This window comes from Meriones unguiculatus, chromosome 3 (assembly GCF_030254825.1).
Source record: "Meriones unguiculatus strain TT.TT164.6M chromosome 3, Bangor_MerUng_6.1, whole genome shotgun sequence".
NCBI lineage: Eukaryota > Metazoa > Chordata > Mammalia > Rodentia > Muridae > Meriones > Meriones unguiculatus.
In genome coordinates, this window is record NC_083351.1 from 187475820 (window position 1) to 187547908 (window position 72089).

Genomic DNA, 72089 nt, shown 5'->3' on the forward strand with positions numbered 1-72089 from the left:
TGCTTTCTTGAAAATTAAGAATAGTGCTACCTCAAGATCCAGATGTACCACTCCTAAGCATATACCCAAAGGATGCCCCACCTTTCAGTAAGTACATTTGCTCAACTATTTTCGTTTTAGCTTTATTTGTAATAGCCAGAATCTGGAAAAACCTAGATATTCCTCAATGGAAAAATGGATACAGAAAGTATGGCACATTTACACAATGGAATACTATTCAGCAATTAAAAACAAGGAAAACATGAAATTTGCAGGGAAATGGTGGCAACTAGAAAAGATCATCCCCAGTGAGGAGAAAAACACACATGGTATGTACTCGCTTACAAGTATTAGTAATATAATATAGGATAAACATACTAAAATCCATAGTCCTAAAGAAGCTAAACAACAAGGAGGACTCTAGGGGAGGAGGCTGAAACCTTACTCTTTTTTTTTGTTTGTTTGTTTGTTGTTTTTTTTTGTTTGTTTGTTTATTCATAATCATGTGCTTTTATATGCTTACGCTTCCTTGGACAAATGCAATACTGTCAGCAATAATAACCACTTACAAAACCTCAGCAATCACTGAACATGAAATGATTGTCCATTCTGATGAGCTTTTGTTTCATGGTAACTTCTGACATCATAGTCTCTGCATAGTAAATGTCTCTTATACCTGCTTAATAGATGATGAAATCAAATTTCGGCCCCTGTCTATAGTAAGACAGCTAGTCCACAGAAGAGCGAGAGAACACAGAAAGGATAATCTAATCCCAAAGATGGACAACTCTGCATTCCACCCATAAACTCCTGTTCTTCCAATTTTTTCCTTCTGAGGGATTTTCCAAGAGATGATTCTAAGGATGAAGTAAAGTGTTTAGGTCGTGGTGGCTTTATGCACAAATGATACTCAGGTGCAGGTGACTTCCTTGATGTATTTTAATCATTCCTTAGGGGATGAAAGTTATTATGTATTCAATGGCTTCATCTCTTTTTGTATTATATCGATAAAGAATGACTTCATGATTGTATAAAATCTTAATACAAAGTAATATGTCTCCACATTCTTTGTTGCAGGATAGTGCAAATAAGTCTTTTTTTATATATTTTATTTTTTTTATCAATTACATTTTATTAACTCTGTATCCCAGCCGTGTCCCGATCCCTCATTCCCTCCCAGTCCCTCCCTCCATCCCTCATCTCCACCCCACCCCCGAAGGGAGGAGCAGTCCTGTTAGGCTACAGAGGAGGGCTTTGCAGCCAGTCCTGAAGATACCTGATAAAACAGGATCAGATGAATGGGGAGGAGGTCCCCCCATCAGTGGACTTGGAAAGGGGCAAGGTGGAAACCTTACTCTTAAGGGCAAACTGGTTAGACATGGGAAGTAGGAGAAGACAAAGAACAGGACAGGAGCCTTCTGCAGGGGACCACTGAAAGATTCTACCAACCAGGGTATCAACGGAGATACTGAAACTCATAACAAAACTTTGGGCAGAATGCTGGAAACCTTATGGAAAGAGGAAGATAGAAAGACCTAGAGGGACATGAACTCCACAAGAATACCAATAGAGCAAAATACAAACAAGCAAACAAATGAAATAAAAGGAAACAAAACAAACATGGGCCCAGTGGGTTCTGCAGAAACTGATACTCCAATCAAGGACCATGCACGGAGAGGACCTAGACTCCCTGCTCAGTGGAAGCCCATAGGAGGTTCAGATTCCAAGTAGATTCCCTAGTAAGGTAAGAATGGGCTGTCTCTGACATGAATTCAGTGGCTGTTTCTTTGACCACCTCTCCCTGCGAGGTGCAGCCTTGCCAGGCCACAGAGGAAGATGATGCAGCTAACCTTGAGGAGACCTGATAAGCTAAGGTCAGATAGAAGTGGAGATGGTCCTCCCCTTTCAGTGGACTAGGGAAAGGGGATAGGGGGAGAGGAAGGAAGGAGCATGTGACTAGGAGAAGACAAGGGAGGGGGTTACTGCAGTGATACAAAGGGAATAAATTGTAACAAACAAATAAATACCTTTTAATAAAAAAAAAAAAAAAAAACATTCATGCATAAGGCACCACTGGTCTGGAACTCACAGAGATCTCAACGCATCTGCCTGTCAAGTGCTGGGATTAAAAGCAAGTGCTACCGCTGCCTGGTTGGAAACAAATTTCTTGGTATGGTTTTAAAATATTTAGGTGAGGTCTACTGAAATACTGAGAGTTAATTTGATGTGATAGCATTTTGTGCCCTGAGTTCTTAGACTATACAAAACAGAGAAAATAAACTAAGCACAAACACTAGAGCACTAATTGGTCTCTATTCCTGACTTTGACTACAATGCGAGTGCCTACTCTCAGCTCCAGTGAGTGGACATTGCCTGCTATGATTGTCTGCATTATTCAGAACTATAAATCAAACCATTCCTTCATTTAGTTGCTTTTTGCTAGGTATCTTGTTGAACCAATGAGTTGTCACTAATAAAACATGGATTGGGTTGTTGTTCTCATATTAAACAGGAATGGAAATTATGTTAGATTTCTTTTTTGTCTATATTCTATTGCTCAATGAAAATATGTGAAACTCCTGTTGGTTTTATATCACATATTTCCTTCTGGAGATTATTTCGCATAACATGTGAATAAGTTAGGAATTCCATTGCTGTGATTAAACACCATGACCAAAGCAACACTTTTAAAGGCTAAGAATTATTTGGGTCTGTCTTACAGTTTCAGAGGTTTAGTTCATTATCATCATGGTAGGAAGCAAGGCAGCTTGCGGGTAGACATGGTGTTGAAAATGCTGAGAGTTCTACATCGTGTTCCAAAGGCAGTCCTCAGTAGACTCGATGTGTTTCAAGATACACTGAATGTATCTGGAGTAGTCAAGACCTCAAAGTCCCACATGTACATTGACACACTTCCTTTAACAAGGCCGTGCCTCCTCCAATAAAGCCATATATCCTAATAGTTCTGCTCTTTATGGACCAAGCATTCAAACAAATAAATAAAGGGGGACCAAACCTATTCAAACCACCACAGTAGGCTTTACAAATTCAAAGATCAAATTCAAAACTTTGACTGTATGCAAAGTTTTATTAGAAGGAAGTCTATGAATAAGAATCCCAATACCTGACAATTAGAAAGACAGAATTACAGTGATAGGCCTAAACATGCATCAGCTATCTCAAAAAGTAAAAAAGCCAAACTAGACCTGCTAAGCCTAATATCTCATTCACCCATCCTATATTAAATTTCTAATGTATAAAGAGCACTTGATGTGAATTTTACATTCTTAAAAAAAATCCTGTGTCATGTATTTTGTGGATCATCCCTTGCATCTATCATTTTTGAGACATGAGAGATGGCTATGCCATTGAGAGCAGTCTCTTGCTCTTACAAAGGACCCAAGTACTGATCCATAACTCCAGTTCCAGGAGGTCCAACCTGTGCTTTTGGTCTCAGCAAGCAGTGTACACATATATTATACACATATACATGCAGGCAAACATTCATTACCTCACATAAAATAAGTAAAATTAAAAAAAAACCTACCTCATGTTCAACCTGAAACATATATAAAATCCAGAAAATTAAAAAAGCCTTTAGGAAGTGTCATATAAGACATGGTTATTAATCAAATGTGGATAATATGAAAGTATAGAGAATGAGGATGAAAAGGTTTAATTAGGGAGAAGTAGGAAGATAGGGTAAATTAGGGATATGAAATTATCAAATAAAATTACTCAACAAAAGACCAACGAATATTGTAGCAATAATACTTAATGCAAGATGTATATTCATAAAAATTAAACTGTGCAATATGTTGTTGATAATGATATCAACATTGTTCAATGATATCAATGTTCAATGTCGTAAAGAGCTAATTTATTCTGTTTGACTGACACTAGGTATGACATGGCTATTTCCACCTTGAATTAAAAATGGCTACTATTATCCATATGAATCTTTGAAGATCAGATTTCTTAACAGTCCTTCCTGTAAGTGGGCACATTATAGTGTCTAGATGTACATTAATCCACCTCAACTTCACACGGTCTCTGAAGGTATCAGGGGAGGCAAAAAAAAAAAAAAAAGATGAAAACTTCAGCCATGTACAGCACTAAATTAATAAATACAGCTATGCAGCTTCTTGGAGTTCAACATATATGTTTTGCTAGGAATTTTGATGATGTGGCAGTTTTGCTACATTAGATAAAATAGTTTGTAGATGAAATGTTGCTTTACTTTACTATGACCAGGAAACAATGGAGTCAAATGACCACAGAGTTGAAACTGTTAGACCAAATATTTCTTCCCATTGTTGGTTTTGTAACTGTTTGTCACAATGGAGAATGACTGCCTATGTTGGGAAGGTATAAGAGTAAAGAACTGCAAAAATAAGAAGGAAAAAGAAAAAAGAAAAAATTCTAGATACCTAACATAGAGGTAGGCCAAGCTATAGAAGACATGAGCACAGTTAATAGAGAAGCTGAATCAATTGCAGAGACTTTAAAGAGAAAGATAGCCTCGAGCTGAGCAGTATGGCTTCTGGACTGAGAAACCATAATAGGAACAGAAATAAAGGCACACATAAATCAACTCAGTTCTGATGGGCTACAGCTTCCAGACTTCAATTCTTTCTTTATCTTGCTCTTAAAATGTTTAGTAGATCCAGCCTCATATATGGAAGGTTGCTGAGAGATTATCAATTTCCTAAGCATTACCCACACTTCTTTGTAGTATGAGATAACATATTTGATCCTATTCTCCACGTTTCATTAGGATATGACTCACTAGATAAACTTATCTATGAGAAGATTATCTAGGTACCCAGAAAAGTATTTTTCTTTGGTCTTTACTTTAAATGAGCTCTGGACAATACAACTACCTGCATGTAAAGGTTGGGTTTTGTTTCAGGAGGAATACTGTGGGCTTGTTTTATGTCTTGTAAAATTATGCATAGGGGCATTAGCAAAAGTACATAAAGAGGTGCCACTGACATTTCAAACACATAAAACTTTGCTTCCTAAATTATTAATATCTTTAAATATGAAGTGCCATGATCATTAGTAAATAAAACTACATATTTATTGATTTGTAGTTTGAGTTGTCCATGTTCTCTAAATTAGCTTTCTAATTTTACTGCTTTATGGTTATAAATAAGGAATGCCTTTATTTCAGATGTTGAAGAGTGTTTGCCAAAAAGGACTCCCTTTCCTCTGTGTTATCAAGAGAGAGAATCTTGTGACAGTAACTAGATTAGATCCAGCCTCTTTAAAGGCTGTTATTTATGAGAGATAATAAATTGATCTATTTCCTGAATATTTACCATATTGATGCTTACTAGAGAGAGGAGCATACACCATGGTTATCAAAGAGCTTCAAAATATAGGTCAGTTTGGATACAGAAATGTAGATGTTATTTCCTGGTATTTTTAGAGTAATGCATACAGGTGGGAAGAATTTGTTAAAGGAAATCTACTTACCTAAACGTAGTTAGGAAGAAGAGACAAGAAGAATGATGAAGAGGGGGAGGAGCAGAAGGAGGAGGATGTGCCAGGGAGAAGTCATGCTCTGTACAAACACCTTGCTTCAGCTCAATTCTGAATTTTCAACACTTCACGAAAATTTCATCCAACTAATATTTTACATAATGTAGTAATCTGATCATTAAGTCATTGCCCTCATGAATCAGTAACCTCTAAATTATTGGATGCTGGAGCCAGGACTTCAACAAGAGCCTTTAGGGAACTTCATGTTCAAGCTGGAACATTTTCCTAAAGATAAATCAGGTTAAGGGCTTTTTCATCTGAGTCGATACTGGTTCTTCCCATAGTAGCTTCCTTTCTACTCCTGTATATATGTGTTTTGCCTTTCAGTTTGAATGAAAGTTTGATTCTTAAGGGTTTTCATCAATAAGGGAGTATGATTCCTCCCTTGGTATATAAAACGTTTTCTCTTTATCTAAGAATTGCATCATCAATGACATAGATCAGTAGAGTTTCTGAAACACTTTAGACTCTTTGGCCTATTTCTTGTGTGGTATAGCTGCTCAACTCTGTCAGGGCTGCATAAAGGCAGCAATATACATCATATCAATGAGCAAGCTTGGCTGTGTTCCAGCAAAATTTACAAAAGGAAGAAGGTGGACAGATTTGTCCTGAGGGCCAGAGTTTTCATGCTATTGATCAATACTCCCAATTTAGGTTGGAGAATCATACCATCAATTTACTGCAATCTAGAATCTGCCAAGATTAATTATGACATCCCATATTTGACAGCAGAGTCAAATGGCCACTTTAATTTTTTTTTCATCTCTCACATGATAGGCAGCATGCTGGGTTGATAAAGCTTCAATATGACTTTCCTGCATTGATTTTGAAGGGAAGAAATGCTTAAAGGCAAGATGGGGTAAGAAAAGACTTGAAATGTTTTTGGCTTCAATAATAGATCATTACTAACAGTGGCTTAACCCAAAGGCTATTTATTATTTATAAAATTAGAACAGCATCAGTTGACCTCATGATTGGCTGAGTGACACTGAGCTTACTTCCACAGACACAGACACAGACACAGAGCATTTATAATTTTCTAATCTGCCGTACTCACCATATTGGTTTCTCATATATCACTTCGTAGTGCCAAAATATTGCAATCCCACCAAGAATCACACATGTTGCTTTCTTTCTAAACTATCAAGAAAAAAAATCAAATAAAGGACCATCTTTTTCTATAAAATTCTTTTTTTAGAAAAAATATGAACTTTTCTAAAACATTTAGTTTAAGATTATCCAGAAGCAGGTCACATGCTCACTGCTAACCAATGCCCAGAAAAGATGAATAGAGGTAGCATACTGACTTGGAACAGCCATGATTTATCCACAAAGAGTAAATTATATGACCCAAGTCAACCTTGAGTACTGAATAGAGAAAAGAGTTGAGAATGTCCTGTTACTAGTTTTCTCCTACTTCTAATGTCCATCCCATTTTTCTTTCTAAGGGAGGATTGATCATCTTACCCTGGGTCCTCTTTCTTGTTTATCTTCTTTAGGTATACAGATTTTAGTATGTTTATCTTATCTTATAGGTCTAGTGCCTACTTATAAGTGAGTATATACCATGTGTCTTTCTGCTTCTGGGATACCTCACTCAGGATGATCTTTTCTAGATCCCAGGATAGGAGCCTACCACAGAGGACCTCTGAAAGACTCTACCTAGCAGTGTATCGAAGCAGATGCTGAGACTCATAACCAAACCTTCAGCAGAGTGCAGGGAATCATGTGAAAGAAGGGGGAGTTAGTATGATCTGGAGAGGACAGGAGCTCCACAAGGACCTCATATATCTGGGCACAGGGGTCTTTTATGAGACTGTATTTCTAACCAAGGACCATGTATGGATATAACCTGGAACCCCTGCTCAGATGTAGACCATGGTAGCTCAGTATCCAAGTGGGTACCCTGGTAAGGGGAAAGGGGACTATTCATCACATGAATTCAATGACTGGCTCTTTGACCTCCCCCTCCCCACACAAGAGAGGAACAGCCTTGCTAGGCCACAGAGGTGGACATTGAAGCCATCCCTGAAGAAACCTGATAAGCTAGGGTCAGATGCAAGGGGAGGAGACCTCCCTTATCTGTGGACTTAGAAAAGGACAGGAAGAAAATGACGGAGGAAGGGTGGGATTGGGAAGAAATGGGGGAGGGGGCTACAGCTGGGATACAAAGTTAATAAACTGTAACTAAAACTTAAAAAATAAAATACAATAAATTGAGACAAAATAAAAAGAGTTGGGAATGAGTATTTAAATGAGACTTCATTGGCTCTCAATATCAGTGTTTCCTTGAATCACTAGAGACTTGTTTAAATGCAATGACTTGAGGCTTTGCCCTAGAAGGACAGGATATACAGTGCTGGAGTTATGAACAAGTTCTTTATGGAACTCAAGGCAAGAAACCTGTTGTTGACATCATAAGAATCTATCACTATATGGAATTTGAAGTTTCAGTGAGAATGATACAATTTCAAACTTCCAGCTTGCTTAAAAAGCAATGATGCAAACATACAAACACCTAGAGAAGAGAATTTCTCTGTCTCTCTCTGTTCAGCAGGGTCCTGGATCTTGGCTGGGGTCCTGGAGCTCCAGCTTCAGGATGGAGACAGGGCATTCTTTTTCTCTCAAGGGCAGCTAGAGGGCCTTAGGGTGACTTCTGTTTGTGCTAAGGTGGGGTGTGGAAAAAGGTTTTCCACAGAGTATTACAGTTCAGCTCTTTCAGCATGAGATTCCTAGCAGCCACAGAAGCTGTGGCATTCCATAGCCTGTGGTGATACCAAAATGTTACAGCTCTTGGTTAAGCTGCTGTGCTGGGCATGGCAGAGGTATGGGCAGATGCCCATGCCTGGTTGGCTTGCAACCCTGATCCAGGCCTGGCAAGGCCCAGGCTCAGCGGGCAGGAGGCTGGTGAGATTAGACCTGAGAAAGGATCAATGACAAATCTTAGGTCTTAAAGTGAGAAAGCTAGAACCTTTATTCATGTGAAATCAAGGGCAATATAAACCCTGGGCAGAGGAAAGGATTTCAAAGGTGAATGTATTTGATTCTCTGGGTAAAGTGGTTAATTTGGTGAGGGATACTTAATGGTTTTATCACAAAAAGGAGAATAGGATAGTTAATTATCCTATGTGCCAGTGGGGGTGGGGGATCTCCAAGTACAATTGAAGGTCACTGCTGAAGTGAGATCCTTATCAGGGTGAGGCTTTCTAGGAATTGCTAGATGCTTTCTAGAGCAGTTTCCTTATCAGGGAAGGGTCCAGCCTGTAATCTGCCCTGAGGGCAATGTGATGCTCCTTACAAGACCTGGAATCACACAGATTTGGGGAGACATTTAAAACCTCACTGAGAAGAGGGAGTCTATCATTAGACTCTGCACAAATAAACTGGCTATGCACAGATGACTTCAACCTTATCCAGCCCCACACTTCTCTGTTTTCTGAGAAAGCAATAGAACTGAGACTTTTTAATTACAGTTTTTAGGCCGAGGGGATTTTATTCATATTTCTACTATAAGCATACACAACCCCAAAGCTTTATGAAACCAAAGGATTTTTATATTAACACTTTCAGAGGTATTTCATTAGACAACATTGAAAGGGTCTCTAGAGCTGAGAGAAACTTGACTTTAATCATTAATACAACTGGTTTAAACTTCTACCCTTTGGTATCCACTTATCTGAAAGAAAGTGGGCAAATTTCGTTCTTGGGGGTGGTTTTAAAAATTTATTTATTTTATTTTTTATTTATTACAATTTATTCACTTTGTATCTAACTGTAGACTCCTCCTTCATCACCTCCCAGTCCTAACCTCCCTCCCTCTTCTCTCCTTATGCCTCTTTCTTAGTCCACTGATAGGGGAGGTCTTCCTCCCTTCCCTCTGATCCTAGCCTATCAGGTCTCATCAGGACTGTCTGTATTGTACTCCTCTGTGGCCTGGTGAGGCTGCACCCCTTCAGGGGTAGGAGATCAAGGAGCCAGGGACTGAGTTCATGTCAGAGACAGTCCCTGCTCCCCTTACTGGTTATCCCACTTGGAGACTGACCTGCTATGGGCTACATCTGTGCAGGGGTTCTAGGTTATATCCATGTGTGGTCTTTGGTTGGAGATTATTCTCAGAAAAGACCCCTGTGCCCAGATATTTTGGTTTTGTTGCTCTCCTTCTGGAGCCCTTGTCTTCTCGAGGTCTTTCTATCTTCCCCTTCTTTCATAAGATTCCCTGTACTCTGCCTAAAGTTTGGCTATGAGTCTCAGCATCTGCTTTAATACCCTGCTGAGTAGAGTCTTTCAGAGGCTCTCTGTGTTAGGCTCTTGTTCTATTGTCTGTCATCTCCTGCTTCCAATGTCTATCCTGTTTGCCCTTCTGAATGAGGATTGAGTATCTTCCCTAGGGTCCTCCTTCTTCCATAGCTTCTTTAAGTACAAATTTTAGTATTTTTATCCTATATTATATGTCTAATATCCACTTATAAGTGAGTATATACCAGGTGTGTCTTTCTGCTTCTAGGTTACCTCACTCAGGATGATCTTTTCTAGTTGTCACTATTTGCCTGCACATTTCATGCTTTCCTTGTTTTTAATTGCTGAGTAGTATTCCATTGTGTACAGGTACCACAATTTCTGTATCCATTCCTCAGTTAAGGAATATCTGGGTTGTTTCCAGATTCTGACTATTATGAATAAAGCTGCTATGAACATGATTGAGCAAATGTCCTTGATGTAAACAAGAGCCTATTTTGTATATATGACTAGGATCTGGATATTGAGGTAGCACTATTTCTAATTTTCTATGAAAGCTCCAGATTGATTTCCAAAGTGGTTGTACAAGTTTACATTCTCACCTGCAATGGAGGAGGGTCCTCTTTTCTCCACATCCTCTCCAGCATGTATTGTCACTTAAGATTTTTTATCTTAGCCGCCATTCTGATGTGTGTAAAATAAAATCTCAGGGTCGTTTTGATTTGCATTTCCCTGATGACTAAGGACGTTGAACATTTCTTTAAGTGTTTCTGCCATTCTATATTCCTTTACAGAGAATTCTCTGTTTAGCTCTGTTCCCCATTTTTTAATTGGATTACTTGATTTGTTGCTTTTTAACTTCTTGAGTTCTTTATATATTCTGGATATTAGCTCTCTCTCACACATACAGAGTTGGTGAAGATCCTTTCTCAGTCTGTAGGCTGTAGTTTTGTTCTGACAACAGTGTCCTTTGCTTTACAGAAGCTTTTCAGTTTCATGAGGTCCCATTTATTGATTGTTGATCTTAGAGCCTGTGTTGTTGGTGTTTTGTTCAAGAAGTTGTCTCCTGTGCTTCTGAGTGCAAGGCTCTTCCCCACCTTTTCTCCTAACAGTTTTAGTGTGTCTGTTTTTATGTTGAGGTATTTGATCCACTTAGACTTTAGTTTTGTGAAGGGTGTAGAGCAGACAAATTTGTACCTTATCACAAGGAGCTACTTGAAAATCACAAAGGAAATGATTCTTTCCAAGTGTTTATCATTCAACTTAGTGACTTAAATACTCAATAAAAAGTAGCACACATTGCCATATATGTCCTGACTGGGCTGCCACAGAGATAATAACTGGATTTGTATTTACAAATATTTCTTATTAAAACTGCCTTAGCAATTTTCTCATTTACAGAACTGAAACTAATTTCTAGCTATATATATTAGCAGCAAACTTACAAAATTAATTGGCAGAGTTGAGGTTTGAACTCAACTTGATTTTTGATTGCTCAAAAATTTGAACAGTCCATATACTAAATTCATAATGATCAAATGTGACCCACATTCATGGCACACATTAAGAAACACTTAGTGCTGGGGAACGCCTCTCCTTCCCTCCCTTTGCCTGTCCCTCTGCTTCCTCTTCTGCTTCCTTTCTCTCTCTCTCTTTCTCTCTCCATCTCTTCCTCTCTGTATTTCTCTGTGTCTTTCTCTCCATCTCTCTTTGGCTGGATATGCAAAAGGACTTCTCATTGGAGTAATAAAGAAAGGAAATTAAGGCACTCATTGATAGGACTGGCAGACTACTAGATGTGTCTAAGTCTGCTGGAAATTGAGTGCAATCAATTTCTCCAACTGCCTATCCAAGGTTGCAGCTGTAAAGCAGTCATAATCTAATCAATGGTGGCCTTGAGTGCAGAGAAGAGACAAAACTGGCTGCAGTTTGTCCTGAGGCCAGTCATCTATCAGCAGGCCCAAGGAAGTCCAAGGTTAGCAACCTTAGAATCTCCTCTTTTACATCTGCTTTTCACTCCATACCCCGTTCCTTGAAAAAAGTGTCAAAACATGATAAAACAGAAACAAATGAGAAATGTTCATGCAAGCTCCAGGGGAGAAAAAAAAAAAACTCATTTGCTGAAGATAATAAAAAATAATAATCTCGTATTCATCATCAGAACCATAATGGCTGAGGTCTTAGCAATGACAGGGTACCCGATTTTATCTTCTGTTTCTGACTGTAAGAGCACAACACTATATCCAAATCAAAGTCTTTTTTTTTTTTTTTTTTTGGCTTGTTGAATTTCTTTTTTTTTTTTTTTTCAATGCAGTTTATTCAGGAACCTTGAACAATCATCTGACCCTGGGGAAAGCCAGCCCACAGCTTAAATAGCCTCTGGGTAGCCAACCTCAGCGTGCCACGTGTGCAATGCAGATAGGTCCACATACATGGAAGCAAGCCAGATCCTCAGCCTTAGCCAAATGTGGAGTTGTTCCTGACAGAGAGCACTCACCATCGGGAAGGTGGAAGGCGGAAACCAGCTCCATCTTTAAGGCATAGCATTCCGCAGCTCTCTACAGTTCCCCCTTTTTGTTTTAGATGCATCAGGCAAGAGTAGAGGTCTGACCTCTGATATTAGAAATAAATTGGGACATTGTACCAATGTTCATTTAGGTGTCATCCACCCAAAGAGCATCAGACCCGACTGATACCTTTTTCTCAGAGGCGGGACCTGGGGCATCAACCTGCATGCAATCAGACATGCTCTTCTCTGGGTCGAAAGCTGCTGACCCTGAGTGCAGTGCTTAGCCTCGCATCCTGAGCGTATCATTTTAGCTTTTTATGGTATCCAACCATGCTTGGGGAGACTGTCCTGCTTCAATGGCTGTAAAGGCCTGAATGATCATGGCTGCATCACACTGTTGTGAGACTCTAATCTTGCATATATACCACAGGCAAACCAAGGCCTTCTGGTGTTGGTCTCCTTGGTTTGCCTGTGGTATATATGCAAATCAAAGTCTTTTAAAGAACTGTAATTTTTACAGCAAATAGATTCATCACATTTAATAAAATGCTAACCGATATAGAGGAAAGAACCCTGCTCATTTTAGGTTTGTATATTTGTTCATTAAAGCAGTATTCAGCAGACTAAATATTCTATTTTCATTTTAACTTATTATTAGTACTATTAGTATTTATTACAATTCATTCATTTTGTATCTCAGCTGTAGCCTCCTCCCTCATCTCCTCCCTGTCCCACCCTTTGTCCTTTCCACCCTACCCCTCTGCCATGTCCCTCCCATAGTCTACTGATAGTGGGTCAGATAGTAGGGCAGGTCCTACCAGGTCTCATCAGGACTGTCTGGATCCTCTTTCTCCATAGCCTAGATAGGCCACCTTGCCAGAGGAAAGTGATCAAAGAGCCAGCCATTGAGTCCATATCAGAGACAGCCCCTGTTCCCTTACTAGGGAAGCCACATGGAGACTGAACTGTCCATGAGCCACATCTAAGAAGAAGGCCTAGGTCCTCTTCATGCATGGCCCTTGGTTGATTCATCAGTCTGTGCAAAACCCACTGAGCCCAGATCTTTTGGATCAGTTGTTCTCCTTGTGGAGCTCCTGTTCCCTCCAGGTATTTCTATCTCCCTGTTCTTCCATAAAATTCCCTTTGCTCAATGGCTGTAAAGGCCTGAATGGTCATGGCTACATTACGCTGTTGTGAGACTCTAATTCTTGCATATATACCACAGGCAAACCAAGGAGACCAACACCAGAAGGCCTGCTAACACTCCCATGCCCGCCCATTCCTTCAGATGATTCATGGCTGCAGCAATCCATGATGATAATCCTGTGGCTAGTCCTGCGTCCACTCTGGTAGAATTTATCGTGACAATGGCCACTCTCAGCTGCTCCATCGTAGTATCGAATTCTCCAGTCCAGTTACCTAAAATATAGCTAGACAATTGTTTAGACAGATTTGCAGCACAGGGAAAAATCTCATGTTATATGCTAGTGACTCAAAGTCCAGCATATTTTCATTGACAGCCAAGTTGAGCGATTTGCCATAGGGTATCAATTTTCTCCTGCAAGAGGTCAATCCTCTGATTGAACACCATCAAGCTTCCTTTTAGTTGAGCATTAATTCCTTTTTGTACAACTAAGGCATGAGCTACATTGGCTAAATGATTATTCAGGGTCTGAGCAGTCTGCCCAGTATGACTCATGGCTAACGCCCTGGTGGTAGCTCCAACAGCCGCCAATGAGATGGCAGTAACAATGGTGGCTGTAGTTCCAAGATCCCTTTTCTGTCTGAAGAGAGTCATAGCGTGAGGGGCATCAACGGGCACAGGCACCCAGCGAGGCATGCGAGTAACCAGGGCATACCTAAATTTACTAGCATTCCAGCATTGGGCAAAAAAGCAAGTATCATTACCACAATTACTTGGCTCTATCTGGCTAATAATGAATAAAAATGGGGGATATAAACAAACAGGTGTGGGCTTATAGGAAATATTATGAGAAGCCTTAACTCCCTCGTTGGAACATCCTGCATCAGTTCTAGAACTAGCAGTGGTGGTGTCCAAGTAGGTTCAGGAGACCATTGCCCCCAGGGGCAAGACATGCTCCATGCCAATTGACTAACTCCATGTTTTTCTCCACTTTTGAAAGTCATTTAAGGTTCTTAAATTATTTTTTTCCCTTTTTTTTAAAATTTTTCATCAATTACACTTTATTCATTCTGCATCCCCCCATAAGCCCCTCCCTCCTCCCCTCCCAATCCCACCCTCCCTCCTCCCTCTGCTTGCATGCCATTCAGGCCTTTACAGCCATTGAAGCAGGACAGTCTCCCCAAGCATGGTTGGATACCATAAAAAGCTAAAATGTTACGCTCAGGATGCGAGGCTAAGCACTGCACTCAGGGTCAGCTGCTTTGGACCCAGAGAAGAGCATGTCTGATTGCATGCGGGTTGATGCCCCAGGTCCCGCCTCTGAGAAAAAGGTATCAGACGGGTCTGATGCTCTTTGGGTGGATGACACCTAAATGAACATCAGTACAAAGTCCCAATTTATTTCTATTATCAGAGATCAGACCTCTACTCTTGCCTGATGCGTCTAAAACAAAAAGGGGGAACTGTAGAGAGCTGCATAATGCTGTGCCTTAAAGATGGAGCTGGTTTCCGCCTTCCACCTTCCTGATGGTGAGTGTTCTCTGTCACGAACAATTCCACATTTGGCTAAGGCTGAGGATCTGGCTTGCTTCCATGTATGTGGACCTATCTGCATTGCCCACGTGGCACGCTGGGGTTGGCTACCCAGAGGCTATTTAAGCTGTGGGTTGGCTTTCCCCAGGGTCAGATGATTGTTCAAGGTTCCTGAATAAACTGCATTGAAAAAAAAATTCCCTTTGCTCTGCCCAAAGTTTGGCTATGATTCTCGGCATCTGCTTTGATACCTGGATGAATAGAGGCTCCCTGTGGAAAGCTCCTGTACTGTTTCCTGTCTTCTCTTTCTTCTGTTGTCTATCTTGTTTGCTCTTCTGAATGAGGATTAAGCATCTTCTCTAGGGTCCTCCTTGTTGTTTAGCTTCTTTAAGGCTACAGATTTTAGTATGTTTATCCTATAATATATGGCTGATATCCACTTATAAGCGAGTATATACCTTGTGTATCTTTCTGCTTCTGTGTTACCTCACTCAGAATCCTCCTTTCTAAAAGAAAAAAGGGAAGAGTCTTGAACTCATTAGCACAGGTGACAACTTCCTGAACAGAAAACCAACACTGTAAGCTCTAAGATAATCAGTAAATGGGACCTCAAAACTGAAACTCTGAAAAGTAGAAAACTGAAACTGAAAACTGTAAAACAAAGGACACTATCATCAGAACAAAACAACAGCTTACAGACTGGGAAAGATCTTCACCAACCCTCTGACAGAGTTAATATCCAGAATATATGAAGAACTCAATAAGTTAGACACCAACAAACTAAGTAATCCAAGTTAAAAAATGGGATAGAGAACTAGACAGAGGAATATAGAATGGCAGATAAACACCCAAAGAGGTGCTCAACATCCTTAGCCACAGGGAAATGAAAATCAAAATGACCCTTACACCCACCAGAATGGTCAAGATCAAAAACTCAAGTGACAACACATGCTGGAGAGCATGTGGAGTTACAGGACCCCGCCCCCTCCTCCATTGCTGGTGGGAATATAAACTTGTATACCCACTTTGGAAATCAATCTGGAGCTTTCTCAGACAGTTACGAATAGTGATACCTCAAGATCCAGCTATACCATTCCTAGGCATATAGCCAAAGTATGCTCAAGTATACAACAAGGACATTTGCTCAACCATGTTCATAGCAGCTTTATTTGTAATAGACAGAATCTGGAAACAACCCAAATGTCCCTCAGTTGAGGAATGGATACAGAAATTGTGGTACATTTACACAATGGAATATTACTCAGTAATTAAAAACAAAAAATCATGAAATTTGTAGGCAAATGGGTGGAACAAGGAAAGTACCTACCACAGATTTTGCTTGGAAGAGAATTACAATGCAGTCTAGTCAATGCATTTGGGTAAAGCTTATAGATGGGATTTCCTTTCAACCTAAGAATTCTTTCTGTGTCCTTTTACCCCTTGGCAACTAGGAAGCATTAGTATCTTCAAAAGAATACTATCTGGTTCTCTTCTGCATGCTGAAGTTTTATAAAAAATAAGACAAAGAAATTAGAAATTTATGAAGAACACATAAAAAAAGAAGATGCTGGGAGAAGGTGAGTACAGAATGTAAAAAGCAAAGGGAAATCTTTTTCCCAAGTATTTTCACTCCAAATCTGCTGTTATTTACAGTATTTATAGCATGATGGTAAGATCATCTTCTTGAAACAGTTATATCAGTTTTAAAATCTGTACCACTCTGGGGCTATGTGACCAATGACAGTTTGATTGACCAGGTTGAGGTTAATTTATTTATTTTTTCCTCATCTATTTATTTATTTATTTATTTATTCATTCATTCATTCAATTCACATCTGGATCTCAGCCCCCTCCCTCTTCTCCCTGTGTGATCCAACAGCAGGTAATAGAGTTCATGTCAGAGATAGCCCACAATCCAGTTGCTAGAGGACGAATGTGAAAAATAAGTGTAGGGGGCCTAGGTACAGTGCATGCACACACTTAGGTTGGTGGTTCAGTCACTTTGAAGGCCTATGGGCCTAGGTTGGTTGACTCATTTCATCTTCCTGTGGAGTTCTTGTCCCCTTCGTGTCCTTCTATCCTTCCCCCAATACATCCATGAGACCCCCAGATCCCTGTCTAATGTTTGGCTATGGATATCTGTGTCTGTTTCAATATGCTGCTGGTAAGCTTCATCCCGTGGATGCAGAGATGTTTCAACATGTGAAAATTCATCATTGTAAACCACCACATAAACCAAACTGAAAGAAACAAAACGAAACGAAAGATGATTATCTTTTTAGATTCTAAAAAAGCCTTTGACAACACTAAACACCCCTTCGTGATAAAGTCTTGGGAGATCAGGGATACAAAGAGTATATCTAAACATGATAAAGATAATTAGCCCATAGCCAATCAAATTAAATGCAGAGACACTTAAAGCAATTCCACTAAAATTATGGAGAAGACAAGGCTGTGCATCCTCTCCATATCTATTCAACATAGTATCTAAGTCCTAGCAAAAGCATTGAGATAACTAAAGGAGATCAAGGGGATACAATTGGAAAGAAAGAAGTCAAAGCATTGCTATTCGAAGAAGATAAGATAGTATATATAAGTGGCCTCCAAAATTCCACCAGATAATTATTTTTATTTCGTTTTTTAATTCTTTATTAATTACACTTTTTTCACTTTGTATCCCCCCTGTGGTTCCCTTCCTCCTCCCTTCCCAAACCCTCCCTTCCTCCACCCTCTGCATGCATGCCCCTCCCCAAGTCCACTGATAGGGAAGGTCTTCTTTTCCTTCCTTCTGATCCTAGTCAATTAGGTCTCATCAGGAGTGGCTTCCTTGTCTTCTTCTGTGGCCTGGTAATGCTACCTTCCCCTCAAGGGGAGGTGATCAAAGAGAGGCCAATCAGTTATGTCAGAGACAGTCTCTGTCCCCATTACTATGGAACCCACTTGGACACTGAACTGACATGGGCTACACCACCAGATGATTTTTTTTTTTTTACCAGATGATTCTTATAGCTAATAAATGCCTTCAGCCAAGTGGTTGAATACAGTATTAACTCAAAATAATCAGTAGCCCTCCTTTATATAAATGATAATCTGGCTGAGAAAGAGATTAGGGAAATAATACCCTTCACAATAGCCACAAATAATATGAAGTATCTTGGTGTAACTCTAACCAAGCAAGCAAAAGAGATGTACAAAAAAACTTCAAGTATCAGAAAAAACAAAAACAAAAACAAAAACAGAAGTAGATATCAGAGGATGGAAAAACCTCCCATGTTTATGGATCAGTAGGATTAACAAAGTAAAAATGGCCATTTTGCAATTTACAGGTACAATCCAATTCCCACTAAAATCCAACACAATTCTTTACAGTCCTTAAAAGAGCAATTCTTAACATCATAGAAAAAATTGTGTGTGTGTGTGGGGGGGGCTATAGCTGTGATACAAAGTAAATAAACTGCAATTAATAAAAAAATTAATAAAATAAAGAACCCAAGATAGCCAAAACAATCTTGTACAACAAGATAACTTTTGGAGGTATCACAACCCCTGATTTCAAGTTGTACTACAAAACAATAGTCAAAAAGAGAAACACACAGTGTTGGCATAAAAAAACAGATAGTTTGATCAATGGAATCAAATTGAAGACACAGAAATGAACCCACACACCTACGATTATTTGATTTTGACAAAAAGTATGGATTTTGTCAAAAATATAAAATGGAAACCATACAATAGAAAAAAGAAAGCATCTTCAACAAATGGTGCTTGGGTTCAATTTATTTATCCATAAAGTGGGAACAAAATGCCTCTCCTTTAGAGTAACTGTGAGTTGAATTTGATAATCAATGTAAGGGTTTTAACAGAGTCCTTGACATGCTATAAGACTTTGATTTATGTTAAGTGCCTTTACTACTAACTTCGAATGCCCTCCTCTTGTTTCCTTTCAGAACCTCTCTTTCACTTCCTTTGACATTTCTTTGAATACTTTAGTACCCTGGATTAATTTGTGACATGATGATGGACTATCAGAAAAGTTACTGGTTTGAAGAGACTTTCTCTTAACTTTGCTGAACACACTACCCATTTAAATATCATATATCATATGAAAAAATTGTTCAGGGAGATTAGAGAATGTGGGTGGGAGAGTACAAACCCTCTTCATGTATTTTAAAAGTTGTCAGTTAGAGGAGGAATGAGTTTCTTACTGAACTCTAAAGGCAAACGTTGAATAATAAGTGCAAGTAACAGGGAATTCTTTTCATTAAAACAAGTCAAAATGCGAGTGATTTGGGATGAAAATCATATTTTACTTTTTAGTGTAGCAAGTTCAAATCATTAGAAAGACTGATTCAAACTGGCCCTGACTGATGCAAAATATTTTATATGGAGATGATACTAAATGGTTGACATTAAAACAATGGTACTATGAACTTAATATGAATGAAATAAAAAACCACTCCTAAGTGTATGGAGTTCTATATATTAATTCTTTGACAAATATTGGGGCAGGCGTGCTGAAGTCTACAGGTCGAGTCCAGCCTACAGGTGTGTGTGAGTTTTCAGAGCAGCAGCAAGGCTCATTCTTTTAAGTTCATCCCAATATGCCATCCCTCCTCTTAATTTTTTTGAATCATGTATAGTTATTTCAGCTGACTGACACTATGTGTAAACCCAAACCCGTTATCAAAAGATCAGGGTTGCATTCTGATTCCACTATTAACTTACATCATCCCTTTGCATTAAGAAGTTTCCCCTACATTGCTGTTTTCCTGAGGGGAGCAGCCATGACAGGCCACAAAGGAAGACAACACAACAAATCCTGATGAGAACTGATATGCTAGGGTCAAACATAAGGGGAGGAGGACCTCCTCTATCAATGGACTAGGGGAGGGGCATAGGGAGAGAAGGATGGGATAGGGAGGAAATGAAGAAGGGGCCACAAACTGAATAAATTGTAATAAATGATAATCATAAAAAAATAAAAACAACAACAACAAAAAAGAGGATTGAACTCGGCATCTAATGTGCATTTGTTCTCTAGCAACCGTGAGCATTCAGGAAGCAGCAAATCCCTGTCTAAAGCCTTTGAAAATGCAGACTGAGCTCTCTGGAGAAGGGCAGAGTCTTGTGTGGCCAGGTCTAAGGAATGTAATTTGTCATCATTAATATCAATTGATGGATCAGTTATCAGACTCCTGACGTTTTCTAAGTCATCCTAAACAATTCTACAAATATATCTATATACTGGCAATGTGTTCTCTGTTTAGATGATGCTTTCTGGGTTTTGATGCAACACAGTTGAAAGCTCCATTTTTGCTAACGGACTTAACTAACCTGAACAGTTAGACTTTTGTTTTGGTTTGTTTTTGTTCTCTATGGCTGAGACTGAGAATTATAAGCTTGAGAAAACTGACAGGGAGAGAAAGGACTCATACAGTCTAACAGAACAAGGGAGGACATGCAGGAGGGAGCAGACTGTGAATGTGGTGAATGTTCTTTCTATAGTCCTGTGGGTGAAGAGCAGTTCAGCTGTGGAACCATGATGTGTTTATTAATTGTTTGACATTGAGTGCTCTCCCTGCCCCCATTACAATAAAATCTCTCTTATCTGATGAGATCAGGCTCTGTAATTGTGGGTTAATGGAAAGTCAGTTAGGGCAGAAGTAGGTTGAAACACTGAAGAGAAGACTCCTAGCTAGGAGGTTCTCATAGTGGGCATTAGTCATATTCCCAATGAAAATGGAAAATATCCAGACATTGATTAGTTAAAAGGTCACAGACAATCATATTAAAGCAATTAAAAAGACAAAAATTCTGAAAGTAAAATACTTTTCTAAATCTATTCAAAGGCAATTAGTGTGTCGCTATGAATATAAGTAGACCAGACTGCTCTCTCTGAAAATGTTTTCACTTGTATAATTTACATATATTGTAGAGGTAAATGTACTTTGAGGTGCATGCGAATATGTTTTTAACAAGTGACATGAATGTTTACAACACACACATACCATTTATGTAAACACAATATAATTCAGTTGCTTTAGCACCTGCACTTGGTTTGCTATCTCCGGTGTCTCTTGTTATAATAAATACATTATAATTTTATTAACAACAATATCTCTCCCTTACAAATGTCTAGTTTTTCCCAAATTAAAATTTTTTTATGTTTTTTATGATGAAAATATGTTAAGTAGTGAATTAGGCAAAAACAATAAATCAGATTTACAAAAAAATATTGCCTAACCAAAAGAAAATCAATGTAATTAGAAGTTCACAGTATGAATGTTGGACCTGAATATAACTGATTTTGAAATGCCAAACCTGCCCAGTGGACAGTGTGATTTTTGGGTTGGTTACTTATTTGGGTTTCTACTCCTGCATTAAAAATAGTGAGAAAAAAAAGACATAACCAAAGATAATTGGCAGAACTAAGGAAGCTCTACTTACTTATAAAATACTTACCATCCTCATCATCTCCATCACCATTCTTATTGCATCAAATGTTTCATCCAGTTTTGATAAAATATGTGTAAATGTGGCAAACCACAACAATTCTACCCTGTAGTCTTCACTGTCTGACGCCACACCCTCAAGGCTTGTGATCTGAAGGCTTACATCTTTCCAGTATTATCTGCATTGTTGCTCATTTCCACAGAAATACATCTCTTCTTCCAAATGAGAACTGCTGAAAAATTTACAGCAAAATTTCAAATTGAAACAAATAACTGGTTACATACATTTCTTGGGGGAGTGATGGGAGAAATAGTTTCCTCCATATTTTAGTTTTAGTAGCATTACTGAGAGGTTATTTACATATTCCCCTACTCATCTGGTTAATGAATAACACAGAGTTGTATAAACATGACCATAGTAAATTTTAAAAGATATTCAGCACTTCCTAGCGGCCCCAGAGCGCTTAGCGGTCACTCCTCATTTACCTCTGACTCTCTGAGCAATTATCAGAATTTTCAAGAGTGACTACAGCATTTTATGTTGAAATAGCAACATGTGAAAATTTCAGTTTCTCCTCATATCTTCTACCACTTTATTATCTGTTATTTGTGTGATAGCCACCATTCAGAACTGCAGAATCAGATTTCATTTTAGTTTTCATTTGTGTTATGTTCAGCAACTAATGAAGTTGATGTACTTTTCTTAAGCTTTTGAAAATCAGTTTATCTTCTTCGGAGAAGTATCAATTGAAACTCTCTACCCATTTTTTATTAGGTGATATACTTATTGTTGAGTCGTAAGACTTCTTTATTTATTTGAAAAACAAAGTCTTTAACAAATACTTGGCTTTCGAACACTTTCTTATTCTATGAGATATCTTTTTGCATTTATCAGACTGTCCTTTGAAGGATAAAATATTTAGTGTGTTGAAGTGTAATTTATCTATTAGTTCATTTTTCACTTGTTTTAGTCTAAGAAATATTGCCTAACCCAATGTCTCCTAACAGTAGAATTTCAACCTCTTTTATAATTATTTTGGGTCTTACATGGGCATTATGGTCAGCTTTAGTTTTGTTTCAGTATCATGTGTTCAATAAAACATTTTTGCTCCTACTTTGCTATTTTGTTACTTCTCTCAAAAAGTGTTTCTTCCTATCCTCATTTTTACTTATTTACTTAACTCTTCTTTTTTCTCTTCCTTTTTTCCTTTCTTCCTTTCTCTTTTTTATTTTTTTTTTTCATCATCCCACTTTCCTGTTTGCTGTAATTGTGTGTGAAGTTCTGAAATCATAAGATGTGGATTCTATACATTTTTTTTTTTATAATTTATAAATTCTTTAACCTTTTTATTCCTGGTAGCACTACCACAATTTACAGGGCAACATACCTGATGTAATGAAAAGAAAAGGACAATAAAACCTACAACAGATGAAAGACCTCAGGAACATACATCTAATTGACACTACATGTGGCTGTGAGAGCCCTGAATAAGAAGGGCTTCCTGTTTAATCTGCAGTAACTTCCTGACTTTCCTGTTTAATCTGCAGTAACTTCCTGACTTTCCTGTTTAATCTGCAGTAACTTCCTGACTTTCCTGTTTAATCTGCAGTAACTTCCTGACTTTCCTGTTTAATCTGCAGTGACTTCCTGGCTATAGACCATCATTCCTCCTAATGCAGATGTTTACAGTTCCTTCAACACATTTGGGACAACTGCCTCAAGGTAACCAGCAGCTTTCCTGACAACTCCTTGCTCATAACCCTGCTAAGAACTGATATATATATATATATATATATATATATATATATATATATATATATATATCCTTCTGCTCCTATATCCACCACTTCTAGAACCAGATTCATAACCACCAACCTATGAACCACCATATTAACCTCAGATTCTTCCACCAAAACTGCCCTGCTTCATAGGTCCATACTTTAATTGCTGTTGTCCACTATGATTTCCAAAGTCATTGTAGTTCCCACCACCACCATACTTACCTCCACCAAAATTTCCTCCTTCATTGTAACCATTATATCCTCCACATTCTCCACCATATCCACCACCTATCCTGGTCCACCACCACCACAGCCTCTTCTGCTACTGTAACCAGGACCATGACCATAGTTGCCACCATCACCTCCAAATCCATTATATCCACCATCACCACCTCTGTAACTACCTCTGCTGACACCAACTGCACCGCCACAGCCTCCTCTTCCACCAGTTTCCACGACAGCCAAAGTTAATTCCACTCCCTCCAAAGTTTTCACCGCACCCTATGAAGTTGCCAGATGCACTTCCACAACCTCTCTGTGATCCAGCAGACTGCATCTCTTGTTTAGAAATGGCCCATTTCACTTCACATTTATGCCCACTAATGGTGTGGTATTTCCAAAAGAGTCATGATCATCAAAAGTTACAAATGCAAATCTTCCCTTTTTTCCACTCTGGTTATCTTCCATAACTTCTATGGATTCAATCTTGTCATAGCTTTCTTTTTTTTTTTTGAATTTATTCACTGTGCATTTCCACTGTAGTCCCCTCCTTCCTCTTCACCTGTTTCCTCCCCTACGTCCCTCCTTCAACTCTCCTCTCCCCTCTCCTGCCCCTCAGAAAAGGGGAGACAACCCGTGCTACAAACCCATCTTAGCACACCCAGTCTCCTTAGGACTGTGTACTTCCTCTTTTACCGTGTCCTAGCAAGGCAGCTATTCCAGGGTGAAGTGATCAAAAGGCATGCCACAGAGACAGTGTCAGAGACTGCTCTCATCCACTTTCTGGGGAACCCACATGAAGGCTAAGCTGTCCATTGGGTATATATGTGTAGAGGGTCTAGGTCTAATCCATGCCTGGTCCTTGTCTGTTGTTTCAGTCTCCTCAAGCTCCTCTCGGCCAGGTTAGTTTAGACATTTGTGGGACTCCTGTTCCCTCCAGGTTATTCTATCCTCCCCCCTTCCTCTTGTACAAGACTCCCAAACCTCAGCCCAATGTTTGGTTGTGAGTCTTGGTTTCTGTATCAATCCATTCCTGGGCAAAGCCTCTCAGAGGACAGCCATGCAAGATTCTTGTCTGCAAGCACAGTGGTCTGTCAACATTGGTGTCAGGTGTTGGCTTTCTCCCATGGATTGAATCCTGGCTTGGACCAGGCATCCAAGGTACATTCCCTTGATCTCTGCTCTATCTTAATCGTTATGTATCCTGAAGACTGGGTAAGCTCTGAATGGAAGTTTTGGCAGGTGGGTTGATGTTTCCCTCTCTCCACCAGAAGTTCTCTTTGGTTAGAGGGTAGCCTCTCCAGTCTCCATGGCACCTTCCAATAGGGTGTTCAGCTAAAGTTACCCCCATATCCACTAGGGAGCCAACATTGTTGCAGGTCTCCTGTTTGTCTAAGAGGTGTCTCCACACATGGGTGTTCTTCTCTCTGCAAGCCCTCTGTCTTCTTATCTCCACTCATTCTATATCTGATCCCCACCCTCATTTTCTTAAGTGAACCCTCTCCTATCCTGTTCCCTCTCTTTAACCACTTCTGCTGACCATTCTATTTCCTGCCTTGTGTCCTCCTTGTTTCTTAGCTTCTTTGGGTCTGCGAATTGTAGTATGTTTATCCTGTAGTATATGGGGAAAACAACCCAGATTAGTTTAAAAAAATCCCATTTAACAATAGAATCTCTGGAGGTATCTCCATCCTTGACTTCAAGCTATACTACAGAATGATAGTAATAAAAATGATATGGTACTGGCATAGAAATAAACATGTAAATCAATGGAATGAAATTGAACACCCTGAAATGAACCCATACACCTAAGGACACTTGATTTTTTTTTAAAAAGGATCCAAAACCATACAATGGAGAAATGAAAGCATTTTCAATAAATGGTGCTTGTCTAACTGTATGTCCACATGTAGAAAATGCAAATAAATCCATATTTATCACCCTGCACAAAATTCAAGTCCAAGTGGATCAAAGATGTCAACACAATACCAGAAACACTAAATATACTAGAAGAAAAAGTGGGGAAGAGCCTTGACCTCATTGGCACAGATGACTTCCAGAACAGAACACCAACAGCTCAAGCTCTAAGATTAACAATTAACAAATGTGCACACATGAAACTAAAAAGCTTCTGTAAGGCAAACGACACTGTTTGTTAAAAGAACAAAATGGCTGCCCACAGACTGGGAAAACATCTTCACTAACTTGACATCTGACAAAGGGCTAATATCCAAAATATATAAGGAACTTAAGAAATTGAATGCCAACAAACCAGAAGATAAGGGTGCTTTATTCATTGAATTTTCTTGAATTGTGAGCTGGGTTTATAAAACATGTTCATTAACCATTAATTAAAGTATGTGGTAAGATGAGAGATAACTAATGCATTCTCAGGCAAAAAAATTGTGGAATTCATTATATTTAATGTCAAAGAATATAAATATCTACAAGAAACACAGGTTAACAGAGGGAGATACTCCCATGGAATGTAATATATGAGTTTCATTAATCAGTCTTCCCACTGTTACCTTTTCTATTTTCTCTCCCCTCTCCCTCCTTTCTGGATTACGTAGCCTCCTATCTCAATTTTGTCTACTTATTCCACTCCCTGCCTAAGATTCATTTGGTTCTTGTTAATCATAGTCTGGTATAGCTACACAAAAATTCTTGTTTTGGGTCCTGATAAAATTGAATTTTACATATCCAGTGGCAACAGCTAACCCAGTCTCCTTTAACATTAAGAATTTCAAATTATAGGGAAAAGTAGTGTGATTGGCCAGGGTTTCAGGTGCACATCTCTGGACCTGGTATAACTAACAAAGTTGGGTCATATATTACATAAAGTATTTTCCTACCCTTAGCTATAACTTGCTGGGTTTGAAATGACAGGTCCATTACATATTTCAAATTCATGTCTAAAATTTATGCTTTGTGTTTAAATTACGTGACTAGACAAGTTCTTATGGGTACTAAGAGAGTAAAAGAGATTCCTCTTGGCACTATATAGGAAAGAAATCAGGGTCTGCTTCCTATCCTAGACCCAGAAGTCAAAGTCCTTTTATGAACTGGTTCATGTGCTTAGAATCTAGCTGTCTCCCATTTATGAACCATTCAGCCAAGAAAAAGTCCCTTGCCTCCTGCTGCTGAGGAAATTGCATTACTGGATTTTTTAAATAAACCATTGGCCAGAATATCTAAGAGCTCTTCCTGCAGACCTTGACAGTTTTTTTTATTATTATTAAATTAAAAATCTTAGCCTGGGGCAAACTGAAAATACCTTAACATTTGCAATCAGTGCTTGTGTTTCACATTTGAAATACATGTTAAATGCTGGAGCTTAGAGTGACCTGATCTTGTGACTCCAGTTAGTATATTTCTGGCTTTGTTGAACTTAGGTGCTTCTAGCTGGTATTACCCTTCATCTTTGTTAGGAACCAGACAAGGAGTCCAGCTATACTAGGTGTGAAGCTTAAATTACTACCTTTTTTTTTTTACTACTGAATGAATGAAATCAATCAACACACATCAATAAAACACAAAGCACATAAAAAATGCTTAAGTGTGTAAGGCCTTCTTGTCAAACAATTCAAATCCCAGGACAGTATAAGTCAATATAATAATATGTACTCCTAATCATATTGACCAAGGACACTAAGAAATATAAACACTAACACAACCTTATGAGGAGTCCAGCATGTACTCTGAAATACAAGAATGATTAGAAGAATACAAGCTCAGATTGAAATTCTAAGCATATATAGTAAAATTATGTAAAGATTTTTCGCTTAAACATTGGAATTGTATGCATGCACCTCATAAGCTCTCAAGATGTAATGCTTTGTGGGTTTGAACTGACAATGATTATGTTCAACTGTAAATAGATAAATAAAGCCTAATTCTTTTATTTACTTCATTTACCTATTTATCAATACTTCTGAGGTTCTATAAAGATTAACACAAGATTATGAAAAATACTGTTTGTTGTTTATTTTTTTCAGCAGAAATTTATGTTTTATATATAAGAGTAAGACAAAATGATAAAACAAGACCAAACATTGGAGAACTTTCTCCACTACCATTCATATCTCTGTCTTAACCAATGAATATGTTTGAGATGTAGACACAGTAGAAAAGCTTATCTGAATTACTAACTAAAAAGCCAAACCAAACAAAAAGATGATACGTACATTTTCTCATCTGGTCCCATATTTAATCATTCTAGTTTGTATATCATCTCTAATTTGAAACACTCTCTATCCATATACAAACCAGAGTGACCTGCTCAGGGCCAGTCCCAAGCTTAAATTTGGACATAAAGAGATCACTTAAACATGGTTCTGAGGCTTACAGGGCCAGGAAGCAAGATAAACAGAACACTCATGATCTGACAAGAGCAATGACTACAGTAGAAAGTTTGAAAGAGTCATCGAAGAGTTACTTCTTTGCAACTTTTATGCCCCAAAAGTTACTGTTTTCCACAAAATTTCTTTGCAACTTTTAAAGGACAAATCACTCTTGTTCTTCATAAACTTCTCTGGGAGTAAATTAGACAATTGACAACTAATAGCTTCATGGTTCAAAGCAAGAATAACTTTTAAAAAGGAAGATCTGTAGGTCTGCAGAGATATTGGTATCAAAAGACATTTCTAACACGGTTTAACATCAGTCTATGCATTTTTGTGTATACCGGATACAGACCTCTTGGTCAGGGTCAGCCAGGCATTTGATTGACCAGCAACTATAAAGATGCTCCTGAAAAGCTGGCTGTAAAGTAAGAGAGAAGGCAGTGTGTCTGAGAGGACAGATGTACACCTCCGCTGTTCACCAGCAGAGGAGGTTTTCTAAATCATAAGAAGATAGAGACGTGCTTTAGTTCCTATGAGAAAAGGCTTTGCAGAGGTCCTGTCTCCATGGCATTGCTCAGCTGCACCATCTCACCCGACATACCTTCCACCCCTCCAGAAGACACTCTCACTCTTTCCTTGCTGCATTCATACGGTTCTGTTCTTTACGGTGAAGGAAGCTATGTTCAAAGAACAGTAGTCCAAGATAAGGACACAAAATGACCGTTATTTGCAAAAGATATATTTTGATGTCCAGAACCTGCAGAAGAATCACCTGGACAACTATTAAAGGAATAACAAAACTGCACAAAGAGATCAGTTATGGGATAAATACCTACAGTAATTAGTTGTGAAATGTCATTGTGAAATATCTTATTCAAAACAGCAATAGAAAAAATACAGCACAGATTTAAATAGCTTTTAAAAATATATGAAAGCTGCTGCTGAAGAAAGTGGCAAAATTTATAGTAAAGTATAAAGAACGCTTGACTAAACAGGAAGACCAAAAGACTTACCATTCAGAAGGTGCAATAACCTACAGAGATCAACCTTCCTTAAATTATGTAGCAGACTTGTCATATTTTATAATCACAACAAGACAGAATTGTTAGAATTGGAATAAGATAACTATAAAATTTACCCAAAATAGTGATAATAAAACCACTGTCATTCTTTAAAAAAATGTTCAAAAGTGCTGCTCGCATATTTTACAGTAAAATCAGTGAATGTCTGTTTTTTGTGTAAGACATGTTAATGGGCAAATATACATTTAAAAAGTTCCATAACCACTTCAGTCAAATTTTAAATATGAGGATAAAATGTTATTTTTGACACATAATATGGGGGCACTTTTTAAAATCTTTCAAAGGTTTGGTGGATGAGAACTTCAGTCTTACTGAAGAATTAAATGTAAATTTCAAAAGGGAAAGGTAAGTGACAACTGATTAAGTCAAGGTAAAAAGGAAAAGAGGTTGCTTTTGATTTTAGAAAATGAAACCACACACAAAGCAAATATAGATATTATTATATGTAACTAAAAATACATTTCCTTAAACATCAAAGAAAATATTGAATCACTAAGAAAGACTACAAACTTTTCATATAAATGCATATAACAGTTTAACAGTGATGCTTGAAACATAAAGGAAATCTGTGTGAAATATTCAGATTCTAATTTATAGCTAGCTGTAAAATGTCATGAGGAAGCAATTCAGAGAAGAGAAAATATAAATGCTAAATAAACATATGTTTTAGAGTAGCAACCTCACTAGCAATTAAACAAATGCAAATTAAAGCAAAGAGCTATTATCCTCACCTCTCAAATTAGCAAAATGGGAGGGATGAAATTCTACTCTAAATAGAGATTTGTGAGATCAGCATTCTCCTCTGCTACTGGGGTATATATTTCCAGTCTTTTGAAAAGGGAGCTTAACAATTCTATCTGGAGACAAAAGTAGTATTCATATTTATAAGATGTGAAGAAGACAAATTTGTGATACAGATTAAAATGCACAAAGGCACACATTGCAGAAATTTGTGTTTTTAAGTGCATGTTTTGTTAACTGTATATTTAATTTTTTTAAAATTTCAATTATGTGTATGTGTGTACATCTGTATATAGGCATGCACATGTGAGCTCTGGTGCCCACATATGACAGAAGTGTCCAATCACCCTAGAGGTGGAGTAACAGGAAGTTGTGATTAAACCATGTGTGCTGAAATCTGAAATCAAGTCCTCTGGAAGAACAGAATGCACCCTTAAGTGCTTTGGCCATGTCTCCAAGCCCCTAAAAGAACACTTAGAAACCAAATTATGAAAAACGAAAACATTTGGAGCCCAGAGACAGGGATCAGCAGTTAAAACACTGGATGCTTGTGTACAGGACTCAAATTGTATGTACATACATACATACACACAAATTAAAATAAAAGAAATTGTTTTTAACAGTTATTCATATTATTATATATGAATAGGATGGAAACAGATGCCATTATTATAGATGAATCTTCAGAAGGAATCTTTAAGCCTTTAATGTCTTTACTGAGAGGCAATTTTTAGAACATGAAAACCACATATTGTATCATACATTTTAGTGAGTTTGGCTAACTCTATGAAGTTATGAAATCACCAACACAATCTAATTTTATTATGTTTTCATATTATCTTATGAATATTTTCTTGTTACATTTTACAGTTAATTCTTGTTTTTCTCTGAACTTTAGTGGCCCACTACTCTATTTCTTTTCTGTGTGAAGCTGCCTTTCATGGACATTTCACATAAAGGAAATTATGTTACAGGCACTCTCTAATGATTGCTAACCTAACATTATCTCCATCAATTTCGTGTTTCTGAAAGGCAATAACAACCATTCATTTACATTACCATCTTTACTAAGTTAACACAGAAACCTGCTGGAAAGCTGAAACATCACTGGTGACTATTAGAGAAAGAATTGTGAAGGATTTTTTTTTTTTTTATTTCATGAGATACCTGTTGCTGTGAAAAGATATCATGATGCCATTTTTACAAAGCTTTTAACTTTTCTGAAAATTCAGAGGGCTAGTCTATTGCCATCGTGGGAAGAAGTATGGCAGCACGCAAGCAGGCATGTGGAATGGTCATGGGAAAGAACCTGATAGCTTTATATACTGATCTTCAGGATGCAGTCAGAGAGAAAGACTGGGTGGACCTAGGGTTGTACTTTTGAAAGCTCCAAGTTCACCCACAGTGGCATACCTCCTGTAATAAGGCCACACCACTTAATCCTTCCGAAACAGTCTCCTTAACTGGAGATCAAGCATTAAAACATGTGAACCATAGGGAACCATTGTCATTCAAACAACCACAGAGGGTAAAATGCCTCTTGTGACATAAAAGTTTACAGCAAGAGAACTGAAAGTCATCTTTCATGTTTACCATGCACCTGGAAACACAAACAAGCACACACACACACACACACACACACACACACACACACACACAAAGACTAAATGGAAAGGATAGGAGCTCTACAAGGACCAAATATATCTGGGCATAGGGTCTTTTCTGAGACTGACACTCAACCAAGGACCATCTATAGATATAACATAGAACTTCTGATTGGATGTGGCCCATGGTAGCTCAGTAACCAAGTAGTTTTTCAAAGTAAGGGGAACAATATTTCTAACAGGATCTCAAGGGCAGGCTCTTTGACCTCCCCCCCCCCCCAGGGAAGGAGCAGTCCTGTTAGGCCACAGAGGAGGACTTTGCAGCCAGCCCTGAAGATACCTGATAAAGCAGGGTCAAATGAAGGGGGAAGAGGTCCTCCCCTATCAGTGGACTTGGAAAGGGGCAGGGAGGAGACCAGGGAGGGAGTGTGGGGTTGGGGAGGGAGTGAGGGAGTGGGATACAGCTGGGACACAGAGTTAACAAAATGTAACTAAAAAGAAAAATAAAATTTAAAAAGAAAGAATGCTAATGATACTAAGAGTAGTATTTTTAAAAAAACAGACTCAGAGAAAACAGCAGTAAGCTTCTCATTGCATAGCAATTTTTCCTCTCCCTTCCAACTAACAACTCACATAATTATATGCACATGTTATTCTGGGTATTTCTTTGCTCTGAAGTTTGTTAATATCTTCTGTAATCCCCAACCATTGCAATACAAATAAAAAGAATCATAAACTGCAGAGTTCAGATAAACACCGAGAATGGTTCTCAGTAGGACATCCAACTTGATGGTGACAATGCAAACATGATCACAAGACGTTTTACTTCTGCCTTTTTTGAAAACTCCCCACTTGTGAGAAAGCAGTTTTACGCAGAAGTTAACTGAGGGCCCCAGCTAGACACTAACTTAATACACTATCTTAAGCATGTGAAGCGTCATGGTGGATTTATACAGGGCACAGTAGTGGACAGGTAAGACACATTCTTATTTTAGAACATTTATGATCTTAACTACTGAGTCTCAAATTTGAATGTCCATGTCATCTTCAAGGAGCTGTGAAAATACTGAGACTCATACTATACCTGGTGGGAATTTAATTTAATTGGTCTGGGGTATAGTCTGAGCATCATGAGTTTTAAAGCTCTCTAGGTGATTCTAATGGGTAGTCATGTTTGAAAACTACTGTCTAAAAAGAGTAAAAGATGAAATATTTAATCATAAAACAGCCCTGATGATATTATCGGGTTATATCCTTAATATCTTTCCCATTGTCTGTATGAGTAAATTCAAACTATTATTTGGCATTCAAGGCTTTACAAAACCTAATCCTTACTGAACTTTATTCACTGGGATCTTCCAACAGAAAGTCTACTGCCTAAGCTTTTCTGACTCCATTCTGAAAACAAAAATAAATTTCCTTCAGCCAATTCCACTTGATTGTCACTGCCTACCTGAAATATGTTCTGAAAGAATCTGAGGCCTTTACAATTCTCAGTAGGAAAAAAAAATGTTGTGATTGATCTATTGGCAATGTCTACCATGGTTAGGACATTCCAGGAAAAGCATAGCTTGAGTGCTAAATATTTGACCAGCTGGCATAATTCCCCCGCTCCTCCTGTCTCCTGGTTTAAGCATGTTCTCCAGAGAATCCTCAAAGCACAAAAGGGCATGTCTCCAGAGTGAAGTCCTCTTGCCTTATGTTTCAAGCCTCATAAAATTCAGTAGCTCTTCTGGATCATTTGTACTCCATTTCCGCTCTTTCCCCCAATAGAATCAGGATTTACTTTTGTGCATATTTCAGATGCTTTAAAACTATAGTATTTAAACATTAGATTCAGTTGGATGTTTGGTTAAAACACAATTCTTAGTCAGTAATTTTGAAGACTAAAAAACTGTGTATGTAGTAAGGACCCAGAGAATGTTAATGCTTCTGATCTGGGTAACAAGCTTCCACAGTCATGGTTCTTTTATACCCTAGAAGGCTTTTCATAAATTCATCTGTATGTGTTCCTTTTAGCAATAAACCAAACATAGTAAGTGCTTATTTTTTCTTGGAATTAAAGTATAGCAATTCAAGACAGGCATGATAAGTGAGAAATGATATGTACAGACACAGGATGAGAGAAGTCGTGCTGGTTTGAGATGATAAAAATATATCTTGTATGATGAATTATAGTTCAGAGAGAAGAGATATAAAGATGATTCCTGGCTCAGAGACTGTAGCTGGGGTCACAGAGAAGAGGATGGATTTTAGAAAGATGTTGAGCAGGTAACCTGGAGACACAGTTATTGTATTTATCTGACTCAGGCAAGCAGATCCTGAATGGACTGGGTTTACAGGGAAAGAGCTTGCAAGTGTTACAAAGGATGAAAGGAATGAAAGAGGTACCAAAGTAAGAAGAAGCAGTAATAGAAGAAGACTCCCCAAGGATTTTAGTGAGTATCTTGAAATATGTCTCCATTGGCTTTATTGAAAGCTACCCCAAGACTTATAGGGTAGGTAGGAGCATTGTAAGATGGATGAAATGGCCCACTTAGAAAATTTGCCCAGCTCTCAGCTCTCACCGACCAGCTGAGTTTTAAAAGCCATTTCAGCAATTGTTGGGAGCTGTCAAATGTATCTGGCAGATCAATAGGTTACTGTGGAATTTGCCCAGACTCTTAGCCAATCAAAATGTAAATTCCAGGTGAATTTAATACATAAACCAACTTGTCTTCCTCAAGCCATTTTGAAAGTCATGAAAAGTAATTTGACTTTTCCTCATGACTGTCATATAAAAGACACAGTTCAGGCAGGGTTAAGTATTTATTTGGCCTCAAAACTCATTGCAGGAATGGTAGAGGCAACAAGGTGCAGAAGATTATGAGTTTCTGGTCTTGTCATCCATGAGCAACAAAGGGAGCTAGAAAGTTTACTTTCTTGGGTATGTTTTTCAGGAAAGGTTACTGGTGACTGAAATCGTGTGGTTTCTGTGAGCACATGTTACATTTGTTACCTGGATATGTGATTATAAAGCCACAAACCTCCCATTCATGGTCACCTAAGCTGTTCATTTTTCTAGAACACATTCTGCATGACTGCATACATGATTTTGTGTGTGCATGTTACAACCTATCTTTTTCCACGAGAAATGTAAATCTTAAAACTGAAATAAAAGATTTACAGCTTAGCCAGATGGCTCTAGGCATCAGACAAAAATATGGTTTAAAAACATGCCCTAATTTTTCACAGTATATATATATATATATATATATATATATATATATATATATATATATATAATGGGAAATGCAAAGTACAGACAAAGAGTAAAAAAGCTTTGAACACAAAAATGTTTAAATGGGGCTTTCCCATTGAGTCATTTATCCCGTGGTCATTATATTGCAAGTGCCTTACTCCCACCTCATCTTACTTAATAAAACACTTTGACATCTATGATGCCATTTAATCCCTTTAACTATGTGTGGTGATGGTAGAGAGATCCTGGCAGTGAAACAGGTTTGCTAGAACCAGGAGGCAGAGTTGATGGCATGATTTGCGCACAGAGAAACAGTCACCATTGAGCTGTTAGATACCATATTTAATTGTTCCCTTCTACTTCACATTTCCAATGTATTATTTTCTTGGGGCATCTGTATAAAGTTTTCAAAAGTAACTTTTCCAAAACTTATAACAAAAATCATGCTTGGCAGTTACAAACAAAATTTGACTCTCTCCTAGATTTTTTAGAAAAGAATATTTCCTGATGAAACTTGAGTTTTGTTCCAGTACTGACTGAGATGAAGCATGTAAAGCATGTGGACTGTGATATAGAACTTTGAGATGGTGTAGGTTTGATGTTCATAGGTACCCTTTAGTTTCCATTTAATCTAGACAATTACAACATAGGAAGAACTCCTTATTTCAATCTACATGACTAACAACCTTCATTACGTTTTACTTTATTTTTATTGCCATATCAGTTAATTATCTTTTTTATATTTTGACAATTTATGCATGAAGACAGCATGTTTAGATAACATTTATTCTTTTTCCCACTCTAGCTTTTCTTACTTTCTGTATCCTCCTTCATCTCTTTCCCAGCTTTCTGTCTCTTTCTCCTGCTCCTTCTTTGCCTCTTTCTGCTGCTGATTCTGTATCTTCTACTTATTCTCATCCTTCATTTCTTCTGACATAATTCAGTGACCAAATTAGTGCCCTCCATATGAATGTAGGTGCAAGGTCATCCATGGAGCATGAGGAGCTACCATGGGCCACAGGGATGAAACAAAACAAAACAAAAAAACAAAACCCGGACTCTCCCTACTTCAGAAACCATCACCTGCCAAAACCTCCCCAGTTATGAGTAAGGCTTCATGAGCTCTGGCCCACCAATTTCAAAGTGTTGGCTCACTTGATTTTTGTGGAATTCCTGTGCTTGTAAATGGAATTCTCCATAATTTGTTAGTGCAACATCCCTGTCATGTCTAGAAGGTCTTATTTTGCAGTAATATTCCCTGACCTTTGGCTCTTACTGTCTCTCCACCATCTCTTTTTGAATGTTCCTGCAGCCTTATAGAGGATGTGATAGAAATGTGTCAGTTATTGATGAATACCATGTTCAGGTTCTTTTGTACTTTAAACTGGGGTAATTGTCTGTATTAATTTCCATTTACAATATGAAAAATCAGATACACACACACACATATATATATAACACAGATGATAGATAGATAGATAGATAGATAGATCGACCATATTTTTTCATATTTAGAAGGCATTTTAATACTATAACAAAGCAATAGTAAACAAAGCAATAGTAATTGGGCTTATGTCCTCTCAGCCATGACTTCTTGAACATGTTCCCTCTTGTGAAACAGGCCTTATGTTTAATTAGAAATCTGTTGGTTATCTCCAAAATATCCATACCACTACTATGCCAATGGATAGACCTTGTTTGGCTAATCTTTATTATAGCTTTCAGGTTTCATAGCTGGCTAAGACTTTGAATTGTCATATAACTAGACAAATTTAAAAGTTATGAGATATATTGATATCACTAAAAGCTAGTTTTATGTCCACAACTTCACTAATCCTCCTAGCTTCTGATGAGTCTAGCCAATAATTAACAGGATCTTTCCCTTCACTGTTCTAAATTTCTTGAGGCTGTATTGGTACCATAGCTATGGTTGTCAGCCTGTTTCAATAGCTATGGCTTTCTTAGAGTCCCTGTAACCATTCCTTTCTCTGTGCCATCTGGACTGGAATGACAAAATTTGATTATTTTGTCATTATCCACAATACACTTACTCTCTGTTGTCTCTCTATCCATGTCTTCATTTCTAATCTTTTCATCAAACAAGTTTCAGCTGCTTGGTTATATGTAGCATTTGTTGCTTGCCAGGACCCTGCTTCACAGAGGAATGAAAGACACATCTTTCACCTCCAGATATCATCCTGATACAACAGGTGGCTAATGGTGGAATGACATTCATAATGACAGCATAATGAAAGACAAAGTTAAGAGTCACCAAAACTTTTCATTTTTCCCTGTCCCAAATAGAAGCCAGGGCTGCATTCACAGTGCTAGGTATCAATGCCCTACCTTCACTTACTGAAAGGGGCCTCCCCTTGGAAATCAGGAGCAAGCACTCATGCTGATACAAAATGGCTCAATTAGCAATGAGAAAATGGGTTCTTTCTTTGGATTAAAAACTCAGAAACAATCATGTACTTTGTTTATTGTAGTTCTACTTCCATTAAACTCTGCACCTGGCTGTATGATGCAGAATCAATGCTAGCTTCCTTACTGTGCACTTACTTTCTTTCTACCTCTCTAGGACCACTCTTTATCATATTCTCTGTACCACCTGCTTCTCTAAAAGAAAGACCTCACAGAAGGCTTCCACTCTTATAAGTGAGACATCAGGAACTTTTTGTATCTAGCTCATGAGAGTCATTCCTTCCCAATTTTGGAGTGTCAGCGAAATGTCATCTGATAATTAGATTGTCCTGACCAACTTAAACAATACGTTATCATAACACATTCTGTTTTATTTTTGTTTTTATTTTTTCAGAATATACAATATCACCTCTAATTATTAATATTTTTATTTCCTAGCTTTCCAAAATAGAAAATGCATTCAAAGTGCTCTCTGTCACGAACAATTCCACATTTGGCTAAGGCTGAGGATCTGGCTTGCTTCCATGTATGTGGACCTATCTGCATTGCCCACGTGGCACACCTGGGTTGGCTACTCAGAGGCTATTTAAGCTGTGGGCTGGCTTTCCCCAGGGTCAGATGATTGTTCAAGGTTCCTGAATAAACTGCATTGAAAAAAAAAAAAAAGAATGAGAAATGAAGCTATTAAACAGAAAAGGTTGATGGCTGGGTCTTTCTTTGTTACAGGAAGTTATCAGTTTATCAAGATGCTGAGAGGTGAGTCAGAGGAACAGATAACACACTTTCAGGAGGCATGGAGCTTGAGGTGGTACTATACAAAGGATGATTTACTTTGTGGTGTTTATGTTTTGTTAGTTTTAAAACAATAGCAATAATCCTAATAACAATGATAAGCAGAGTATCTATTGAAAAGCTTCCAAAGAGAATAGCTCTCATTGTGAGCACTCAGCTATGCAGTCCTAGAAATGTAAATTCTCCATCACTGAAAATATGTGATTATTTGATACAAAGAGGATGTAGTCACCTTGTCTTTGGAGATCAGGCTAGTGTTCCATTCTTCTCGCTCCTGCTTAAATTCTTCACCTATCTCAGCTGTTCTTACACTTCCTCATTGCCTTACCATCTCTTGGCAGAAACATCTTTCTCATCAAACATCTCAAATAATGATTTGGAATATTCTCTAAATACTTAATGTGAGATTATTTTTTTTTCAAGAATATCATAAACTTAAAGATAGATGAGACTTTACTTGCACACAAAGTCTTCAGCAGGGATAGAATAACATTGAACATGGATATGACCTTCAGTGAGTATAATCTGTCTAATTAGAATGAAATTTGCCAAAAGGTTTTGGAGAACGTTGACAGATGTGCAAGTGTGTGGTGCAGTAGGAAAAGAGTAGCAAGTCTTTCTGGCTAAATTAATCTGGGAAACACTGTGTTACACAAACTTTAATAAGTCTCCCTCCTTCCTACAACACTTTCCCACTTTTTGATATGTACTTTGGCACCCAGTCTCCAAGAATGATTTTCCTGGGAAGAGAAATTTTGTCTAAGTGCTTCTTTGTGTTTTCCAGGATTAGAATCTACTTCAAGAAGAAAGAAAGGAAAAAGGCAGGAAGGCAGAAAGAAAGAAAGAAAGAAAGAAAGAAAGAAAGAAAGAAAGAAAGAAAGAAAGAAAGAAAGAAAAGAAAGAAAGAAAGAAAGAAAGAAAGAAAGAAAGAAAGAAAGAAAGAAAGAAAAAAGGAAAAAGGAAAAAGGGAAGGGAAGGGAAGGGAAGAGAAGGGAAGGAAAAGAATAAAAGAAGTCACTCCCTACCTGTATGTTGTGATAAACCTGTGTTTTTAAATCTAATAATGTTTCTTTTTGTGAAATTGGGTAATTTGTGTTTGTAATTTATGTTAGGATTGAAATATTATGTTCTACTTTTTTCCTTAATGACAGTAAAGTGTCCTCTTTATCTCTTATGATTACATCTTTTTTGAAGTCAACTTTATCAGATAATAGAATAATACACTTGCTTGTTTCTTAGCTCTGTTTGCTTAGAATACATTTATCCATTCTTTTACCCTAAAACGGTGTATAATATTGATTGTGATATGTGTTTTTTAGAGTAAACAAATGGATGGATCTGATTTTCTGAATTAATCTGCTGGTCTGTGCCTCTTTATAGGGGTGGTAAGACCATTAATTTTGAGTTATCTTTGAATAAATTATACTAATTCTTGTCAAGGAAGGACACTTAAAAATTAGTACTCTACTAAACATACTTGAATCTCATTATGTGAAATATAGATCAAGAAGAAACCTTTAAAATGGCTTTTTCTAAATCTCTATTCATATAAAAAGCAGGGGACCGAACATAATCTCCCTCAAAAAGTTATTTTGAAAAATAAATAAGTAGGTATATTTAAAGGATATAATGAACTATGACATGTTCACCATTATTCTTTCATAGGTGACATTGTAAGATGCCATTGAGTAAGATTTAGGTATTTAGAGCCAAAGCTTGAAGGTCACAGTGAGTCTGATCTGAACAGTGTAAGATCTCTTGCATAGTCCTTTACTTCCCAGTCAATAAAATCACTTTCGGTGAGTTCTCAGGCAGAATAAAGGAAACAATGCAGGTGAGGGATTTCAGACTGTGATCCAGGAAGTGTATGTGAGAGTTTCTAGTCTAGGTGCAGGTGTTAATAAGGCTGATATGTATTAAAGCATGGGGTAGGTGCATTTTCAGTGCAATGTTACGGTGAGTAAATGATGTATAGAGTGAAACAATTCACTGGAGTTGCCTAGATAAAAAGTAAGAGCGATATTAATCAAATCCACTGGGATGGTTCAAAAGTCACTGTTTTCAGAGACTTCCAACCTGCTTAACTGGGTCAACCTACACTCATCTCTACATGAGGTAAGTCTAGTGTTTCACTCCCAGCTTGTTGCTGCAGCTATGATAAAGTTAGAATGTTTTTTTTTTTTTTTTTTCAGGTCATAGCTTACACCCTCAACAAGCTGAGACCCTCAAAGGTGGTGGGTAGCAAAGATATTTATTGCCAACTTGACAGCATTTAGAATCACTTAGGAGACAGCCTTGAAAGGTGATTGAAAGGACATTTCCAGGGAGCATTAGCTGAAGGAGCTCTTACAGGACTGTGGTTGGCACTATGCTATAGTCTGGTGTCCTGGACTGAATAACATGAAAAAAAATTGGAAGAATAAGCTGTATGACATCTTTACATTCCTCTCCTTCATGTATTGATCAGATATGAGCAGGGTGGCTGCTGCTATATCTTCCTTTTTTAAGTTCCTTTCTGTCAGGTAATTTGTTAATGCAAAAAAAAAATAATACAGTGGTCTTTGTTTCAGTAGAATAGTGTATAATATGAGCTTAAATTTATCATATAAAATAAATCAATTGGCAGAGAGAAAGACTGACCACTGACAACTTTCGACCTCCAAGATTACCTGTAACAGATAAAGCATAAACCAAAAGAAGTATGTGGTATGCACATGACCTATAAAGTGTCACAACCGTCTGCCATGATGCAGTTGCCCTTCTAAGCTCACTCCTAGCTCGTGTCTTGTTCCTTGTTCCTTTCCTTACCTTTTGGAAATATATTATTCCTTAATAAACTCTGTGCTACTATCCAGCTGTCCTTACTTTTTTTTTTTTTTTTTTTTTTTTTTTGTACCACAACATAGAACCTAGAAATCCAAACAAATTCCCTTTGGAAGTCTATTACTCATTAATAAACTCTGTTTGTGCTATTATCCAGCTGTCCCTATTATTTACCGTGGCATAGAACTTAGAAATACAAGTAGATCCCCCCTCCAAGCTCTAATGTCAACTAATAAAATGTGTGGTTGAGACTTCTCCGATGTTCAGAAAACTCAGTTATTTTTCTTTTTTAGCCATAGAGAAATACAGGTAGATACTAGTGCATATAGGGTCCTCATCTTCATTATGGACGCTTAGACAGTTAAAATAAATAATAAGAGTTCCTATAGTTCCTTCCCTGAAATATGCAAAGATACACTAAGGGTAAGGGCTCTTTGGAACAGTTTTTATCAGTTCATACTCAGAGTACTGAGAACCAATGCATTCAAAGAATCAATTCAACTCATTTACCCTCTCAATTATTATCACTCAGTTAGCAAGTTTTTAAGCAAAAATTTTAATTCTAGTATCTTCATTCCACAAAGAACTTTGTACCTGTCTCAGACAAGCCTAGTAAACAAAGGCATGTCATAAAGAAATGTCTCCAGGTGGAGTCACAGGCAGATCCATCCCGAGACAGCTTTTTTTTTTTCTAGGGTGCCCCCTCCCTCCCATCTTCCCAATTCCCTCAACTTTCCACTTCCCCTCTCCCTTTCACCTCAGAAAAGGGGAGCCCTCCCCATATTAACCTTCCCAGCACATCAAGTCACATCAGGACTACTCATATTCTCATCCCCTGAGGCCAGGCAAGACAGCCCAGCCCTGCCAGGGAGAAGTTATCCAAAACAAGCAATAGAGTCCATGTTAGAAAAAGTTCCACCTTCCAATCTCAATACATCCCATATGAAGACCAAGTTGCCCATCGGCTACATGTGTGTAGGGGCCTAGGTCCAGATCACGCATGCTCCTTAGTTGAGGTCTCAGTCTCGGAAAGCCCCCACGGGTCTGAGTTTGTTGTCTCTGCTGGTCTTCTTGGGAGGTTCCTGTCCCCTCCAGGTCCTTCCAGCTTTCCCCAACACTTCCACAGGACCTCCCAGGGTTCTGCCCAGATGCAAGTCCCAGCATCTGTTTTAATCTGATGTTGACTGGAGCCTCCCATAAGACAGTCAAGTTAGGCTCCTGTCTGCAAGCATAGCAGACCATCATTAACAGTGTCAAGGACTGACTCTCTACAGTGATACTCCAACCAAGGACTGTGCATGGAGATAACCTAAGACCCCTGCACAGATGTATCCCATGGCAGTTCAGTATCCAAGTGGGTTCCATTGTAATAGGAACAGGGACTGTCTCTGACATGAACTGATTGGCCTGCTCTTTAATTACCTCCCCCTGAGAGAGGAGCAGCATTACCAGGCCACAGAAGAAGACACTGCAGCCACTCCTGATGAGACTTGGTAGACTAGGATCAGAAGGAAGAAAAAGTCCTCCCCTATCAGTGGACTTGGGGAGGGGCATTCATGCAGAGGGTGGAGGAAGGGAGGGATTGGGACGGGAGGAGGGAGGGAGCCACGGGGGGGATACAAAGTGAATAAAGTGTAATTAATAAAGAAAAAAAAAAGAAATAATTAGCCCAACCTGAGACCCACCCCACCGAGACAGCTTTTATCTATGGCTGTGCTGCAGTCTCAGTTTATGTAGCACCTGGGAGTTCAGAGATGCTCAAGAAAAGCAAAAGCAACTATAACCATTTCTTTCTAGAGTTACAAGCTCAACTGAAACATTCCTCTTTTCCTCCCAGGATGCCACCTGATGGTAATTAGGGTTATGTCAGCATTTGAGGAAATATATTAATGAAGAACTTTCATCAAACAAGGCTATGGCAATGAGCCCAAAGGCAGGCTGGGTCAGTCCTCTGAAGCATTATGTCATCTCAGGTGAGCTGTTTGAATATGGAAAGCCAGAGACAGGGGAAAGGTGGTCAGCAGGATATGGGTAGGACAGAAAGCGCATATACTGAACAACTGGTTTATGTTGGGTTCTGGATTATGTTCCTCAGAGAAATAATCTCATCCCGACTTCACCCAAATCCTACAGAGTAATCACTGAACCCTATTAGTACAGGCAAAAATCTGCTAAGTGACACAAAAGCTTCCTTGGTGGATGTAGTTTGGCATGTGTAAGACTAGTGGGTCCATTCTTCTTTGTTTACAAGTCTTATTCTATTTGCCCTATCTCTTTCTGGCATTTAAGGACTGTTTCTAGCTGTACTTATTTGGCATAATAAAGGCAAGCCCATTGCCCATCTTCATCCTCAGCATTTCTCAGATCTGATACCTTATAACAATGTTCTAAGAAATATTGTTCTAATTTAGAACTGAGTTAAATATCTAACTTAGAAAGAAAAATCTAACTTAGAAAGAAATCTATCTTAAGAAAAAAATTCCTCACTGTGGGGCCTGGAATGATGTCAAGTATATAGAATTTTAGGAATCAAAATAAGAAACATTAAAAATTGGAGCTTGGGAGTTACTTTTGTTGGTGAAACACCTACTGCATAAGCATTAGGGTCAGTGTTCAAAACCCAGGCTACACATAAAAAGCTGTGTGCAGTGTTATGTGCCTGGGAACTAACAAGGCAGATCTCGGGATATCTAATTGGTGAACTCTAGGTTCAGTAAAACATCATGTATCAGAAAACAAGGCAGATAGCAATACAAAAGGAGGCCAGATGTTGTCCTCTGTCTTCCATACCCATGCATATAAAAATATTTACACACAAAAACATGTATGCACTCAAAATAAGGAAGTTTTTAACCCTCCCTCTCTTCTTCTGTGTATTTATACCCATATATATATATATATATATACCCATATATACATATATATACCCATATATATATGGGTATATAGTCATGCGCTGTGTACTATATTTCATTTGGGGGGAGCCTCATATAAGCAATATATAATATATACTCCAATATGTAGTAAGCTTTATAATTTGCTTTGAATAATTTCATCTCATGATTCTCATACACTAACAAAAAAATGCTGACTTACCTGTTTTCATATTTCTCAGAGCAATTCCCCCAGTTCAACTAAAGCATAAACAAATGAAAATTTTATACTGATGGGTAAATATAGATAAATCATATACTGTGTATATAATAACACATGCATATAGAACCTACATATTGTTAAATATGGACGTATTAAAAGTGTAGGATTATATTTATGCTTGCATTTATATAAGATTGTCACAGCCTTTTCTTCCCTGAGATGATTACTAAGTGGTCCAGCATTCTGAGTGTCTTTTCTGAAATATTCTTGCTCCTTGTACTTGATTAATTTTAGGAACTGTATATAGTTTTAAATCACTGAATAGTTTGCCTGGCTAGGCTTGTAACAACTTTTTTAGTTGTTACAACTTTCCCAGTCTATAATTGTAACATGTAATGATAGATTTTCACAGACCTATGTGAAACCCTGAGCACTTCATCATTTTGTAAATTATTTCTTTCCAAATTATGGTTGAAATCATCAGAAGTATGGTGGCCACCGTAGGAACATAGTTACTAGATCTAGCCTGGCTTTGAAGCCACTTTCGTGTTGTTTTTATTTTGTTTTGTTTCTGTTTTGGTTTTTTTTGTTTTTGTTTTAACATTATTCTATATGACCTTGAACACCTTACTTGCAGTTTTTTTTTGTTTTTTTTTTCTGTGTGCACAATAGGACAACATTAGTACTTAGTTTCTAAGTGAGGCAATCTAAAGAGTTTGATTTTGATAACATGCAAAAAGGGTTCAGGATACTATTTGTTTGTGATTATTTGAAAATGGTTTGGGAATCCTCTGAAAGACATGTCTCAACCATTTGAAGGAAATATATTTATCTTTAACATGGACTGCCCACCATGTGTCTGTGTCACACACTAAATGTAGATTAGTTGACTGATATTTCACAAGGTCTACTTGATAGAATAGTAAAATCATTTCTGGTCTACCATCCAGTAAGCCATATGAAACCCAATAATATCAGAGTCATATTGATGGTAAATGAATAGGAACAAAATTCAAATGCAGGCTTTCTGGCTCTTCCAGTTTCAGTCTCAAACATCTCACAGTGGAAACTTCTCAGTATCTATTGGACAGCCAAATTTTAACACACTATTACATTATTAAGTAGCTAAGTCATGAAAACTCTGTAGTAACACTGGAAGATTAAAAATGACTTGCCAATTATCACTGCATGCAAAACAGGTATACTGAGAATAAAATGGTTATGAATAATAGAATTAAAGAAACAGAGTGACATGTTTGGTCCTTTCCTTTTCCAAATTTTTCCTAATATAGTAATATATTTATTCAGAAAATACAGTTACAATTAAAACCAGATGATACCACTTACACCAAAAAAGGATCTGGAAGGAAAATGAAGTTCTAAGAAGTTTTCTGACAAAAAATTCTATGCTTCAGTTAGAGTGGGTTATTTTTTATGGGCAAACTGGGCATCTGATATGCATATTGGATGAAAACAAATCCCTCACAAATGAAATACAAAAATCTCAAGTGAAAAGTTTTATTTTGATTTAACAGCCAATAATCCAAATTAAACGCCAGCCTATTAAGAGAAATATGTTTTAGAGGTCTCACAACTTTGTATTATTAGTCACACATCTCTGACAAAGTTGCTAAACTTCCATAAATTTGTTTTTAATGACCAGATTATATTTCTCTAATGCATTCTATCTCTCACATTAAGATGAAATTAAATGCACTGTTTACTGTGTCATATGCGTTCATGGCTTCAGCAATTCTTCCTTCTCTTCTGAGCTCAGATAACAATTTTCCATGCATCTGTGTAACATCTGCTAACCAAAAAGATGTTTCTGGAGAGGTTTTCATTCTCAGAGTTTGATGGGTCTTGGTACATAACCGGTTTATCATTTCTCACCACCATTTTGTAAATACTAAAACACAGCTAAAGGGAACATTTCTGGGAAATACCCTTGTGACTACCACTTTCCCTCTTCTCTAAGCCAAGGAATGTCCCCACATAATGTGCTCGCGAGTTTATGTCGAGCAGGAAATCTCACTGAAGAATGTTTTCTTGGAGACTAGCCTAAGGACATGTTTTTTGGGTATTGTCTTGATTGATAACTGAGGTAAGAATGTCAACCCATTCTGGACTATATCACCACTATGCAAGTGGTCCTGAATTTTTATAAGAAACCACGGTGGGGAGCCAACTGTTAAAGACAAGCCAGTAAGCATATTTCCTTCATGCTTTCTGCCTCTGCCGCCGCTTAAGTTACTTGCTTGACTTCTTTCATTGGGGGACTATGATACAGACTTGTAATTCAAGTAAATTTGTCCCTCCCAAGTTACTTATGATCATGGTGTTTATCACAGTAACTGAAAGAAAACTATAATGCAAAACATTTCCTGGAGATTTAAAAAAAAAAAAAGAAAAAGAAAAAACACAAGACTCCTTGAAATTTTGTTGTTGTTGTTTGTTTAGTTTAAGTTTTTTGGTTTTATTTTTTACTAGTAAAAACTTGACCTTAACATTACTAATTAAGATAGTTGTCACTGTTTTGTCTCTTTTTTTAATTTTATTTTTCTTTATTAATTACACTTTACTCACTTTGTTTCTCTTTACTTACAGTGATGAATAATTATGCAATGCTCTCTTGGTTGGAAGAAATCCTCTAATTCTAAAATTTATGGCTGATATAACAAGATCTTGAGAAAAGAGAAGCATATCTGTGTACATATCTGTTGTGAGAAAAATTTAACATAAGTAATATTGAGATAACACGATGTTTACTATAAGGAAACTGGAAACATGTAGCTGTGTATTTTCGCATTTCTACCTATTCACTTATTTTAAAATAAAATTGAGGCCTAAATGTTTTTGAGTCATTTTCTTGAAGATAAGGAAATTTGGCCTCAGTTTCAGAGGTCAATTGAATTCATTGTAATAGCAGAAGTAGTCTTCAAAGCAACTATTCCCAATTTTTTTTTTTCATATTACAAAGAAAAAGTCTTCCTCCCAAGCCTTATATGCTATGGGCAAATGTAACAACTTTGACTTGAAGTTACAATGAGAGTTGGCATCACCATTGACCAAGGCTGGACTAGAAACTTGCTAGGAAGGATCTGTAGTTATCTACAGAAGATGATATTGAAAGCCAATGTCAGTTGCTTACAAGTTTTTTAATTACAAAAAAACAAAACAAAAGTATTTATATACTATTGAATATTTTTCAACTATTTAGTTTTTTGGACAATTTTAAAAGGGTAAGTATGTCCAATAGACATCAAGTGTCTTGTAATGGTTTGAATAAGAAAGGTCACCTTAGGCTCATATTTTTGAATATTTGTTTATTGAAGAGTGGCACTACAGCATAACAACATGCAATAAGACTAGGCATAAACCCTGATCTCAAGTCAAAGACAACACATCCCAGTAGGAGTAAAATGGTACCAAAAAGAACAGGCAAAAGAGTCAGAGACACGCACACTTTTACTGTTGGGGTACCACAAAGAAAAAAAAACAAGCTAATCAGTCACAACATATTTGCAGAATGAAGGGACTATGTGGTTGTGATGTATTATATGAGAGAAAAATAAATAAAAAGGAAAAGGGGAGGAAAAATGGAATGGCACTACTTAGAGGAATTAGGAGCTGTGGCGTTACTGAAGAAAGTACGGCATCAGGAGTGGGCTTTGCGGTTTCAGAAGCCCAAGCCTTACGTAGTAGTGTCTCTCTTACTGTGGACCAAGATATAGAATTCTCAACTACTCTTTCAGTACCATATCTGCCACAATGCTTCCCACTATCATGGCAAGACGTATGAAGCTGTAGGCCAGCCCCAATTAAATGTTTTCCTTTCTAAGAGTTGCTGTGGTCATAATGTCTCTTCACAATAGAACACTGACTAAGATACATCTTCTATGTTCTGTGGTCTTATACTTCTCATGACCACATTTGCTTTAGTTCTAGATGGTCTGTTGGGTGCATACATTGTGTGACAGATGAGGAAATATGGCACAGAGAAAAGAAACCTGATCAAAACCTAGAGCTCAGACCTAGACTTTTCTGATTCCAGAATAGAGTTCGTAATGCCATATTTTTATTTTTCTTTAGGTGTGTGTGTGTGTGTGTGTGTGTGTGTGTGTGTGCGAGCGCACATTTGTATGTATACCACATGTGAAGGTCCCTATGAAGTCCATACAACAAAAAATGTCAGATTCCTTAGAGTGGTTATTAACTGACTAGCATGGATGCTGTGAACCTAACTCAGGTCCTCTGGAAGAACAGCTAGTGCCCTTAACCACAGAGAAACCATCTCTCCGCCCCTAGAATATAGCATTATATGGCTAAATCAGTCTGTTTTCAGAACCTAAGAGGAAGGATAACAAAAAAAAACAAAAAAAAACCTTTATGCTTAAGAAATTTGAACTATATTTAGTGAGATAAAACTAAATTGTATAAGATCACTCCCATAGACTCCTAAGAACATCTACTGTCCTAGAGACGGCTCCCGCTAATGTCTGTTTTCGTTCCCAGCCCTCCCCTCCAGTCCCCTGTCTCCTCACACCTGATTTTTACCTTGTTACCCACCCACGCCCTCTCTAACACAATTCCCTTCCACCATGCAGTTTAAATCTCTATTTTATTTTCTCTTCTGAGTGAAATTCAGGCATCTTTCCTTGGGTCCTCCTTGGCTTCTTTGAGTCTGTGGATTGTAGTATGTTTATCCTGTACTTTATGGTTAATATCTACTTATAGGTGAGTACATACTAAGTTTGTCTTTCTTGGTCTGAGTTATCTCACTCAGGATGTTCCTTTCTAATTCCATCCATTTGACTGCAAATTCCATGATGCCATTGTTTTAAAATAGCTGAAGAGTGTACTATTGTGTAAATGTACCATAGTTTCTCTATCCATTTTCTAGCTGAGGGATATCTGGGTTGTTTCCAGTTTCTGGCTATTACGAATAAAGCTGTTATGAACATAGTAGAGCAAATGTCCTTGTGGAGTAATGGAACATCTTTTGGACATATGCCTAGGAGTAGTATAGCTGGCTATTGAGGTATATCTATTCCCAATTTTCCAAGATGCCTCCAGATTGATTCCAAAGTGATTATACAAGCTTGCATTCCCACCAGCAATAAGATACTGTTCCCCTTGCTCCACAACCTCACCAACATGTGCTGTCACTTGGGTTTTTGATCTTAGCCATTTTGACAAATGTAACATGGAATCTCAGATTTGTTTTGATTTGCTTTTTTTTTCTGATTATTAAAGACATTGAACATTTCTATAAGTGCTTTCCAGCTATTAGATTTCTCTGTTGAGAATTCTCTGTTTAGCTCTATAGCATATTTAATGGATTATTTGGTTTGTTGGTGTCTAATTTCTTGAGTTCTTTATATATTTTGGATATTAGCCCTCTGTCAGATGCAGGGTTGGTAAAGATCTTTTCCCACTTGGTAGGCTGCGATTTTGTTCCATTGACAGTGTCCTTTGCCTTGCAGGCTTTTCAGTTTCATGAGGTCCCATTTATTAACCTTAGTTTAGACTCCTAGCAGTAGGGCTTAAGGAGCCTGAAGCTGCCTGTTCCTATAGCCAGGTGAAACTTCCAGTGGAAGGAGGGGGAACCAACATGCCAATAAAACCTTCCACCCCATATCTGTCTTGCCTACAAGAGGTGTAGGGATAAAGATGGAACATAGATTGAGGGAATGACAAACCTACAAACCAATGACTGGCCCAACTTGAGACCCACACCATGGGAGAGAGCTGACCTCTGTCGTTATTAATGATACCCTGCTATGCTTGCAGACAGGAGCCTAGTAAAACTATCTTCTGAGAGGCTTCATCCAGCAGGTGATGAAAACAGATGCAAGAAGACCTTTAGGCAAACAGTAGGCTGAGCCGAGGGAGTATTGTGGAAGAGTGTGGGGAAGGATAGAGTGAGCCAGAGGGGTCAAGGACACCACAAAAAGACCTACAGAGTAAACTAACTTTGGACCATGGGGGTACAACAGAGACTGAAGCACCAACCACAGAGTATGCCTGGGCTCGAACTAGATACCTACACACATGTAACAGATGTGCATTGTGTTCAACATGTCAGTCCCCTAACAATGGGAATAGGGGCTGTCTTTGACTCTGTTGCTTGCTTTTAGATCCCTTTCTTCTATCTGGGCAGCCTTGTGAGGCTTCAGTAGGAGGGGCTACTTTAAGCCCTGCTGCAACATGAGATGCCAAGGTGGGTTGGTATTTCTTGGGTGCCTCTTCTTCTCTGAGAAATAAGAGATAGGAAAAATCAGAGAGAAGTCATGAGGGTAGGGCTGAGAAGAGAGCAGGGAGGGGACTAGGATCAGGCTGTAAAGTGATTAAATAAATATATAAAGGAGATATTGAAAACCTAAATTATATAATGAGAAAGCAGGAATATCACCATACCATTTTGTAGACAAACAACTAGAGCCTTCCACTAAATTAAAAACTTTGAATTTGAGAATGAAATTTAAATCCAATATATAAAAATCCTTGTCTTTTCTTTCTACCTATATAATCCATTTATCATCCTATTTCATTTTTTAAGAAGGAAACTAGGTCCAAATGATATTCAATAACTGTCCCAAAATGAAAGGTTCATCAAACTTTGATGATGTGACATAGTACAATGATTTATGTCTGGTGTCTGAGGATTGGCTGTGACAACTGAAAGGCTCCCTCTTTTGGACCATTATATTTTCTCTATCTTTATCAGTTCCTGCCTGATAATTATTCACCCCTGATCATAAATATTTCCTGCCACTTTTATGATTATTGGTGGCTAGATATGATGAATTCTGATACTAGTCAACTGTGGAGGAGATGTTAAATACATAAGCCAATTTCCCCCTTAATGCCTCATCCAATATGAATCAATATTGGCTTAATAATTAACATGTTTAAACATTTTATGTATATTTCATGATGATATGATCTATGTTTATTTTATTAGGATGAAATATTTAGCTCTCTACCACCAATGGCAAAGACATTCCAACTTACAGTTTTCTCTTTAGCCTGATCTGGGGCTATATTTTCAAGTGCTAAAGAGATGACTGCTTTTTGTTTACTGAAACCCTGGGAGAAGTTGCTGATGCTGAGCTCATTATGATAAGTTGACAAGCTCTTGAAAGAGGAATTCTAAATAGTGGGATTTTTCCAAAGCTTGCTGGGATGGGTGCAGGTACCAGCCTGCACTCCTATTAAATAGTCTCATTAGCCCTCAAACATATTCTTTGTTGGCTCTAAGAGGCAGCTTCCTCAGTGCACAGACAGTATTAAGATGTGATTAGAAGCACGGTTTAGTGTAGTAATTTCTATTAGCAATGATTCGAGTCTTCTCTCCTAGGAAGGTATTTGACAACGTTGGTGATAATATTAGTTGCTGTGAGTGGAGCTTTGGTCATTGGCACACAGTAGGCAAAGGTGTTGTTCACCATATTGCAATGAATAAGGCATTTCTCTCCATAAACATTCATGGGTTCAAAGGCCATTAGCTCTGAGACTGAGAGACTGCTTGACACTCAGACATCACCAAACTTGACTCTTCAGTTCTACCATTCATTTTTGAGTGAAGTTGAAATTTTTTTAGTTTTTATTTTCTGTATCTTCAAACTTGGAATAAACATCATAAAAAATGATGTAGTCATGAAACGTTGTTAAAATTAAGCGAAAAAATAATAATGCTAACAGCCCAAAATTTGAGCAATTATACAGTAAATATTCTGGTTTTCCCAGAACAAAAGTGATGAGATTCCCTCAATGTACAGACAGAACCTTTAGGAAATGATTCGCTGTTGAGGGTTGAACCTTCATGAACATGATTCATGCTTAGGCATGTTGGTTGTCAGTGTTGTTGGATTTAGAATAACAATGGAAACAATCTGTGGCCATGTCTATGAGGCATTATCTAGACTCGGTTAAGTGAAGCGGTTAGATCTACAATGAAGTTAAGCTCTACCTTTCCATGAGCTAGATTCCCAGACTAAATGAGAAGGAGAAAGTGTGCTGAATCAAAATACACATCACTCTCTGCTACCTAGTTGTAGACACCACGTGGATAGGTGCTGCACACTCCTTCTGCCTTCTTAAGCACAAATCAAACCATTTTCTTTAGGTTGTTTTTATTAGGTATTTGCTTGCAGAAATCAAAGTGAGTGTATGAAACAAGTAGGTGATACCACCACCATGCCTGTATCAAGGGCTCCCCAGTAAGCAACTGTGCCAATTTTATGCCACATAATAGTACAAGGAGATACATGGCTGCAACTCATCAGATAGTCCTCAGCAAAATTGCTATGCAAGCACCCTGACTTCAGGCTTCAAAGTCCATAGAGTTATGAGAAATCAATTTCTGCTGATTGTAAGACATGAAGTCTACAGTGCTTTGTCACAGAATCCAGCACTGATGAAGACAGGTTTATAAGGGAAACCACATTATACATGCAACTGACCTTGTGCCAGAGTGAATGAAAAACTATCTATAAAATGAGAGTATGTTAGACTGTAAAATCTATATACAATTCTTGATATCTTTTACATTGAATATTATACTTTTATGATAGGATTTTGAAGTTCTATCATGTATTATTATGAACCTTGCTCTTGAAAGATTTCGGAACATCCACTTATTATTTTTGAATGCCTGCAACCATTATATGAACAATCAGGATTGCTGTAGAGTATTCTCAGTTATAGTTGTATTAACCTAGTCTAACGTCATATTACAAACACATTACTGATCTAATCAAGAACAGAAAAATAAAATCTATCTGAAAGTATCACAGATCGTCATCTTATTTTAAGTCACTGTGGTTAGTTTTTTTATGATATAACAAAGGATAATTTATTCAGTAAGCTACAACTTAGTACTGCATAGCCATAAGGAGTTAACTCAGAGAAGATTACAGAGATTTATACAACATGTTTAGTAATGCCTAAAGGGGAGATAAGGCGAGAAAGATTGCTAAGAAACTGTATCTAAGTTGCTAGTCCTCTTCAAAAAGCCATTATGTATTTTTCTTTCTAGCATGGTGCATCACTGTTTATTCTTTCCTGATATTGACAATCTATTCTATGCCAAGCCCTTTTACATGAAGACCCCATTGGAGACTCACAATGCTGTATCCTTATATGCCCATGTAAAATGAAGGGTTAGGGGATCCTTGTACAATGTATCAGAAGTACATCAAGAAGATTGTTTGTTCCCAGGCAAATGAGTTTAGAGTATTTCTCTTTCACAGGAGAAAAACCCGAAGTTATAAGGAGGTGAAATGAATTCTCCAAAGATATTTTTTTTGCAAATTTATCCTTAGTAGTACAACATTTAGCTCTGAGCTGCTGTTATTCATAGCCCCACCAACCATAAATCTATTTAAATATTCAGATATTAAGTTCTTTCTGACCTAGAGACCTACAACTTCCAGAGCATCACGTAACACAGCAAGTATTCTAGGTTCTCTATATATTATCAAGATAATATATAATATAGCAATCAGCGTACATGCTCTGCATTGAATTCCTCCTACTTATTATAGACTCATGAAGATGAGTGCATGTTATATACTACCATTTCAGTAGCAAAGAGAGCATCACTAGACACAGTCAAACCTTTGATTAAAACCTCTAGAGCATGAGAAACAAACAAACAAAACCTCTTTTCTTTATAATGAACTTTGTCACAGGCATCTCTGTAGGGTAATGAAAACTCTCATTGATATTTCCTTCCATTGTTAGAATCAGTGTTTATGAAAATGTGATCAATTAATCATTGTCTTATCAATCTTGATATTATCCCTTTTTCTAGAATTGAAGAAATCAACATTTAATGAATGTAGTTACCTAAAGCTTCCTCCTTTTTTCTTTTTCTTTTACTCCTCCCTTCCTTCTTTTCTTCCTTTCCTCCTCCTTCCTCCTTTCTTTTTCTTTCTTTCTTTTTTTTTGTTCAATTATTATCTGCTTTTGGTTTGGCTTGGGCTTTTATACATATAGTTTCATAAAACCTAGGCTGATCAGATGAAACTGAACATGACCTTGAACTCATGATCCTCTTCTCTATGTCCATTGCTAGAAATATAGGCCACACCAATATACCCATATTCCTTTTCTTATTTATTTATTTATTTAAAATGTTTATTACACGGTAAACATTATTCTTAAACTTAGAAATTAGACTACTGGGTGTTCATTCTCATCCAAAAATAGATAAAAAGTTAATTAAAAAAAGTGATTCTATGTAAAGGTGTAATTGACATTAACAAATGAGAGGTTTAAGAAGAGGGAGAGAGACAGAATTAAAAATGGAGAAGAGGAAGAGGAAGGAAAAGGCAGAGAGAGGAAAAGAAAGAAAGAAGGAGATGGGGAGGTATAGGGAGGTGGGGAGAGACTCATTTAATTGAAAAATCTGTATGTAACAGATGAGCAAAACCACAGAAGTAAGAGACCAGTAAAAATGAAGCCATCAGGAGCAGGATTATATAAAGCAGAGGGAATGACAGAATGTCTTTTTTAAGAAGCCATCTTGAGGAAGCCTGCTGGGGGTCTAAGCAGCATGTAGCTATCTGCCTGGCCCATCTGCTATATGGCCAGCAGACACAACAGAGGGGAGCTGTTTCTGGGTCAGAATCCCATTGTCTGCCATCCTAAGGAGGCCTACCAGAGACCAGAGAAATGTTCAGCTTGAAGCTCTCTCCATCTGTTCCCAATTTACCTGTCTCATCTGGGAGAGGTGTCACCCCAATAGAGGTGGGCTGTGAGCTGGCACCTACCCACCTCATTCACCATTCCCAAAAGGCCAGTGGACAGCTGAACAGCATTTGGCTTAGTGCTCTATTCACCTTTTCCAGATCTTTCTGGCCCACCTGGTGCATATCTGGCAGAAGAGGTAGAGGTGGGCTGTGATTTTGCCCCAACACCCATTGTCCACAAACCAGAGGATGCCTGCTCAGGGCCCAAGCAGCATTTGGCTTGGAACTCTCTCCACCTACTCCTGACCTGCCTGCCCCACATTGGACAGAGCCGTTGAGCCCAGCAGAGGTGAGCTGTTGGGGGCCTCCACCACCATTGCCCACCATCCAAGGGGGCCTGTGCAGGGAAGGGGGAGCAAGCAATGTTAAACTTAGAGCACTGTGTGCCCACTCCTGAACTACCTGACCATCAGGGACCACCAGGTCTGCTAATACCAGACACAACCAGATGGGTAGAGGCCAAAGCAACAAAAACCAGGGCCATATGACAACACTGAAAACCAACTATTCTACCACAGCAAGCCCTGGAGATACTATCACACCAGAATCACAAGAAAACAGTCTTAAATATGAGGTTATAAAAACGACAGAAAACTTAAAAATGGAGAAAATAAAACCCTCAAAGAAATATAGAAAAAATACAAGCAAACAGGTGAATTAACTGATTAAATACCTTAAAGAAATACAGAAATATACAATCAATTAGGAAAAGTAAATGAATAGAACTGTTCAAGAAATAAAAATGGAAATAGAAGTAATAAAGAAATCACAATCTAAAGTAATCCCAGAGATGGAAAGCCTATGAAAGAGAACAGGAACTACAGACACAAGCATCTCCAACATAAAATAGGAGATGGAAGAGAGAATCTCAGAGGTAGAATATATGACTGAAGAAATTGATACATCTGTCAAAGAAAATGTTAAATCTAAAAAGTTCCTGAGAAAAAACCCTATATGAATTTTGGGATACTATGAAAATACCAAACCTATAACTAATAAGAATAGAAGAAGACTCCCAGCAACAAGGCCAGAAAAATATTTTCAACAAAATCATAGAAGAAAACTTCCCCAGCCTAAAGAAAGAGATGCTTATAAACATACAAGAAGCTTACAGAACAAGAAATAGATTGTACCAGAAAAGAAAATCACCCCACTACATAATAATCAAAACACTAAATGTATGGAATAAAGAAAGAATATTAAAAGCTGCAAGGGGAAAAAGCCAAGTCATATATAATGGCAGACCTATCAGAATTACACCTGACTCAAAAACCAGAAGGGCTTGGGCAGATATCTTACAGACTCTAAGAGAAAAGAGATGTCATCCTAGACTACTTAATCCAGCAAAACTTTTAATCTTCATTGGGAAAGAAAACAAGATATTCTACAACAAAAACAAATTTAAACAGTACCTAATCACAAATCCAGCCCTTCAGAATATACAAAACAAAAGACAAAAACAAAAACCAAACAAACAAACAAAAATCCCTCAACCCAAGGAGGCTATTTACACACAGGAAATAAATAATGACACATCAGCAAAACCAAAATAGGGGAAACACGCACAGGCAGCCTACCACCATCAACATCAAAATAATAGGAATTAACAACCAGGAGTAAGTAATATCTTTCAACATCAATGCCCTCAATTCCCCAGTAAAAAGATGCAGAGGGTTTAAGGTCCTTGGTGTAGCCCATAGACTCAGTCTCCAAGTAGGTTCTCTATTAAGGGGAGCAGGGGCTTTCTCTGGCATGAACTTAGTGGCAGGCTCTCTCATCACCTCCGTCCGTCTGGGAGGTGCAGCCTTGCCAGGCCACAGAGAAAGACAATGCAACCAGTCCTGATGAGACCTGATAGGCTAGGGTCAGATAGAATGAGGAGGAGGCACATAGGGGAAGCAGAAGGAGGGAGAGTGGGATTGGGAGGAGATGAGGGAGGGGGCCACAGCAGGGATACAAATTGAATAAATTGTATTAAATGATAATAATATAAATTTTTAAATTAAAAAAAAACTTGAAAGAAAAAAAGATGCAGAGCAACAAAATGGATAAGAAAACAGGACCTATCATTCTGTTGCATATCAGTAACACCTCAGCAATAAAGATAGACAAAGGCTAGAAAAATGGACCCAACAAGGAAGCTGGAATCATCATTCTAGAACATAATAAAGAAGACTTTCAACTACAGTTAATCAAAAGAAATGGGGAAGGATGCTTTAAAAGGAAAAATCCACTAAGAAGACATCTCAATTCTGAGCATTTATGCCCCAAATGCAAGGGTAACCACATTTGTTAAAGAAATATTATGTAACGAAACTAACAGACACCATGAATCAAATGTACCTAACAGATACCTACAGAACATTTCACACCAAAACAAGAGAATACACAGTCTTCTCAGCATATCATGGAACCTTTTCTAAAACTAATCATACGCACAGTCACAAAGCATGCCTCAACAGATACAAGAAGATTGAAAAAACTCCTTGTATTTGAATAAATGACCATGGATTAACGCTGGAACTCATCAACAACAGAAAGCCTATTAACACATTGAAACAAAACATCTCCCTACTCAACGACCCTATCAGTGGACTTGGGGAGGGGCATGCATGGAGAGTGTGGAAGAAGGGAGGGATTGGGACGGGAAGGGGGAGGGAACCACAGGGGGGATACAAAGTGAATAAAGTGTAATTAATAAAGAAAAAAACGAAGCTCAGTGTCTTAGAGGGTTCCCCAATAATAGGAACAAGGACTGTCTCTGACATGAACTCATGGGCTGGCTCTTTGATCACCTCCACCTGAGGAGGGAAGAGCCTTACCAGTACACAGAGGAAGACAAAGAAGCCAGTCCTAATGAGACCTGATAGACTAGGGTCAGATGGAAGGGGAGGAGGGCCTTCCCTATTGTTGGACTGGGGGAGGAACATGGGAGAAGAAGAGGAAAGGTGGGATTGGAAAGGGATAGGGGAGGGGCTACAGCTGGGATACAAAGTGAGTAAACTGTAATTTTTTAAAAATAAAATATTAAAAAAAAAAGAAAAGTCTTTGAGAGAATCCAGTACTTGTCATGTTAAAATTCTTGGAAAGATTAGGGATACAAGGCCCATACATAAATGTAATAAAAGCAATATACAACAATCCAGATAGCCAACATCAAATTAAATGGAGAGATACTCAAAGATATGCCACTAAATTTGGGGACAGGACAGGGCTTCCCACACTCTCTGTAACTCTTCAATACAGTTCTTGTAGTACTAGGTAGAGCAATAAGACAACTAAAGGAGACCAAGTGGATAGAAATCTGAAAGAAATCACTATTCCTGGATAATATTTTATGATATGTAAGTGACTCCAAAAATTCCACCAGGGAACTCCTACAACTGATAAACACATACAGCAAAGTGAAGAAATACAAAATTAACTAAAAATAAATAAATCAGTAGTCTTTCAGCATACAAATGACAAATGTGCTCAGAAAGAAACTAAGAAAAACAACACCCTTCACAATAGTCACACAAAAAGAAAAAGAAAAACAAAAACAAAATATCATAGTGTAACTCTAACCAAGCAAGTGAAAAACCTGTATGACAAAACTTCAAGTATCTGAAGAAAGAAGTTGAAGAGGATATCAAAAGATGAAAGGATGCTCCTGGATGGGCAGGATTAACAAAGAAAAATGACCATTTTACCAGAAGCAATCTGCAGATTAAATGCAATTCTGATCAAAATACCACAACAACCCTCTACAGACCTTGAAAGAACCACTCTCACCTTCATATGGAAAAACAAAACAAAACAAAACAAAAAACATAATAATAATAATAATAATAATAATAATAATAATAATAATAAACTGTACAATAAAAGAACTTCTGAAAGTATCTCCACCCCTGATCTCAAGCTGTACTATGGAGCAACAGTAACAAAAATCTGCATGGTACTGTAATAAAAACACATTAGTGGATCAATGAAATTGAATTGAGGAGCCAGAAATAAACCCATACACCTATGATCACTTGTTTTTTGATAAAGGAGCCCAAACCATACAATGGAAAAAAGTGCATCTTTAACAAATGGCGCTGGTCTATCTGAATGTCTACATGTAGAAAAATTCAAATAGATTCATCATTACCACTCTGCACAAAACTAAAGTCCAGTGTACCAAATACCTCAAATTAAAAACAGGCATACTAAATCTTGAGAAGAAAAGGTAGGGAAGAACCAGAGCCTTGAATTCAAAGTACCAACAGCTTAGTATCTATAATCAACAACTAACAAATGGGACCTCCTGAAACTAAAAAAACTTCTGTAAAGCAAAAGATACTATCAATAGAACAAAACAACTGCCTACAGACTGGAAAAAGATGTTCACCAACTCTACATTTGACGAAGGGCTAATATCCAGAATAGTTAAAGAGCTCAAGAAATTAAACACCAACAAACCAAATAATCCAATAAAAAATGGGATACAGAGCTAAACAGATAATTCTCAACAGGGGAATATCAAACAGTTGAGAAGAACTTAAAGAAATGCTTGTTCAACATCATCAGTTATCAGGGAAACACAAATCAAAATGACTCTGAGTTTCCATCTTATACCTCTCAGAATGGCTAAGTTCAAAAACTCACACAATAGCACATGCTGGTGACATTCTGAAGAAAGGGGGATACTCCTCCATTGCTGGTGGGAGTGCAAACTTGTAAAAAACATTTTGGAAATCAATCTGTGCTTTCTCAGAAAACTGAGAATTCTACCTCACAACCCAACTATACCACTCCTGGGCATACATCCAAAAGATACTCCACCATACAACAAGACATTTGCTCAACTACGTTCATATGCAGAACAATGTTCTGGATATTTTGAATAACCAGAAACCAGAAACAACCTAGATATCTAGCAACTGAAGAAAGGATAAAGAAACTGTGGTAAACTTACATCAATCCCACTGAAATCATGAACAAGACAAGGCTGCCCACTCTCTCCATACCTCTTCAACATAGTACTTGAAGTTCTAGCCAGAGCAATAAGACAATGAAAGGAGATCAAGTGGATACAAATCGGAAAGGAAGAGGTCAAAGTGTCACTATTCGCAGATGATATGATAGTATATATGAGCGACCCAAAAAATTCAACCAGAGAACTCCTCCAGCTGATAAACACCTTCAGCAAAGTGGCAGGATATAAAATCAACTAAAAAAATCAGAAGCCCTCCTGTACACAAAAGACAAAAGGGCTGAGAAAGAAATTAGGGAAACAACACCCTTCAAAATAGCCACTAATAACATAAAGTACCTTGGGGTGACACTAACAAAGCAAGTGAAAGACCTGTTTGAGAAAAACTTCAAGTCTCTGAAGAAAGAAATTGAAGAAGATATCAGAAGGTGGAAAGATCTCCCGTGTTCATGGCTTGGCAGGATTAACATAGTGAAAATGGCCATCTTGACAAAAACAATCTACAGATTCAATGCAATTCCCATCAAAATATCAACTCAATTCTTTACGGACCTTGAAAAAAAGATTCTCAGCTTCATATGGAGAAACAAAAAACCCAGAATCTCCAAAATGATCCTGTATAACAACAGATCATCAGGAGATATCTCCATCCCCGATCTCAATCTGTACTTCAGAGCAATAGTAATAAAAACTGCATGGTATTGGCATAGAAACAGAAAGGAGGATCAACGGAACCGAATAGAAGATCCAGAAATAAACCCACATACCTATGAATACTTGATTTTTGACAAAGCAGCCAAATCCATTCAATGTAAAAAAGACAGCATCTTCAACAAATGGTGCTGGTCCAACTGGATGTCTACATGCAGAAAAATGCAAATAAATTCATATTTATCACCCTGCACAAAACTAAAGTCCAAGTGGATCAAAGACCTCAACATTAAACCATATACTCTAAATCGGTTTGAAAAAAAGTTGGGAACAGCCTAGAACTCATTGGCACAGGAGACAACTTCCTGAACAGAACACCAACACCAACAGCACAGGCTCTAAGAGCAACAATCAATAAATGGGACCTCATGAAGCTGAAAAGCTTCTGTAAAGCAAAGTACACCATCATCAAAACAAAATGACAGCCTACAGATTGGGAATGAATCATCACCCACCCTTAATCTGACAGAGGGCTAATATCCACTATATATAAAGAACTAAAGAAGCTGAAAAGCAACAAACCAAGTAATCCAATTAAAAAATGGGAACAGAGCTAAACAGAATTCTCGATAGAGGAATATCGAATGGCAGAGAAACACTGAAAAAAATGCTCAACGTCATTAGCCATTAGGGAAATGCAAATCAAAACAACCCTGAGATTTCACCTTACACCCATCAGAATGACCAAGATGAAAAATTCAAGTGACAACACATGCTGGAGAGATTGTGGAGAAAGGGGAACCCTCCTCCATTGCTGGTGGGAATGTAAACTGGTACAACCACTTTGGAAGTCAATCTGGCACTTACTCAGACAACTAAGAATAAAGCTTCCTCAAGACCCAGCTATACCACTGCTAGGTATATACCCAAAATTTTCTCAAGTACACAACAACCATGTTTGTAGCAGCTTTATTTGTAATAGACAGAACCTGGAAACAACCCAGATGTCCATCAACGGAGGAACGGATACAGAAATTGTGGTATTTTTACACAATGGAATACTACTCAGCAATCAAAAAGGAGGAAATCATGAAATTTGCAGGCAAATGGTGGGATCTAGAAAAGATCATTCTGAGTGAAGTATCCCAGAAGGAGAAAGACAAACATGGTATATACTCGCTTATATAGACCTACAAGATATAATAAACATACTATAATATAATAATAACACAATATATATAATAAATATAATATAATATAATAAACATATAATAAACATAATGAAGTCTATACACCTAAAGGAGATAAACAAGAAAGCAGACATGAGGTAAGACGATCCAACCTCACTTAGAAAAACAAATGAGATGTGCATTGGACACATGACAGGAGTCCAAGGCAGAAGGCATCTGAGGGACCCTACCAAGCAGCATTTCAAAGCAGATACTACGTCTCATGACCAAACCTTTGACAGAAGGGGAGTTAGTATGACAGGGAAAGGATAGGAGCCCCACAAGGACCAAATATATCTGGGCACAGGGTTTTTTTCTGAAACTGTTTCTCCAACCAAGGGCCATGTATGGATATAACCTAGAACCTTTACTTGGATGAAGCTCGTGGTTGCTCAATAACCAATTGGTTTCCCATAGTAAGGGGAACAGGGACTATCTCTGACAGGAACTCAATGGCAGGCTCTTTGACTCCCCACCCCCCAAGGGAGAAGCAGTTCTACTAGGCCACAGAGGAGGACTGATAAAACAGGTTATTGATAAAACAGGGCCAGACAAAAAGTGAGGAGGTCCTCCCCATTCTGTGGACCTGGAAAAGGGCAGGGAGAAGCTGAGGGAGGGAGGGTGAGATTGGGAGGGAATAAGAAAGTGGGATACAGATGGGATACAGAGTTAATAAAATGTAACTAATAATAACAAACAATAAAAAATTATAAAAAAAGAAACTGTGGTACAATGGAATACTGTTTAGCTATTAAAAACAAGGGCATCCTTTTACTTGTTTTCTCCTACTTCCAATGTCCATTGCATTTATCTTTCTAAGTGAGGGTTGATCATCTTACCCCAGGTCCTGTTTTTTGTTTATCTTCTTTAGGTGTGCAGATTTTAGTATGCTTATCCTATCTTATAGTCTAGTACCCACTTATAAGAGAGTATATACCATGTGTGTCTTTCTGCTCCTGGGATACCTCACTGAGGATGATCTTTTCTAGATCCCAACATTTGCTTGCAAATTTCATTATTCCCTTGTTTTTAATTGCTTAGTAGTAGTCCATTGTGTAAAAATACCACAATTTCTGTATCCATTTTTCCGTTGATGGACACTACAGTGGATCTCTGAAAGACTCCAACTAGCAGTGTGTCAAAGCAGATGCTGAGACTCATAACCAAATCTTCAGCAGGGTGCAGAGAATCATATGAAAGGGAATCATATGAAAAAACAAGGAGTTAGTATGACCTGGAGAGGACAGGACCTCCACAAGGACCAAATATATCTGGGTACAGGGGTCTTTTACGAGACTGTTTCTCCAACCAAAGACCATATATAGATATAACCTAGAACCCCTGCTCAGATGTAGCCCATGGTAGCTCAGTATCCAAGTGGGAACCTTAGTAAGGGGAACAGGAACTATTTCTGACATGAACTCAATGGCTGGCTCTTTGACCTTGCTCCCCCACCCCCAAGGGGGCACAGACTTGCTAGGCCACAGAGGAGGACATTGCAGCCAGTCCTGAAGATACCTGATAAACTAGGATCAGATGGAAGGGGAGGAGGATCTCCACTATCAGTGGACTTGGAAAGGGGCAGGGAACATATGAGGGCGGGAGAGTGGGATTGGGAGGGAGTGAAGGAGGGTGCTATGGCTAGGATACAAAGTAAATAACCTGTGATTAATATAAAAAAATAAAAATTACAAAAAAATAAGTGCATCATGAAATTTGCAGGCAAATATATGGAACTAGAAAAGATCATCCTGAGTGAGATAAAAACTGACCCAGAAAGACACACATGGCATATACTCATTTATAAGCAGATATTAGCCTTATAATACAGGGTAACCATACTACAATCCACAGATCTATAGGCACTAAAAAGGGAAACCCTAGACAGTGTGTTTTTAATTCTCAATCAGAAGGGCAAATAGAATAGACACCAGAAGTGGTTGAAGAGAGGGAACAGGACTGGAGCCTGCCTTAGATATCCTCTGGAAGACTCAATCCAGCAGGTATCTAAGCAAATGTGAGACTCACAGCCAAATGTTGGGCAGAGCACAGAGTCTATGGAAAATTGGGGGAATAGAAAGACATGTATGGAACAGGAGCTCCACAAGAAGACCAATGGAGCCAACAAATCTGTGCCCAGGGGAGCCTGTAGAGACTGGTGTTCCAACCAAGGACCATGCATGAAGAGGACCTAGGGCCCCTGCACAGATATAACTAATAGGCAGCTCAGTCTCCATGTAGAATCCTTAGTAAGGTGACCAGGACCTATCTCTAACATGGACTCTATTTTCTGTTACTCAATCACTTTCCCCTGTTGGTGTAACCTTGCCAGACCACAGAGGAAGAGGATGCAGCCAGTCCTTATGAGACTTGATAGGGTAGTGTTAGCTAGTGGGGGACAATAAGTCCCCCTGTCTGAGGACTAGGGAATGGGGGATAGGGAAGAGGAAAGAGGGAAGAGGGAAGAGGGAAGAGGGAAGAGGGAAGGAGGTTGGGACTGGGATGAGATGAGAGATGTAAACTAAAAGTGTGATACATTTTCATAATGGAATACTACTCAGCAATTAAAAACAAGGAAATCATGAAATTTTCAGGCAAATGGTGGCAACTAGAAAAGATCATCCTGAGTGGGGTAACCCAGAAGCAGAAAGACTCATAAGGTATATACTCACTTGTAAGTGGATATTAACCATATAATATAGGATAAACATACCAAAATCTATAGACCTAAAGAAGCTAAGCAACAAGGAGGACCCTAGGGAAGAGGCTGAAACTTCACTCAGATGAGCAAACAGGATAGAAATTGGAAGTAGGAGAAGACAAGCCCTCTACAGGGGATCCCTGAAAGGCTCTACCCACAAAGTATAGAAGGAGGTACTGAGACTCACAGCCAAACTTTGAGCATAGTGTCAGAAACCTTATGGAAAAAGCTCTTTGGGTGGATGACACCTAAATGAACATCGGTACAAAGTCCCAATTTATTTCTAATATCAGGGATCAGACCTCTACTCTTGCCTGATGCATCTAAAACAAAAAGGGGGAACTGTAGAGAGCTGCGGAATGCTATGCCTTAAAGATGGAGCTGGTTTCTGCCTTCCACCTTCCCGATGGGGAGTGCTCTCTGTCACGAACAATTCCACATTTGGCTAAGGCTGAGGATCTGGCTTGCTTCCATGTATGTGGACCTATCTGCATTGCCCACGTGGCATGCTGGGGTTGGCTACCCAGAGGCTATTTAAGCTGTGGGCTGGCTTTCCCCAGGGTCCGAGGATTGTTCAAGGTTCCTGAATAAACTGCATTGAAAAAAAAAAAAAAAAAAAAAGAGGAAGATGGGCGGTGGGCAGGAACTCCATAAGGAGACCAACAGAGCCAAAAAATCTGGCCCCAGGGGATCATGTAGAGGCTGATATTCCAACCAAGGTCCATGCATGCAAAGGACCTAGACCCTCTGCTCAAAGGAAGTCCATAGGCTGTTAATTTGCCAAGTTGGTTCACTAGTAAGGGGATGAGGGATTGTCTCTGACATGAATTCAGTGACCTGCTCTTTGTTCACTTCTGTCTGGGTGGTGTAGCTTTGTCAGGCCACAGAGGAAGATGAGGTAGCCAGCCCTCATGAGACCTGATAGGCTAAGGTTGGATAGAAGGTAAGGAGGACCTCTGCTATTAGGGGACTAGGGACTAGAGGGGGAGAAGAGGGAGTGTGGGTGGGACTGGGGGAGATGAGGGAGAGGGCTACAGTGGGGATACCAAGTGAATTGATTGTAATACAGAGAGAGAAAGAGAGAGAGAGAGAGAGAGAGAAAGAAAGAAAAAGAAAGAAAGAAAGAAAGAAAGAAAGAAAGAAAGAAAGAAAAAGAAAGAAAGAAAGGAAGAAAATTTAAATTAAAAAAAAAAGTTTTAGTAAGAAAGGACTCAGTTGGACCTAGAAACAGAAAGGAGGCTTCCAAACTCAAATAGATCATGAGAAGGAAAGACTGTATTTCTCTGAGGTGGCTCTAGGTAGCAAAGGACAGGAAAGCCATTCCAGTCACTTATGCTGTACATGGCAGAAAAACAATAATCAGGAAAGGTTTTTTGAGTAGCCAAATAACATCCATGGCTCATATTCTTTAAAAAGTCTTTAAAAAACTTGCTTGTTGTACTGGTAAAGATTAGACTGAGGAAGCAGGACTGATAACAGGAAGAGAGCAGTGGGCAGACTGTAGCTGTCATCCTAGAGACATGATGCAAACAGCAGAAGTCGTGAGGAATATTCACATCTTTGATATATTTTGAAGTGTAGTCAACGGAATTTGGGTAAGCATTGAATTTGGAGTTTTAGAACAAGAAAAGAGTTATCAGCATGTCTGAGGTTCTCGTCTTAAAAGTGGAAGCACAGAACTACTGCTTAGCACAGGAAAGGAGGTCTCCAAGGACTTGGTGTGTAGAGAAACTTTACTAATTATTATGCTTCCATGATAACTGGGATTATTTAGAGAGAAGACAAGTGTGATTCAGAGAAGCCAGGATTGTTTTCACATTGCCAAACTGGAGACCTTGAAGGGATATTCCACACAAAAAAAGATATAGATGGAATGTAAAGGAAGAAAACTTAAATACTTTATAGCAAGAAGGAAAACAAGGGGTACATGCCCAAAACCTGGAAGGCGGAAGTAAGTATAAGCATAGAGACATTCTTACTGATTTTCTAATAAATTTAATAACAAATGTAAAAGAAAAGTGGAATTTGGGAGACAAACTGTAATCATTGGAAGGAAATATGCTATAGCTGTGGGAGGTTGGATGAAAAAAGCTGGTATAATTAAAACTCTGGTCCACTGTGCTCCAGTATCAACAAATTGGCCTTAGATGCTTCCAGTTTACACTACAAGTTTAAACATGGAATTCCAACTTGACTTGACATAAGAAAATTATTAAATGTGATATTATAATATAATTACAACACATTCCCCATTTGTTTTCCTCCCTCTAAAACCTTCTGTATATTCTTCCTGGCTCTCTGTCAAATTAATAGCCTATGTTCCCACTAATTCTTATTGCAGAACATTTTAACACTTCATGTAGATTAAGACTATATAGTCTGTTATTTAGCCAAACCAGATTTCTAAAACGCTCTGACACGAGTAATTCACAGCTTCCCCAGACTCTTCACCATTGCTCTGGTATATTAGCAAGCTTAAGGGAAGAGAAGTGTGAGGGCAGAGAAGTATGGAAATTTGCTTATTTTAGATAGATGGATAGATATAGATAGATGTCTATATCCATCTATCTGTAGTTATATAAATAGATATATAGAACAAGGAGGACCCTAGGGAAGAGGCTGAAACCGCACTCAGATGAGCAAACAGGATAGACATTGGAAGGAGAAGACAAGCCCTCTACAGGGGATCCCTGAAAGGCTCACCCACAGAGTATAGAAGGAGGTACTGAGACTCATAGCCAAACTTTGGGCAGAGTGTCAGAAACCTTATGGAAGAAGAGGAAGATGGAAAGACCTGGTGGGGGGGTGGTGCAGGAACTCCATAAGGAGACCAACAGAGCCAAAAATTCTGGCCCCAGGGGATACTGCAGAGGCTGATACTCCAACCAAGGTCCATGCATGGAAAAGACCTAGATCCAGTGTGTATATATATATATATATATATATATATATATATATATATAATATCATTATCATATATATCAATATATCATTGTATATTATATTATTTATAATGATATATATCATTATATATTATTTATATATAGCTATATAAATACATATAGCTATAGATAGATATAGATAGATCAGTTATAAGGTTTTTTACTCTAAAGAACATTTTCTGTCTTTCTCAACAATTAATTTCCCTATTTCTCATACCTAACCTCCTGTGTTTTTATACATTTTGCACACACTTCTTTTTTATCAAGTGAAAGAAACTAGTGTGAGTCTTGATTTAAGCTGTCCCTGTGAATGAGGAACATATGCCATGGAAGTCGCTGTGATGAAGACTGGAAAGAAAGCTGAATTTTCTTGTAGAGATTTGGACTAGCACAGGACTCCTGCTCTCAGGATGAGGATACACTTAGTAACAAAGAATGGGGAGCTGAAGCGGAAATTTCTGATTTCTTTGACGAATAAATTTTGTCATGTGATGTTTTGCTACAAGCTGGGCACATGATGTTTTGCCCAGGTTGGCTTGTGAGAGGACATGTAATGTTTTGCTGTGACCCCTCCAGTGCAAGGGGCATGACTTTGGCCACCTGAGAACATCCACTCACAGGAGACATCACTTTTTGGATTGACATCCCTGCACTGATCTTGGTGCTTCAACACTTAACTTCACAGAGAGAAATATTCCAGAGAGCTTCTCCAGGCAATCTAACTTGGTCTTAAAACTTTCACTGACTTCCATTTGCCACTCTGTGTTGGCCTTTGGATTGGACTGCTGGTATCCTGAGGACTTATTCTAGTAATCCCCTAAAGACCCAGCAACCTTGATCAGCAGGAAGTAGATAAAAAAAAAAAAAAAGGTCTTCAAACACTTTTCCCTATTAATCTCCTACCTAAGGTTGCAAGGGGGTTGGAAGGGAGGTAAATATATTTAAGAACCGTAAGGAGATTTGGTGAAAAATCTCAGCCTACAGGGAGCAGTGTTTGAGTCACCAGCATTCAGAGAACCCATGTATTGGGAGTTCTTCTCCCAAGTTCTTCTCCCAATATTCAGGGCTACTTCTGGAATTTGCTATCCATCCAGTGAAGCAAGAGCAATGAGCGTCCATTTCAGGGAGAGACCCTATCTCAAGGCAATACAGAAAAGGCAAGAAGGAAGATATTTCACATAAAATCACATACTAATAAGCCAGCACCATAATACAAGCTCATGTCCATCCCACATACATACAAAGAACAACTTCTCTCCCTTTTACTTTTCTTCAATTTCTTTTCTTCATACCATGAGATATAAATCACAGTGAATTGTATCACTTCATTCAGTCCTTTTTTTTTTTTTTTTTTTTCCGGAGTGGAAAAGAACCCACCCTGAACTTCTTTGCTCCAATGAATCCCCTTAGGCTCAGAAAAGATACATCTAGGAATCATGATTCTTTTGTTGTTCCTGATGAATGAAGGAAAGTTCCAGTGTATTGCATATGTTTCCTCAAACTTCAGAAGAGCTCACTAAACATAAACAATTCACAGTTCCCCAGCCAGCCTCTGCACCCCTAAAACGACTTTTGTAAACAGCATTACCAAAAATCACTTGTTTTTGTTTATCTAATGTTTACATTTTCCTACTTGAAAGTTTTCTTTTTTTATTTATTACAATTTATTCACTTTGTATCCCAGCTTTAGCCCCCTCAGTCATCCTCTCCCTGTCCTGCCCTCCCTCCCTCTTCTCCTCCTGTGCCCCTACAGTAGTCCACACTGATAGGGGAGGTCCTCCTCCCCTTCCATCTGACCCTAGCCTAACAGGTCTCATCAGGATTGGCTGCATTGTCTTCCTCTGTGCCCTGGCAAGGCTGTCCCCCACCCCTAGCCTCATGGGGAGGTGATCCAAGAGCCAGATACTGAGTTCATGTCAGAGACAGCCCCTGTTCCTTTACTAGGACATCCACTTGGACTGAGTTGCCATGGGCTATATCTGTGCAGGGGTTTTAGGTTATCTCCATGCATAGACCTTGGTTGGAGTATCAGTCACAGAAAAGATACCTTGGCCCATAATTTTTGCTTCTGTTGCTCTCCTTGTATAGCTCCAGTCCCTTCCAGGTCTTTCTATCTCCCCCTTCTTAAATAAGATTCCCTGCACTCTACCCAAAGTTTGGCTATAAGACTCAGCATCTGCTTTAATACCCTGCTGGGTAGAGTCCTTCAGAGGCTCTCTGTGGTAGGCTCCTGACTTTTTCCCTGTTTTTTCCCTCTTTTGTGGTCTATCCTGTTTTCCTTTCTTAATGAAAATTGAGGCAACTTACCCTAGGTCCTCATTCTTGCTTAGCTTTTTTAGGTATACAGATTTTAGTATGATTGTCCTATATTGCATGTCTAATATCCATTTTAAGTGAGTATGTACCATGTGTGTCTCTCTACTTCTGGGATACCTCACTCAGGATGGTCTTTTCTAGTCTTCACCATTTGCCTGCAAATTTCATGATTTCCTTGTTTTTAATTGCTGAGTAGTATTCCATTGTGTAAATGTACCACAATTTCTGTATCCTTTCCTCAATTTTCTTTAAAGGTTGTATTCTAAAAAGGTTGAGCTCATGGAAAGGCAGTGATTCAGAGAAGGCTGCAGTACTATTTAAAGCTATCTATGCTTCCAGTCTAAATTACAAAAGGGAGTGGTGCGATCTGAGGGAATGGTCTACAGTGGAGATAGAGGAAAGTTGCTCTTCTTACAAGATGTTTTCCCACCTTTTATTTTCCTTTTAACCTCATGTCTTGTAACCTGTCTGCAACTTCTTGAGGTCTTATTTCTCTCAGAAAGCATTCCATCTCTAAGATGTCTAACTTTACTATTCTACTTCTGTCCTCCTTCTATTCTATAAGCTCCTCCAAGGTGATTCAACTGCTACTTCTAACAAACTATGTGGCCTAAGAGAGGATTACCTGGTAGTCCATGCTACATGAAGCCACCTTGCATCACCCCACGGTCTCCCTGCAGCCCTTGTACACTTTGAATGGGGATGGACATTAATGTTCTAGTACCCAGCTGCCTTACTAGAGGATTGAAAGATAACAGAGTCTGTGTGCTCACAAAGATACACTGGAACTGCATAGAGGAAATACTTAATCTTGACTTTCCTCAGGCCATCAAGCCTCTTCTCTGGATTTCAATGTCTCCTTCCACCTAAGGGATAGATTCATGTGTCATCATTTATTTTCAAACAACAGCCTTTTACTATAACCATGGTGCTCTTATGCGCAAGTGCGCGCGCACACACACATACACGTGCACACACACACACACAAATTAATATATATTCACTGAGAATACTGAGCTCAGGGTTTTTCATTCAAGCACACACACACACACACACACACACAAAGAGCCAAAGATAAACTGTTGCATTGAGAATCTGTTATAACAAAGTACTTCAGATAAACTATCTTTATTAAGAAGTTAGTCTAACACTCCCACTTCTGTGATGTTTTTCCTATTCACCTGGAGTCAAGAAACCATGAGCTGAACTCCAAAAACTGTAATCCAAAACAATTTTTTTTCTTCTTTACCAAATATAATTTCTTTCCAGTCTACAGTTGAGGTAGCAGTATGAAAGATGCTCCAAATTTTTTAGTGAAGGCCTTGTGATGAATTATAATTGCAGATGATTACAAGAACATGCAGCTATTTCTTGATACAAGAAAATAGAGGAAAAGCAGAGGGATCAGCCTCTCACATTTAGAACAAACCCTATAATGAGTATCAACCAGGTTTTCATTTAAAAAATGCCTTACTCCCCTTTGAGAACCATTTCCTCAACCTTAATCCCTTTAAAAGCTATGTCATGAATGGCAACTTGCTAGTGTTCACTGTATCTCTCAATAGCACTTCTTTAAAACCAAGCCTCTAGCACACAATTTTTAGTGGGACACCCAAGGCATATCAAACCACACAGAAATATAATTGTAATAAATAATGGTATATGAATAATTTCTTGACAATACCACAAGGATAGTTATAGTAAAATTTCATCCTGGAACTTTAAAAAAACAAAGGGAATGAGCACTGTGGTGCTCAGACATTAATGTCCAAAAAAAGCTCTTGCTTAAGTTGTACTGCTCATCAGTGAATGATGGACACTGCTTTCTGCAGTAACACTTTGCATAAATCAAACTGCTTTTATACTCATAAGATTATAGAACTCTTTCCTCAACATTTTAGTCATCTCCCCCTCTAAATTTTAGCTCAGATCTTACAATTTTGCAAAAAACAAATTACCTGCCACCACAGCATATAATTTTCAAAACTACCTGTTCACCACAGCAAAGCAGTAATGCCCAGCTCCCAAAGGAGCCATCATCTTTCTCTCCTCCCCTTCTTTGCAGTTTCATTGTGTTGGAAAGAACAAATACACTCAGTTTCAGTGTGCCACAGACATTTACTGCCTGCCCCAAATAAATTGCTATTTGAATATCTTTTTACAATTCTTTTCTCCACCCCTTCTTTTAATGGTTTCTTGGATTATCTTGCTTGCAAACATGTTTTCTTTCAATTACTAAAGATAAAATTTGAAATAATTACATCTTCACATCCCACATCTAAAGAAATTGCTCTATACCACTCCCTTCATCTCACCCAAATTAGTGTGATAATTTAAAGTACCAACAAAAAGAAACTGAGGGTTTCTAATTAAGAAGGTGGCTTTTGAAACCAATTTCTTCATTCAGGCCAATGACTCTAGTTTATCTCAACAGTGATGGATTCAGATATTATATATAGATAGTTAAAGTAACAGTTTTACATTAGGGGAGGCTTAGAGCAGAAGTAATGGGCCAAAATGTTTATGCAAACTCAGATATTCTTTCTCTTTCTCCCTCCCTCTCAGTATATGTGTCAGGATCTCATGTTTTCCGAACTGGTTTTCAACTCATAAGCCGATGAAGATGACCATGACCCCTGATTCTCCTGCTTCTGCCTTCTGAGTTGTAGGACTATATGACGTTTTCCCACACCTGGTGTAGAAAATGCTGGATGTTCAACCCATGGATTCCCATATGTGAGACACCTGTGTATGCAAACTGAGGAATACTCCTGCCTCCTAAACTCCAAGGTATTCTATGTGAATATATTTTGGGCATATGTTTTATACTTAATGATACATTTCACAACCTCAACTTTAGCAAGCAACTTCCTTCTTCTCATTATTCCTTTTCTGATTTTAAAATTAAAATGAAACTTCTCAAAATGTATCAAACATCTAGTGAATATATGTGTGTTTTTAATAAATCATATCTATAACT